General features: G+C 48.7%; 1 long non-coding RNA gene across 1 annotated transcript; it reads left to right on the plus strand.

Annotated features, from left to right (window-relative positions):
* Positions 1-36,656: 36,656 nt before the first annotated feature.
* On the plus strand, positions 36,657-42,713 carry LOC146783015 (uncharacterized). The gene is made up of 2 exons (XR_014972133.1): positions 36,657-36,792; positions 42,028-42,713. It is a non-coding gene; the product is annotated as an uncharacterized LOC146783015 (long non-coding RNA).
* The last annotated feature ends 29,376 nt before the right edge of the window (positions 42,714-72,089 follow it).

Consider the following 72,089-nt stretch of genomic DNA (forward strand, 5'->3'; position numbering starts at 1 on the left):
AGGACGCGCAACCCCAGGACCTTCCGGATCTGGCTCAGTGGCGTCAAGAAGGGGGGCCCACCCAAGAACAGTTCCGCCAGGAACAAAAGACCTGTCCCTCCCTCGAGGGACTCCGCCAACAAGCCAGCGCCCAAAACGCAGGGGACGCCACCGGAACTCACTGGGTCTACTGGGATAACGACCTGCTCTACAGCGAGCAAAGAATCGCCGAGCTGGGGGCCGGTCGAGTTCTGGTGGTACCTCTCCGCTTCAGAGACTTTCTGCTCAACTTAGCCCACGATGTCCCCCTGGCTGGACACCTGGGCCAGGACAAAACGTACAGTCGCCTAGTGACCCACTTTTTCTGGCCAAAAATGAGGAATGACGTCCTGAACCACTGCCGATCTTGCCCCACATGCCAAGCCAGCGGGAAGAGTGGTCGGAAGCTGAAAGCCCCTCTGCAACCCTTCCCTGTGGTCACCACCCCGTTCCAGAGGGTGGGGATAGACATTGTGGGGCCTCTGGACCCCCGCACGGCACAAGGACACAGGTTCATCTTAGTGCTAGTGGACCATGCCACCCGCTACCCCGAGGCGGTGCCCCTACGGACCGTGACAGCTCCGGTGGTTGGCCGGGCCCTAATGGGGATCTTCTCCCGGGTAGGCTTCCCCCGAGAAGTCGTCAGCAACCGAGGCACAAATTTCATATCCAAATACATGAAGTCCCTCTGGCAACAATGCGGGGTCACCTACAGATTCACGACCCCCTATCACCCCCAAGGGAACGGACTAGTGGAGCGTTTTAACCGCACTCTCAAGGGGATGATCGGGGGATTGGAAGAGCCCCTCCGTCGCCAGTGGGATGTACTACTCCCGTGCCTCCTCTTCGCCTACCGGGAAGTTCCCCAGAAGTCCCTCGGTTTTAGCCCTTTCGAACTCCTGTACGGGCACCCTGTGCGAGGGCCCCTCAGCCTAGTCAAGGAAGGTTGGGAGATGGCCCCCCTAACAACCCCTCCAGACGTCTTCAAATACATCCTGGCCCTACGAAACCAGACCCGGCACTTCAGGGAGATGGCCAAGGCGAACCTCGAGGCCAGCCAGGAGGACATGAAGAGGTGGTATGATCACAATGCCTCCTCCGTTGAATTCGAGCCTGGTCAGCAGGTATGGGTGATGTCCCCCACCGAACCATGTGCCTTGCAAGATAAGTGGACGGGGCCCTTCAAAGTGGTCGAGCGCAAAAGCCCCGTCACTTACCTCATCGACATGGGGACCTCCCGGAACCCCCTTCGGGTCCTCCACACCAACCGACTCAAACCACACTTTGTGCGCTCAGAACTCAGCCTCCTGATGGCTACGGACAGTGGGGCAGAGGAAGACTCCGAACCCCTCCCGGATCTTCTGAAGACTCAGGAGAACGACGGCTCCGTGGACGGGGTCCGGCTCTCTGACGCCCTCACTTCGGAGCAACGCCAGGACTGCCGGAACCTCCTGCTGCAGTTCGCTGCCCTGTTCTCCCTCACCCCCGGGGTCACCCCTTGGTGTTTGCACGACGTAGACACCGGGGACAGTCCCCCTGTCCGACACCGGGCCTACCGCGTACCAGATCGGGTACGGGCCTGCATACAAGAGGAAGTGGCCAAGATGCTCACGATCGGGGTCATCGAGCCCTCGGACAGTCCCTGGGCCAGTCCGGTTGTATTGGTTCCCAAAGCCGCTGCCCCCCGCACCGCACCTGAACTGAGATTCTGCGTCGACTACCGGGGCTTGAACGCTGTCACCCGGACCGACGCTCATCCCATCCCCCGAGCAGACGAGCTGATCGACCGGCTGGGGGCCGCCCGCTACCTTAGTATCTTCGACCTAACAGCGGGCTACTGGCAGATCGGCCTCACACCCAGGGCTCAGGAACGGTCAGCCTTCTCTACCCCCGATGGCCACTATCAATTCAAGGTCATGCCCTTTGGCATGAAGAATGCCCCCGCCACGTTTCAACGCCTTGTGAACCAGGTCTTGGCGGGGCTCGAAGAGTTCAGCGCTGCCTACCTGGACGATATCGCTGTATACAGCCGCCACTGGTCCGACCACCTCCGTCACCTCCAAGAGGTCCTACAAGCCCTCCAGCGGGCCGGCCTCACCATTAAGGCCGGCAAGTGCCAAATTGGCCAAGGGTCTGTGACCTACCTTGGGCACCAAGTGGGGAGCGGGCTGGTGGCCCCCCTACAACTTAAGATTGCGGCCATCCAGTCCTGGCAGCCTCCCGTCACCCAGACCGAGGTCCGAGCCTTCTTGGGGCTCACCGGCTACTACCGGCGGTTCGTGAAGGACTATGGCAGCCTCGTGGGGCCCCTCACGGGTCTCACGTCCAAGAACCAACCGAAGCGTATTAACTGGACTCCTGATTGTCAAGCGGCCTTCGAGAAGCTGAAGGCCGCACTGTGCACCGCCCCTGTGCTCCAGGCCCCCGATTACAGTCGGGAATTTGTGGTGCAGACCGACGCCTCTGACCACGGCATCGGGGCCGTCCTCTCTCAGTTGAACCCCGAAGGTCATGACCAGCCGGTGGCCTTCATCAGTCGACGTCTCCTGGCCCGAGAACAGCGTTGGAGCACCATCGAGAGGGAGGCATTTGCAGTAGTGTGGGCCCTCAAAAAGCTCCGACCCTATCTCTTCGGTACCCACTTCCGGGTACAAACCGACCATCGACCCCTGCAATGGCTGATGCAGATGCGGGGGGAGAACCCAAAACTCTTGCGCTGGTCCATTTCCCTGCAGGGAATGGACTTCACCGTGGAGCACCGACCAGGCCAAGACCACGCCAACGCGGATGGCCTGTCCCGCTTTTTCCGCCTCGACGAAGAGAGTCCCCAAGGAGATGGGTGACTCTCCCCGCCTTCAGCTGGGGGGGACGCATGTTGGACAGGCCACACAAGGGGCTTGCTCCCTCCCCGCACGACAGGGCCCAAGCTCCGGCCCACCAGGCATACCCCCGCGACAAGCACCTGTACCCCGTCTCCCGACGGATCTCCTGCCCTCGGACCACTACTCATCACGGGGCCCAGCCCCCCCGGCTTCCCCGGCCGGGTCAAGCCTCCATCTTGGGCCCTGCACCACGCGGCCGCGTGGCCTCACCCCGACCCCAACCCCGGGCCTGGCCGGCCCCGACATCCCGGCACCACCATCCCCCCAGGGGGTGAGCGGACCACTTGGCAGGTCAATGGGAGGACGAGGTGTCAAAGGCTCTCCCCCGCCAGGTGCCGATCGCCTCCAGCTCCCCCAGGCACTGGCTCCACCCCCTGCTGGGTGTCTGGACACCTTCATTCCGGACCCTCCGACCTCCAAGTGCGAGGGTCCGGACATCAAAGGGCACCAGCCCTATAACTGGGGCAGCTCCGGAGCAGGAAGGCAGTTGTATCCTGGAGTCGAGAGACACCGAGTGAACTCAGCCTTGACGGTCTACTGGCGCTGCCGTAGCCCGCTCTTGTGACCCATCGTTCTGCCTGCTGGCGCTGCCGCGGCCTTCTGCAATCTCCATCCTCACCGGGACCTGCTGGCGCTGCCGCGGACCGTACATCGACCATCTTCCTGGGACCTGCTGGCGCTGCCGCGGCCCGTTGTACCAACCATCTTCACCGGGACCTGCTGGCGCTGCCGCGGACCGTACATCGACCATCTTCCTGGGACCTGCTGGCGCTGCCGCGGCCCGTTGTACCAACCATCTTCACCGGGACCTGCTGGCGCTGCCGCGGCCCGTTGTAACGACCATCATCACCGGGACCTGCTGGCGCTACCGTGGCCCGTACCACCTAACCACCAAGCTCGAGGATTGTGAGCTCATCATCTCATCCGAACTACCTGACTGGTAAACAGACTGTCCCGCTACCCCCTTTCCTACCTTGCGAGACTCGAATCGAGGGGACCCCTGAGTCCAGACCTCCTTGTACCTTTCAACCGTACCTTAAGAAGTGCTTATAAAGAACACTGAACCTTATCCGTGTGTGGTATCTGTCTGTGGGGGGGAAGTTACTTGTCTGTACGATCGCTGGAGACGGTTCTCCCCGGAGACCTCTCCTCCTGACCCCGGCCGACCCTCCCGGTCCGTCTACCTTTTCTAACAGTGTGCTGGCGGTGGTCTTCCCCGATATGGACAGGCGCCTACAGGAGAGGCAGCAGCAGGAAGGGGGTAGGTACATGTGTGTCAGTTGTGTGTCCCCAGCCAATGTAAGTGTGCAGTTGCATGGATACACTGCCAGGGTTTGATTGTGCAGTGCGTCAACTTCTCCACAAAGTAGCACAGTGCTGTTCTCACTCCCTCCCTTCCCCTCCTTGCAATGTGTTCCCTGGTCTGTCGCCACTCTTGCACAAGGTTATTTAGGCAGGCAGTTCATGCAGGTGCCCTATGCTATCAGCATCATGTGTGGGGGTGATGTGCCACAGGTATGGGGACCTTGCGTGTGCCATGGCCAATTTCAGTCATTGTGGTGTCCATGTCACTTGGCACTGATTGTGAATCACGACATAGGGGTGTGTCTCCAAAATGTACAGCCTTCCAGCATGCATGTCCAATTGTGTGCCCTCTGACATGATGTGCCTGAGTGGGAGGCCTGCTAAGTGCAGGGACGGTTGCTTAATTTGCAGTCATGTCCATCCTGGACCATGGAGGAGTGTGGGCACTACTGTGCCCTGGGGCACCTCTTCCTAGGTATCATGTGCGTCATCCAACAATATGGCCATTCACTGTGTCTTCGCCATGGGTTGCGTAGGGTGGCATTGTACCCTGGGCTCAACTGTTAGGACCTACAGGTTGCTACATGTGTCCACTGTACAGGGGGACCCATTTTGCTTGTGCATACTCACAGTGGGCATTACCTGTGTGTGTTGTTGAGACAATCTGATGATGTTTGCCTGTCAATGATGTGTGGACATGGCCACCAGGGGCTGTGTGTGTACAGTCATGAATTAGTGGAGGCCATGTGTTTCCATCCCAGAGTAAGAGGTGTACATACTTTCTCCGTCTCAATGAGATTGTCTCAGGTGTGGGTGGGTTGTGCGTACAAGGCCTACATGTCAGATGCTTCATCCTCCTTGCTGGGTTTAGCCTGTGTGTGATGTTTGACTGGACATACGCTCAAGGTGCAGTGACCCTGTCATGTGTGGCCTGGTTTCATGTATTGCCTTTGCAGCATGCGGCAAGAGTAAAGGTATATCATTCATGCTCATCCCTTTTTGACAACGCAGTGTGGTGCAGGTGCCGTGCACATTTGTCCCCAGAGGCTGACTCCTCTCTAAAATTTCAGGTGCAGTGATTTGCTGTTGTGTCATGATCTCCATTGTGTCTCAGTGGCATGGTGGGTCGAAAAACTGTGTGTTCCATGGCCTACATGTGTACATTGTTTTGTAGGTGTTACTCCTGTTGCTTTTCAGGCTATGCAATGTGACCTATGTATATTTGACTCATGTGACATAAGTGTACAGGTGTCTGATTTTCTCCTGTCTCTTCACCTTGCCCACAGCATCGCCGGGGGACACGGAAGGAGACACTAGCACGGACCGGGAGGAGGGATTGAGCACCAGTGCCAGCAGTGCTGTCCTGTCTGCCACATGGAGTGGCACGGAGGCCGAAGGGAGTGAGGCGGAGGACCTGTTGACTGCCAACACAGACTATGACGCAGACGGGTCCGAGGCTGAGCTCCCAGAGGTGGCGGAGTCTGCCCCCCCAGCTGATGGCAGCCCTCCACATCCCCCCGCCACCTCAGGTTCCATCACCGGCCTCCCACATGCTCGTGGCCCTTCCCTCCGTGCTCGGTCCCCACATGTCTCCTTCCTGCCAGGCACCGCACCCCCTGCCCCTGTCACCACTGCTGCGGTGAGTGCGGAGTCTGTGGACATCCTGAGGCAGTTGCAGGTTGGTCAGACTGCGATGCTAAATGTCCTCCATGCCCACACCCAGGTGCTGACCCAGATGGAGGCATACATGGAGGGCATGTCGGCTGCGCAGTCTGACCAACGGCAGTTGCTGAGGTCCATAGACTCCACACTGACTGCAGCACTGGATCTCCTGCAGCGCTGCGTAACACCCCCTACCCCTGCCCCATCCCCAATTCCCACTCCCGTGCCTGTCCCACGCACATCCAGACGTCAGCGTGCACGCACCCCAACAGACACAGGCACCACACCACCAGGGAAGTCGAAGCGCACACCTCCTGTCACGCACACACAGGGTGAGGAAGGCACACCCACTGGGTCGGGGGGGAAACGTAGAACACGCAGCCACAGTGGGAGTCCGCATTCCACACAACCCACTCCCTCCAAATCCACTCCCCTTAGCTCTCCTGGCCAACAGTCAGTGACAGCATCATCCACTGCGAGTGTGCCCCCCAGCCCCAGGATGACACCACCCCGCAAGCGGTGGAGGCGGGACCCGGCCAGGGGAGTTGAGTCCCCCACCCTGTCCACACCCTCCCCCAGTGGCGCTGCGACCCATCCCTTTGCCCCCCCCCCCCTCCTTGGGGCCTGTGGTTGGATTGGGTGCGGGGGAGTCGCTGGGGGAACTTGCCGACGTGTGCAGCGCCATTCTGTCCTCCACCTTTGGCGCTGGCACCCCCCCTGTGGCAGATTCATCCCTCCCTGCACCCACAACACCTACCCTTTCCCCTCCTGTCCCTGCGGTGCCTGTTTCCACCCTCCCCCCTGATGCCCCCTCTTCTGTGGATGAAATGGACTTGTGAACTGTGCAGGCAAGCTAGGGGACACACGTCCCGATGTGTACCCCCCCCCCCGGACTTTGCTGCTGGGCTGGCCCATGGCCCTTGTACATAGTGGACATTTTCTCAGATATATTTTCCTGCTGAATAATGCATTTTCTTTTTGTTTTGCACACTGATGCTTTCCTGGACTTGCTGTTGGTGCTGGTGCTCCCTGCGTTGGGGTGGTGATAATGTGTTAGGGGTCTGTGAAATGTTGGAGTGTGCTGCTCATGGGGTGTACCCTGCCATCTGCGTGCCATCACAAAGGTCTCTGCCAATGGTATTTGGTCATGTTTGCTCTCACTGTATGGTGACATTGTCCCAAGGTGTGTTCCATCCTCTGTGGAGCAGGCCATTTTCCCTGCAGGGTGTCTCCCAAATGCTGTGCTGTGCTGTGTCTACATTTCCTGGATGTGTGAGGGTTGCCGTTCAATATAGCCATGCTGGCTCAGCGATGGCTCCGCCTGCATCTGGGGTTTCACCCTTGTAGGTCACTGAACTTGTTGATGGGGTATATTGTCCTATGTCTGGGCACTGCTGGGAGTGATAGGTACACACCCCTCCTGTGTCTGGGCACTGCTGGGAGTGATAGGCACACACCCCTCCTGTGTCTGGGCACTGCTGGGAGTGATAGGCACACACCCCTCCTGTGTCTGGGCACTGCTGGGAGGACCCTGCACCCACCCCTCCTGTGTCTGGGCACTGCTGGGAGGACCCTGCACCCACCCCTCCTGGGTCTGGACACTGCTGGGAGGACTCTGCACCCACCCCTCCTGTGTCTGGGCACTGCTGGGGGTGTTTTGCACACCCCATTCTTATAGCAGGTTCGGTGCGTACATACCAGGGTGGGGTGGGGGTTCGGGGCGTACATACACGGCTGGGGGTTCGGGGCGTACATACCAGGGTGGGGTGGGGGTTCGGTGCGTACATACACGGCTGGGGGTTTGGTGCGTACATACACGGGTGGCGCTTGGGTGCGTACATACACGGGTGGGGGTTCGGGGCGTACATACACGGCTGGGGGTTCGGTGCGTACATACACGGGTGGGGGTTCGGTGCGTACATACACGGCTGGGGGTTTGGTGCGTACATACACGGGTGGCGCTTGGGTGCGTACATACACGGGTGGGGGTTCGGGGCGTACATACACGGGTGGCGCTTGGGTGCGTACATACACGGGTGGGGGTTCGGGGCGTACATACACGGCTGGGGGTTCGGGGCGTACATACCAGGGTGGGGGTTCGGTGCGTACATACACGGCTGGGGGTTTGGTGCGTACATACACGGGTGGCGCTTGGGTGCGTACATACACGGGTGGGGGTTCGGGGCGTACATACACGGCTGGGGGTTCGGGGCGTACATACCAGGGTGGGGGTTCGGTGCGTACATACACGGCTGGGGGTTTGGTGCGTACATACACGGGTGGCGCTTGGGTGCGTACATACACGGGTGGGGGTTCGGGGCGTACATACACGGGTGGCGCTTGGGTGCGTACATACAGGGGTGGGGGTTCGGGGCGTACATACACGGCTGGGGGTTCGGGGCGTACATACCAGGGTGGGGTGGGGGTTCGGGGCGTACATACACGGCTGGGGGTTTGGTGCGTACATACACGGGTGGCGCTTGGGTGCGTACATACAGGGGTGGGGGTTCGGGGCGTACATACACGGGTGGGGGTTCGGTGCGTACATACCAGGGTGGGGTGGGGGTTCGGGGCGTACATACACGGGTGGGGGTTCGGGGCGTACATGCACGGGTGGGGGTACGGGCCGTACTTCCACGGGTGGGGGTACGGTCCGTACATACCCCTGCCCACGCTCTGCGTGCCTGGGTACGGGCCGTACCCATGCCTTTGGTGGGTGGGTACGGTGCGTCCCACCATTGTTGCGGGGCCGTGGGGTCCGCACCGTACACAGGCCTTGGGGGCGTGGCTATGGGTCGTACCACGCGTACCCCTACATGACCCCAGCAATGCTGGTACGAGCTGTACCAAGGCCTTTCTGACGTGGGTACGGGCCGTACCGCTATTGTTGGAGTGACGTAGGGGGACGCGTGGTACGTTCCGTACCCACGCTCTTGCGGCCTGGGTAGGGTACGTACCGGTTCGCGTGACCATCCACTTCCGTTGTGGCGGACGCTTGCGTTGCTGGCCTCGCCCCCACACCCTGGCAGTGTCCAGGCCCTGATGGTCAGGTATGTCCAGGCCATGTGTGATTTGGTACCATGTGTTGATGTTGTGTGTCCTGCCCCTGCCCCCCCCTTTGCCCCTGGTTGTTGTGCTAACCTTCTGCGGCGTCTGCGTCGGTTCCTGTATGCCAGGTGGACTGCTAGGAGGGCAGGGATGGCACGTAGGTTCGGGTCCATGTCTGTTCGTCGCGTCCAGCTGCTCCTTGCGTGTGTCGTCCTGATTTCCCGGCAGTTTTTGGCAGCCGGTAAATATTTTCCGTGCGGGATGACGTCGGTTCGAATCGTACTTCCTGGTTCGTGAAACGTAGGCTGGATGCGTACCGACGTCACGTCGGCGCCTTTCAGGATCGGAATTGTGTTTAGTTTCTGTTCGGTCGGTGTTTTGTTCGATTCGTACGGAAATGGTGTTTCCGTATGAATCGTACTTGCATTTTCGGATGGATTTCGCACCGGGTACGAGTCGGACGGAGAAAAGGCTCCGTCCGACGGTTCGTACCCGGTTTTTACCGGATCGGAATTGGCACCTAAGTGTTTGCTCTCACTTGGAGGGACATGTCAGAGCTCTCACTAAGCAAAAGCAAACAGCAATGTCCTGATGGTGGGCACCTTGGGAGATAGTGAGCCAGCCCTGGGAGGGTGGCAGTCCCCAGGGCTATCTTTGGCTCCAGGAGGAGGGCCACCCAGCCCCCCTCCTTTGTATTTGTAGGACCTGGCTCCAGGGAGATGGTGGTCCCCCAGGCCAAAAATTGCTCGGGAGGGGGCCATGCATCTCCCCTCCTATTCACAAATCCTGCCTAGCCCTAGGAAGGTGGTGGTCCATGGGCAGAAAATGGCCTGCGTAGCCACCCTCCTTCTTTTGGTAAATCGGCCTGGCCCCAGGTAGGTAGTGGTCCCCAAGGCCGTAATGTGCCCAGGAGGGGGTCCGCACAGCCCCCGCCCATTATAAACATTGGCCTTGCCCCGGGGAGGTGGTGGTCTGTAAACGGCTTGTAAACGGCTTGGGGAGGAGAGCCCCACGGCCCCTCTCCCCCTTATTTTACACTGACCTGTCCCAGGGAGGTGGTAGTCGCCGGGTCCAAAATTGGGCATGAAAGGGAGGGGGCCCCCTCCCCAATACACTAATTTAATGTTGCCCCCGACACCTGGTCAACCCAGGGGCTGAAGTAAAAGCAAGCTCGGGAGATCGCACTTGTTTTTGTTTTTCAATTTTGCCACAAATTCGCGGATCAATCTTCTCTTTTTTTTTTAACGTTTTGGGGAGACACAGCTGAGTCTGAGTCCCAAAATGGCTGCTAACACTTCCTAGTTGAAGTGTTGGCAGGCAATCAGAGCTCAGGAAAAACGCACAGCATTCTGGGTTTGTTTAAATGAGTGTAACCTTGTTTCCATTGGTAGGTTCAATGCATGATGATAAAAGAAAGACTTCTTCGATTTTATCGACATCACAGCTGCCACAGTGATAAAAAACACCCGTAGTTTTCATTACACTGTTCTGAAGACTCCGATGCCTCAAATACACTCAACCCAATAGGTGAGTATTAGTGAAAATTACAGTGTCCATCAATTTGTATAATTCATGACCTTCGCAGGTCGGCGGAGCACTCCTTCAGGGGCGGTTCTGGCAGCTTCGAAATTTCACATAACGCTCAGTTCCACCAACTGCTGCCGAACTCAGGGCGGGTGTCTTCTCATACGTGATGGTAGACCTCACGCTAACAAACTGCAGCTTAAAGAAGTCACTTCTAGGCACTCAGTGGTTCAAATTTGACCATGAACAAAGCGTTATGCCGGAACTTGTCGGAGGATCCAATAAATTGTATTGTTTGGCATATTTGGGTGTCCTCAACTTCGAGTGAAGAAGGATTGTGCAGTTATTGTTGGGAGTCCCGGAAACCCTTCTCAGACCGCCACGCGCAAGCCTTGAGGAAATCAGGATTGGAGTTTCAAAAATAAAATAATAATAATATATATATATATATATCTCAAAACACAACTCCTGCTTCACAAGGAAGAGAGCACACACACGAGCACTGCTGGATTTTATTGTAAAGGGCCTCCTCCGACCCAGCAGAAAGGAGAGACGCGTTTCGGCTGACACAGCAGCCTTTCCCAATCTGGTGAGCGCCATTTTTCTTTAAAATTTATACTGTGTCCCAATCATAGACATAGAGAACATGTTGGTCACATGGTGTGAAAAAACACATAAATAAAAATAAATTCGAAGTGCAATATAAAATAATATATACATAGTGGAAATTCCAATGGCATGGAATATGATACATAAAAAGAACGCATAGTGCATTAAAATGTGCCTATTTTGTGTATAATGCATAAGCAAGCCACTAAAACAATATATATATATACACCACATTTGTAAAGTTATTATTTAGGTCTAGAAATGTATAAGCATTGCATCCATTATGATGGAACAACCACTATTGTTATACCAAACCCCCTCAGGTCGCACTTACAAAATAAATATGCAAATCATGCTGCTGAATACATGGCAAACGGGAGACTCAGGAAAACTCACCTCTTTTTAGGTCTCGCCTGAGACAGCGCTTTAGCGCTGCTCTGTCGAGACTTATAGTAAGCGAGTTTTGGAAGTGCAAACGAGTGCTTTCAGGCCTCCAAATACAGTGCATGTGTGCCGGGCGTGCGCACCATTTGGAGGCCTGAAAGCACTCGTTTTCTTTCACTTTCGCCTGCCACACGGCCGCGCTTTGAAGTGTGATCGCGATTGCGATCACTTACATTTCGCGGGCGCTTTGATGTTCTCAGTGAGCCGCGCGGCCACTGAGGACATCAAAGCGCCCGTGAACACCATTTGCCACCCCCTTTTACTAGTGTCCTAAATTGGGTGCTTTCATTAGCAATCCCAAGAATTATTTACTTACAAGACGCCAGCTACAAAGGCAGCAGCCTTGGATGGTAAGCCACATCCTCGGTTACAGGCATTAAGCTTTTTTACAAGGTTTATCTTGTTTTCCCGGCCTCACAGAGCCACCCTTCCATCATGCACCCACCCTTAACCCCTTCCTCCCTTTTGCTTCACTGGGCTCCCTTCATTACACAAACGTGTACAACAAGTGCTCTTTAATCGTTATAAAGCTGCTAACCAATGTAGACACAATTGTGCAGAGGGAATATTGGATACAGTTAAGCGTTGGTAATGCCTGCATGTTTAGTCCTGCTCCCCGTAATGAACTCGGTATGTCTCGATGAAGCACTGCTGCTCCCAGGACTGTACCCCCTGTGTCTCAGTGAAGCACTGTTGCTCCCTACAGTGCGCGCACCTACCCTGCAGGTGTGTGTGTGTGTGTGTGTGTGTGTGTGTATGTGTGTGTTTATGCGTCAGAATAGTTTGCACTTGAACTTCTGCTGGCCGTCCTACAACTGTTCTGTGAATGAGACAAGCTCGTCTTGCTCTGCATTGTGTCCACAAATCCATTCACCAAATCATTTTCCATAAGCAAGCTCAGGAACGTACAGGAGGGGGCCACACTCCATACCCATTCAAATATTGGTCTCTTTGCTGAGTCTAATCCCTGTAGTAGCTATACTCAGAAGTTCTGATACATGCCCCATTACATGCACAGCATTCTTTTTGAAAAGTGACAGTTTTGTCCCATTCAAATTATTACAGCAGTTCTGCTGATTGGTTATGCCCCACTGAAAGCACAGCTGTCCTGGTCAATCTCTCTGAAACTGTTCCATAAGAACACGCGAAGATGTGGCAGAACTGCTATGACATGCAGGAACTATCGGCCCCTTAACTGCACGGCACTCTGCTGTCAAGTATCCACACCATTCCACTTACAATACATCAGTCCTCTCTAGTGGCCGATGTATATTATGACAGCCCTACTGTCCTAGTTAAGGCATGACACAGCAATTCTTACAAGTGCAACTGCTTCCGTATTAAACCCGGAGACTGAGAGCCTCTTTCTGTAAATGCTACGCCGTCGGGTTTACAGCATGGCTTGACAAATATAATCCAAAAATAACAAGCATTTGCAATGCAATAGGTCTCGCATTTATACGAGTTTGAGCTATTGGCATTGTAAATGACAATGCTTTTTATTTAAGTTTTTTTTTTTAAACATAAATAAAAGGCACTGTCATTTACAATGCCAATAGCTCAAACTCGTATAAATGCGAGACCTATTGCATTGCAAATGCTTGTTCTACATAACATGAAGAACGCCCTAGGATTCTGTCAGTAAAGCCACATTACGTTGCTATGTGGCACATTGCTGCTTAATCCCAAACTGAGCTGTAGTAGGGCCAACGCAGACACTGTTTGACATTCATGCGCCAGCAGCGCCTCTGGTGGAAATGGATGCACACAGTATATACTGATTAGTGTGTGTAAACCACCTGAAAGCAGTAAATTCGGGCAGGCGGGGACTCAGTGGCGTCACTGGGAGGTGCAGGGGTGCGGACCGCACCGGGTGACACCATCACATCAGACTACTAGTCCCATAATCCCACACCATAGTAATATACAAACTACTAAACGGCATCGATGATCCATATGGCACACAAACTATTATACACGGCGTTGCTTAATGAAAAACAATAATGCGGAAGTAACACTTAAAAAGAGTTCGATCTCGAGAGATAAATAATGTCTTATGTCGGTAGCCCGAATGCATTGCTTGACTCCGACCAAATGCTCCATGTGAGCTGACACGAGTTAGAGGCAAAACAATACTGGCGTTCACTTGGGAAGAGTTTCCTGTCCCGTAGCAGCACAAAAATAAACAAGCATCTGCAATGCAATCGGTCTCGCCTTTACCCTTACAAGTATTTAGCTATGCCTTAATATTAAAGCGTTCTGTCTGGTAACAGATTTTCAAACAGAAGTGGTACAAAAGCATCACTTTTCAAAACCATGAGCCTTTACTTCTTCCCGCCAGCTTGCTGTGACATTAAAACCAATCACAAGGTATCATATACCAGTGATCTCTCTACAAGAGGAGAGGAGGGAAGCGGTGCCTGGGGACGTCATAAGGAGGATGCAGCGTTTTACACTCATCTCTAGAAGGCGCGGCTCCGTGTTAGGGCTTCCCCTTCTCACCTGCGTATTCATGACTATTATCCTCCCCTGGCATGAGCTGGTTTTAAAGAATTGATTGTGGGCAGTATTGCCCTAAGCCTGCGGTGTCCGCACCCACGCTACCCTTTTTACTGAAGTCGGCTTTATTTAAACATGGCTGTTTCCGTTTCTTAAACTCTTCAGAAAGGGCCATGCTCTTAGTGCAACGCCGACGACTGTGCAGACATGCACCGGTACAATGTCTGCTAGCGCTGTTTTACTTCACATTGAAAGTTGTAGCTCTCTGATGTATTTTGTTAAATAATTCACAAAAAATACAAGTGGAGACATGCAAACGCTCAGTAATCAGGCATGCATAAACATCCTCTCAGCGTCTGAGAATTTGCGCGGGACATTTAGCTGGATGAAATATAAACAGGGGATTGGCTGATGCAGTTAGCCCGTTTTTTATTGGCTGCACCCCTTTGACTAAAGTGCAAAGACATTGGTTATTCCTTTTTCTTTTTTTGCAGATTTATATAGCACAAAGGTGTCATAGCGCTTTACATGAGCACCGGTTACGTTACACAAGGACACATTCATTTTTGGTAGGCTCGGAAAGAATAGGTGATTTGCACAGAATCCCAGGATGCTAAGCCGACGCCGAGGCTTGAACCCGGTTCCCCAGCTCCAACGTTGGCAGCTCTGGCTAGAAGAGTCTTGCTGCTTGAGCAGGAGAGCAGTCAGTCATGCAAATTGTAGGGCTGATGGCAAGTCTTCTCATCACAAAGGATGGCCCAGCCTGCATGTCTGCGCTCTAATAATAGCGGCCTCTGTGGCGCAAACCGCTGCTGGGAGCCACCAAGGCTTTACCTTTCACACTGAGAGCGTCGGCCTCTGCTTCCCTCTGTTCCAATCTATGCGCGTACCTGTCCTGTTAAGTTGTCAATGTTTCACAGCACAGTTGTGGATTGAGAGTTAGACATGGCTAAATGTAAACATGCTCGGCTTTGAACTACCTTATAGTTCTACACCGCTACACACCACTACACAATTGTACAGGAACAAAATCTGAACGATGTTGCTTTTGCCAGATGATGGAAATGGGAAACATCGGTTTATGGTCTACCTGCATATGTAATATATAATACAACCACGGGCAATAACATCAGGGCCCTTGTCCCTCCATCACTTCCCAACCTCTTGCATGCGTCCGAGGGTTCCGTCAGGAATAAGCAATGTAATTGAAGCATCCGCCACAATAATAAAAAGTGGTATTAATAAAAATAAAATGATGTATAACATAAACTCTTAAGCTCTGTCACAAAGTACTATCATTGGATGTGCAAATCCAATTGGGTAGGTGGAGGCAGCAGTGGCTGGTGTGCAGTGTTTACTGAACCAGTGAGATCTGTCTGCACTGTCAGCAACTTGGAGCAGTGAGAGAAAACAAAAACAAAACCTGCTGGAAGGGCTAAAGAGTAGTAACTTTTGTGGAAGCAAATTTTTGGGGGCCCATAATTATTTCGCCATCACACACAGCAGACAGGAGCTGATTGTGGCACCTCATACAGAGCTTCAGACTTTGAGACTGGGGACCCGGGATCGATCCTTGGCGTCGACTCTCCCCGATTGTAACAATTAAATAATAATTAAAATTAAACAACATTTCACAACTAGTTCCATATGAGTAAATAAATGATCGGATAAACAAAAGCCCTTCTTGAACAGTAGAGGATCGCTCGCGGTGTCATGAGAAACCATGCTTTGCGATCAGCTGGCAAAGGATAGGTTGCATGCCCAGCCGGGAGGAGGGTCTATCCCATGCAGTGAAAGTAAACAACACAAGGGAGGTCGGCCGGGCTGGCACGCAGTGAACGCTCGCATGGCGGTGTGCATTCACTTTAAACAGCGTTTAAAGTGAAAGCATGCGTGTTCAACAAGATGGCGGCGGACTGTCCACTGTCCTTACATGCACGCGCATGCTGTTAGGTTTGGACAAATGGCGAGAGCAGCCATCTTTGTCCATCCATGCGCGTGCATGTAAGGCTTTCATAGAATCTATTCCAAAAGGTACTTGCAATAGCGAGAGCAGCACATGCGCTCCTTTAGCTAGGCGAGACCTAAAAAAAAAGCAGGGTCGGGGGAGATTCCTACATAAAAATTGATAAGCAGAACCAGTCCTCACCGCTTCAGCCATCGCATTACACGGTGCCCAGTCACCAGAGGTAAGTCGGCCTGCTGAGTGAGGCATGTCGAGACATGAAAACATTAACTCCGCGCTGAAAGTCAGCAGACTTCCTCGCGTCAAGACCAACGCCTCCCACGATGTCTGCATCCTCCATTTCTCGTCCCGGTGAATACTCTGGGGGCAGTCAGTGAAAAATGTTTTTTTAAAAATATCTATCTATCTATCTATCTATCTATCTATCTATCTATCTATCTATCTATATGTATTACCTACTACTGATAGGCAGTAGGTTGTTATAGCTAGGACCAAAGTTCTCACAGGAAAAGCGTTTTTTGTTTTGTCAATAACCTTTGCACCGCTTGACGAATCGTGACGAAGTTTCAAAAAACATCCCCTTTGGTGTTCAGCTGCTGTGTTGAAAGTTTCGGGGTGATCTGTCAAGCGGGGGTTGAGAAGAAAGGGGGGGTCCCAAAAGCGTTTTACCCATGTTACGTCTATGGGGGTTTTTCATTTTTTGAACATGACTACAGCCCGAACTGTTGAATAGAATTACGTCATGGTGAACAAGTTGAAATAAAATATGCACGATAACACTGGAGTTTGAGTCCTGGGTTTGATTTTAAATTGAAAAAATGAGTTCAGTGTGGATAATAGTACAGAGACGGCTGCCTTTCTTTTCACAAACTCCCTCTCTATCCGAGGTCGAGCGGCAAGCAGCATCTTCGACATCTGTCGAGTTGTCTTTTGGATTTCTTTGGAAGAAAGAAAGCTGTGGCAACCACCTGCCACTGTAAGAAGCAAGCGGTGTAGCTTTGAAGCATGAGTCACGGGACACATGCGACAGAGCAGAAAAATGGCGGTAAGCTTGTGGTATTGGCAGGTTGAGAGGTGTGCACTTTTCGGCGTGTTAGAGAGTGCAACAGACGCGATTGGTAAATTGGATGAACAACCAATATGTCCACCAACGCGCTGCAAGAGAGAGGGGCAGCTGAGGATGTACTATTTGAAAACCTACCCAGTATTGAACATGCATGCGGGTCAATCACAGCTTCTAACTCTACAGGAAAAGTGGACATTAGAGCTTGGTTAAGAACTTTGGCGAAACATATGAAAAGCGAGCAGGCGAAATGGTGGTAAAGAAAGTCCCTTCAAACATATCTGGAAGTAGCACGCATGCCAAGGGGGTTACGGATAATGTTAGCTCTAAGCTTTGAAAACCACAACCGCTCCATGGTTCAGGAATGGGCGGAAGGCAATTTGGATGCGTCCAAAAGATTGGCCCAAACTTTAGTGAAATACGCTGAAATTAACCAGGAATCATAACAAAATTAGATCGAGAAAATAAGGAACTGGAAAGTTCAGACCAAAAAGAATTAATTGCAAAATATTTAGAAGAAATTACTGATTGACTTAAGAACCAGGAAAAAATGATCAAATTAAGAAAAGTACAAAAGTTCCAATGGGACAAAATTGATTTTGAAACAGGACAAATATTTACCTTATCTAAAAAGTTTGATTCCATGAAAAGACAAAGACAAATGGATGGCAATATAGCAAAACAAGATGACAACATTAGTGGAAAACATCAGTCACAGCATCAGCATCGGATCTGAGTTCGGCTTTGAAAAGCTAGAGGGATTCTGAGGAAGGTAGAGCCACAAGAGGCTCAACGGGTGGACTCACCAAACTAACCCTTGCTGAGGAAGGTAGAGTCACAAGGGGCTCAACGGGTGGACTCACCAAACTAACCCTTGCTGAGGAAGGTAGAGCCACAAGAGGCTATACGGGTGGACTCACCAAACTAACCCTTGCTGACGAAAGTAGAGCCACAAGAGGCTTAACGGGTGGACTCAACAAACTAACCCTTGCTGAGGAAAGTAGAGCCACAAGAGGCTTAACGGGTGGACTCAACAATCTAACTGTTGCTGAGGAAGGTAGAGTCACAAGAGGCTTAACGGGTGGACTCACCAAACTAACCCTGGCTGAGGAAGGTAGAGCCACCAGAGGCTCGACGGGTGGACTCACCAAACTAACCCTTGCTGAGGAAGGTAGAGCCACAAGAGGCTCGACGGGTGGACTCACCAAACTAACCCTTGCTGAGGAAGGTAGAGCCACCAGAGGCTCGACGGGTGGACTCACCAAACTAACCCTTGCTGAGGAAGGTAGAGTCACAAGAGGCTTAACGGGTGGACTCAACAAACTAACCCTTGCTGAGGAAAGTAGAGCCACAAGAGGCTTAACGGGTGGACTCAACAATCTAACCGTTGCTGAGGAAGGTAGAGTCACAAGAGGCTCGACGGGTGGACTCACCAGACTAACCCTTGCTGAGGAAGGTAGAGCCACAAGAGGCTCGATGGGTGGACTCACCAAACTAACCCTTGCTGAGGAAGGTAGAGTCACAAGAGGCTTAACAGGTGGACTCACCAAACTAACCATTGCAGAGGAAGGTAGAGCCACCAGAGGCTCGACGGGTGGACTCACCAAACTAACCATTGCTGAGGAAGGTAGAGCCACCAGAGGCTCAACGGGTGGACTCACCAAACTAACCCTTGCTGAGGATGGTAGAGTCACAAGAGGCTCGATGGGTGGACTCACTAAACTAACCCTTGCTGAGGAAGGTAGAGCCACAAGAGGCTCGACGGGTGGACTCACCAAACTAACCCTTGCGGAGGAAGGTAGAGTCACAAGAGGCTCGATGGGTGGACTCACCAAACTAACCCTTGCTGAGGAAGGTAGAGTCACAAGAGGCTCGACGGGTGGACTCACCAAACTAACCCTTGCTGAGGAAGGTAGAGCCACAAGAGGCTCGACGGGTGGACTCACCAAACTAACCCTTGCTGAGGAAGGTAGAGCCACAAGACGCTCGACGGGTGGACTCACCAAACTAACCCTTGCTGAGGAAGGTAGAGCCACAAGAGGCTCGACGGGTGGACTCACCAAAGTAACCCTTGCTGAGGATGGTAGAGTCACAAGAGGCTCGACGGGTGGACTCACCAAACTAACCCTTGCTGAGTAAGGTAGAGCCACAAGAGGCTCGACGGGTGGGCTCACCAAACGAACCGTTGCTGAGGAAGGTAGAGCCACCAGAGGCTCGACGGGTGGGCTCACCAAACTAACCCTTGCTGAGGAAGGTAGAGCCACAAGAGGCGCGACGGGTGGACTCACCAAACTAACCCTTGCTGAGGAAGGTAGAGCCACCAGAGGCTCGACGGGTGGACTCACCAAACTAACCCTTGCTGAGGAAGGTAGAGTCACAAGAGGCTTAACGGGTGGACTCACCAAACTAACCCTTGCTGAGGAAGGTAGAGCCACAAGAGGCTTAACGGGTGGACTCAACAAACTAACCGTTGCTGAGGAAGGTAGAGTCACAAGAGGCTTAACGGGTGGACTCACCAAACTAACCCTTGCTGAGGAAGGTAGAGCCACCAGAGGCTCGACGGGCGGACTCACCAAACTAACCCTTGCTGAGGAAGGTAGAGCCACCAGAGGCTCAACGGGTGGACTCACCAAACTAACCCTTGCTGAGGATGGTAGAGTCACAAGAGGCTCGACGGGTGGACTCACCAGACTAACCCTTGCTGGACATTTACATTTTACATTTGAGGAAGGTAGAGTCACAAGAGGCTTAACAGGTGGACTCACCAAACTAACCATTGCGGAGGAAGGTAGAGCCACAAGAGGCTCGACGGGTGGACTCACCAAACTAACCATTGCTGAGGAAGGTAGACCCACCAGAGGCTCAACGGGTGGACTCACCAAACTAACCCTTGCTGAGGAAGGTAGAGTCACAAGAGGCTCGACGGGTGGACTCACCAAACTAACCCTTGCTGAGGAAGGTAGAGCCACAAGAGGCTCGACGGGTAGACTCACCAAACTAACCCTTGCTGAGGAAGGTAGAGCCACAAGAGGCTCGACGGGTGGACTCACCAAACTAACCCTTGCTGAGGAAGGTAGAGTTACAAGAGGCTCAACGGGTGGACTCACCAAACTAACCCTTGCTGAGGAAGGTAGAGCCACAAGAGGCTGAACGGGTGGACTCACCAAGCTAACACTTGCGGAGGAAGGTAGAGCCACAAGAGGCTGAACGGGTGGACTCACCAAACTAACCCTTGCGGAGGAAGGTAGAGCCACAAGAGGCTGAACGGGTGGACTCACCAAACTAACCCTTGCGGAGGAAGGTAGAGCCACAAGAGGCTGAACGGGTGGACTCACCAAACTAACCCTTGCTGAGGAAGGTAGAGTCACAAGAGGCTCGACGGGTGGACTCACCAAACTAACCCTTTCTGAGGAAGGTAGAGTCACAAGAGGCTCAACGGGTGGACTCACCAAACTAACCCTTGCTGAGGAAGGTAGAGTCACAAGAGGCTCGACGGGTGGACTCACCAAACTAACCCTTGCTGAGGAAGGTAGAGTCACAAGAGGCTCGACGGGTGGACTCACCAAACTAACCCTTTCTGAGGAAGGTAGAGTCACAAGAGGCTCAACGGGTGGACTCACCAAACTAACCCTTGCTGAGGACGTGGATTTTTTATGATGCTATCGCTGCCAGATGCTGCGACCTCGAGAACAAAACTCCAGAAGAAGCAAAGGGGAAACCAAAGACGACTAGAGAGGAGAAAGCTCCACAGAAACAAAGTCAAGGAAACAAGAAGGTGCCAAATGGAGACATAAATAGACAATGATGAAAATAACAGCAAAACTGTGACCAAGTTGTCCAAATGTGGCATTAAACAAAGCGGAAATACCACAACCAGGCGGGTGGGAGAAGGATTCACTTTTTCAGGCTGCAGGATGAGGATAACATTGACAGTAAAGGGGGACAACAGAGACAAGGCTGCTTTAGGAATTCAGTTGGGTGCTTCCTGTGGCACTGCCACTAGGTAGATTGTAGGGGTGAAGGGGGCTGCAGTCTGTTGCTCAGAGGGAGAAGGGTCTACAACCACTCTTCTCTCTCTTTCCTGATCACTTTTTGGCTGTTGACAGCCAGGTGCAGGTAGTTCACACTCTCTGTGTCTCTGTTGTGGGTGTTCCAGGCTGGGGAGTACCCTGCTGTGAGGGACATCACCCCACAAAGGCTGTGTCTGCAGAACTGCATAGGGGGGTATTTGAAAAGTAGTCACCCCCTTCCCAGTTCTGCCTGGAGATTTCAGGGAAAATATGAATGATTTCAATGCTTTTGTATAGTGCAAAATGCGTAGAAGAGCCGCTTCCGAGCACTTGATGACGCTGCAGCATAATACTACTTTAAATATCGCCAGGACGCACTTCCAGCTGTGCTGTACTACTGGAATTGGAAAGAACAATTTCCTGACACACTCATGTATCCGTTCTGCTCTGTAGTAGTTGAAATAAATTGTGATATTCTTTCGATCGAGAGCGTGCTCTAGAAATGAGAATGTAACATAAAATCTTGTGCGACTGACCATATCAAAGGGCAATAGCGGCTGCTCTTCATTACAAGTGGTGAGGCGGGGTGGAAGTAAATAATACAAAAAAAGCACTTACCTGCTGCTGCCGTCCGCCGGTCACCGTCTCGGGTTCTTCTGCTCTGGTCCCAACTCTGATTCCCATGGGCTGGTGCACACTGCGCAGGCTCCTAGACGCCAATCAAGACGCTTCTCTCATACTGGTGACATACAGCTCCGTGATTGGCTGAAGTGGCCTGGTTTGATGCTCGCTCAGGTCCTAGGAGCTGGTGCCTCTTGTCCTCCCAGCTGCGCAGCACATCTCGGATGTAGAGAAATCTAAGTGCATGTGATGGTTTGGCCGGCCTTAGACTGCCGGCCAAACCGTCATGCGCACAGTGTGCACTACTCCTGCCCTGCTGTCATCATGGCCCGCCCATACTTGGCTGGCTCTAGGCGGAAAGAAAAGTGAAATGATAATGAAATGGCTTTATTATCATTTTATTTTTTCTGGTGGCTCTCAGCAGGGGGCGGGGGGGGCTATTCTCCTCCGCAATAGTGGAGGAGCCTTCGCTGTTAAAGGGTTTCGTAGGACGCGCATTATCAGAGGAAAAAATGCGTGGTCAACCACCGTGAGAGGGGGTCAAAGTAGGTAAGATAGGAAGTAGATAATGATGAGTGAGAGAGAGGAACAAAGAGAGAGACAATGCAAACGTGGATAGGGAGGAGACAGAGTGAAATTGATGAGAAGAAGGAGGGGCGTAGCTACATTTAGTGCCACAGGTGCAGTGGCACCGGTGCCCAGGAGTCTGAGGGGCGGAACACCCCATTAACGGCTGTTTTTAGTACTGAGCCGGAGAGGCAAGAGTCCTATTTCCCTTGCTTGCACTAGGACCCAGGACCCACTTGCTGCCCCACTGAGAGCTAACACAACAAAACGGGCGCCAACATCATTCTAGCGCCTTACTCCCCAAATCTTGCACCAGTGTGAAAAACAAGTGTAAAGGAACACACCTGTGGCATGAGTATGGTGACCAACCGTCTGCAAATTTCACAGACAGTCCGTAATTTCGGCCGTCTGTCCGTTGTCCGCGAAGGATTCTTTAACGGACGCCATTTGTCCATAATTTTAACCGGGCACCGATCGCACCACCCTAAAGCCGGCACAGCTTCCACCCACTGTGGTATCGGGCCCCCGGCCCGCATGACGATCAGTAATGGACACGGACACTAGGAACTGTACTGCAGTAATTGGCCACGAGCACGTGCACTCGGGCTCTTTTATTGACCGGGGCCACGTCACTCGTGACGCCCGTGATGGATGGGTGTGGGGTGCAGTGTGACCAGCCCTCAAGGGAGTAGCTGGAAGTGCAACTTCCTGCGGGACACTAGAACGTGTCTCGCAGGACACTACATTCCTCCCCAACTTTATTGAAGGACAAACAAAGTGTCAGTCCAACCTGTGGGGAAGAAAACAAATGGTTACCTAAATACCACAGGGTCCATCAGTCTCTCGAGTCAGGTGGCAGGACGACCTCAGACATGGGCTGGTGAACTTGGCTAGCGGCAGGACCTTCTTTAGCAGACACCCGTACTTTAACCTGATGGGCTCAGGCCACGACTGCTGGCTTGGAGACGTCCGCTGCATACCGACAGTTAGCTGGCAAAGACATGTCTTGTATGTTTTACCTTTTGCTGACGTCGGTGATGGTCTGTGGTGAGTTCTAACAGTTCTTTTAGCATGCTGCGTCGTGACCATGGATGGAGTCTCATGTGAGATTTCAAGTGTGTGTTGCTGGACCAACTGTCCCTGTTGAACTACTTGGCGGTGACCGGTATCATGTCGGTGGGGCAATGTCTCTCCTTGCTCTCCTGCCTGGGGAGGCCCATGGTCGGGGTTGCTGCGGGACTGTAGGAAGGCTGCACTGGAGCCGCTGCTTGTGTGCCATCTGGTGGCAGCTGCAGGACCGCCGAGGAGCCGTTGCTTGGTCGCACGCACAACCCTCATGGGTGGATGATTGTTGGTCAAGACTTGCACTCGCTGCTGCGGTTCCGGTGTAGGCCAGGTTCACAGGTGGTTTCTGGTTCCATTTAGTCGGCTTGTGTGGCAACGGTTTCGGACTCCAGTCCATCGGTACTCGGGAAGTGGTGTTTGACGCATGTGCTGATGGCTGGCGTGGTGATGGCTACCAGCCAGGTGGTGAGTCGGAATGGCAGGTGGTGGTGGTTTGCTGAGAGAGTTCGGGTGTCAGAATGGACCTGGGCAGCCACGTGCATCCGCCTTGCTGATGTTGAGTGTCCGTGGCGGTTTAACACGTAGAGTGTGTTGATCCTCTCTTGCCTGGCTTGGGGCCACTGCCAACTCCATCTTGAGGCGGTGTGAGGACGGACACTCAGAGCTGATCTTCACCCGTGGCATCTGCGGACAGGAGCAGGGATGCCACTTGACTTGGACTGCTGACACTTGGGGAGTGGCCGTTCACCTGGGGAAGCGTTGTGGAGAGACTCGGTTCGCGACTGCTGCGGCTTACATTCGGTTCTCATGTGAGGCTGCGTCCAGGGGCGGTGGTCCGCCTTGGTGGCTGTCGGATGTGTCAGGGTGAGCTCTCGGCTTGCTGTGAGTCCTTGGTCTTCTCCCTTTTCTGGTCTGTTCAGCCCACCTGTGTCTTCCGGTTTTCCAGGGTGACAGGCTGTCACTCTCCGTTCTTCGAGGGCATTGTGCTTGGACCTCGAGGCGGCGCTGTCATGGCGCCGGCTTCTGCCTTCGCTCCGGCGCGCTCCTTGCTTGCTGGGCGACGTGACGTCCAGTCGCGTGTCGCTGGCGTTGGAGCGCCTGTTGCTGTGGCGGCCGCCACGTGGAGTGTGCGACTCCTTCCTTGCCTGTCGTGGGTCACCGCCGACTCCATCTTGAGGCTGTGTTGAGGAGGACACTGTAAGTTAGCAAAACACACTTGGGTTTTGACTCGATGGCAGCAAGGCCAAGTCATATAAACTGAACAAAACAAAGAGAGTGCCAATGCTGCACTGAAATTACACAGTAAGTTTTTAAGCAAGAACTGAATTAAACACGTCCATTGCTCCCATTGATTAGGTTGATTTTAATCAAAAATATTTTTGCAAATTTTCTTATTATTTTGCACGGTTATATAAAAAAGTGATTAAAGCGTTTCAATAATCAAAAATTCAAAAAACCACAGATTTTTACAAATATATACATATTACATTAACACATATAAATGACGTCACCACTAACGTACCACAATCACTCAACGAACAACAACACTCAAAACACCACAAATATGTACAAAAGAATATTCAATAAACATTATAAAGCTAACAATTTACAGTTGTATGTACAAAATACATAAGGCCATCAACAACTAGCATTTGCAGTACTTCTAAACATTTATTTTTAGTTGTTTAGACAGATGATTGGCCAAGGGCGAAGACAGGTCAAAAAGGGGGGTCTACGCGTTTCGAATCCCTTCACCGGGGACTCTCTTCAGGACCAATACTTTCTAGGAACAAAAACGAACACAACACTTAGTTAGACCAGTTTTCCCTTACTTCTCAAAACAATTATTAGCCAAACACAAGTACCCGAGAGCCTTACCTAAAGCTTCAAAGTGCGTTACTCAGGCTTTCGAAGTGAGACGACATAACAGTCCGACACCCACAATCTGTGAATAGTAGGGTGAAGTTTATCAGAAGATAGTCAAGGACAAGAACAGAGGAGATCTTAGGCGTTAGAGCGGGCAGCTAATGGCCCCAAAGTGTCATGGTCTGAATGAAAATCTTACTTGGTGAGGCGAACGGTATCTCATAGGCGTGGTTATGTTATCGTACAGAAAGGCGTGTTGGGAATTGAATCACCAGCTGTGGCCTAGGGGCAAGCAGTGAAACAAGTTTTGAGAATACTGGTCGGTAATCAGTATCATCAACATCACGTTTTGAGAAGCAAGCAGTGAAACAAGTTTTGAAAATACTGGTCGATAATCAGTTTTATCAACATCACGTTTTGGTTTTTTAACCGCTCTTAATGTCCTGTTTACCTTTTTTCCGTTAATCCAATGCCGCCATTGCGTGCCGTGCTCGCAGCAACGGAGACTGATTCTGGAAGGGAGCGATGGCTGTTAAGTGGATATGTGTCAGCTATCAATTGGAAAATTCAAGTCGCCAGCTAAGGTCTGAGGGCAGAAAGCGAAGCAAGTTTTTCAGACCGCGGGTCTTTCAAACAGTTTCCGCATCATTACGTTTAAGTGTTAAGCTCCTGATTACCTATTGTCCGGTTCTTTCAAAGCCGCCGTCACCATCGCGCACTGTGCTCACCACACGAACGACTGATTCTGCAAGAGGGGGGTGGCTATTTGATAATTGCGTATCGACTCGCCTTCGTGGGGCGGAGCTTCTCAGGCATTCTGGGAGATGTAGTAAAAATCCAATATTTAGGTTTTTTGAAAAGAAAAGTCGTAGCTACACAATCAACTGAGCGCGATATTTGTTGCGTGAGGACCCTTCCGGCTCGATCGTATGTCCGTGCAAGAACCAAAATTTAGAAAAGGAGGCCGGGTTCATGTGAAATTGAACTAAACTTTTTGGTATTTAAAAGAAAAAACTTTATTGAACAGTGTGTGTGTGAACACCTTTAATGTATTCCCACTGAAGATACAATGTAACTGGGCACCATTCATGATGGTAAATGGCTACTTGCCGTCTCCTATGAGCGAGCAGGGTAGCATTCCAACAAGTTGCCTGACCAATGGGTGTTACAGAGTTGGAATGTGGTAGTCGGTGTAGGTCATCTAAGTATGATATCCGTGCCGGCAGGTCTCAATTAGTTAAGACAGCAAAACAGGTTTTTACAGATTATAAATCTCAGATAGCTCATTCAGTCCATCCACTGATGTATTAAATTTGATAATGAGCATCGCCTCTCTTTTGACCAATTTGGCGTCCAGGTCTCCTCCTCTGTTGTCTTGTGTGACTTTGGAGATCACAGTCCATCTCATATCCTTTTCTGTGTGATTGTTGAGATGCCAGTGGAGGACCAGCGGGGCATTAGGCACATTCCTGCGTATCCTTGATTTGTGCTGTTGAATTCTTAGCCTGATCTCCTGATTTGTTTTCCCGATGTAAAGCTTGTCGCATGGGCATAAAATCCCATATACAACATATTTTGTTTTACAATTGGAGAAAAGGTTATGTTTCCAGTGGATTTCCTTGTGGGAGAAATGGTTCCCTTCCATGGTGGATTCGCAACAGACACAAGTGCCACATTTTCGGTGTCCTTGTATAGGGGACAGATTGAGGAGGCTCCTAATGTCAGGGCTTTTAGTTTTAGGGAGTGCAGCTCTTACTAGCTGATTGGCTATGCTTTTGTCTTTTCTAAAAGCAAAGAGCGGTGGTTCTTCAAATGAGGCATCAAGGTTTTTAATCAGATGCCAGTTTTGAGAGATGGTCTTTTTCAGCCAATTCGATGTAGGACTGAATGTGGATACACACACAATCCTGGAGGTTTGGGATTTCTCTTTTCTCTCCAGAAGTACATCGCGAGGGGTCCACCATGCCCGTTTCATCGCTTTCTTCAGTAGTTTCTTGGGGTACCCCCTGGATTGTAAGTTGTTTTTCAAATTTTCAGCATGGCACAGATATTCGTCCTTGAATGTACAATTTCGGCGAATTCGCAAGAATTGGCCGTAAGGCAAGTTGTCTCTTAGACTGCGCGGATGATTGCTTGAATAAAGGAGTGCTTTATTTCTGTCAGTCTTTTTCTTGTATAGAGTGGTGACTAGACCGCCATTGCTGGGATAGATCTCGACATCTAAAAATGGCATTCTGTACTTAGAAGAGTTCAGACTGAATTTTATGTCTGGCGTTCTATTATTAAGCCACTGTACGAACTCCTGTAGTTGATTTTCTTCACCAGTCCAAATTAGGAAGACATCATCGATGTATCGAACCCAATTAGTGATGTAAACTGCAAAGGGGTTGTTGTTATATACAAAGCGGTCCTCATATTTGGACATAAACAGCACTGCCAGCTCTGGGGCGAATGGACACCCCATCGCGACGCCTTTAATTTGCAGAAAAAAGTCGTCTTTAAAACAAAAGTAATTATTTTTCAGGGCAAATGTCGCTAGTTCCAGGATAAAATCCGTCGGAACCTTTTCTGGTTTGGGTCTACTGTTCAAAAATGACTCCAACACCGCCAAACCTTCATCCTGTGGGATCTCTGTATAGAGGGAAGTGACGTCCAGTGTTACAAGAAATTGTGTCTTCTTCAAATTCCATTGTGTTGAGTTTATTTAGAAAATCCGTAGTATCTTGTATATACGATTTCACCGCTGGCATGAATGGTTTGAGGAAGAAATCAACGAATTTGGATATTGATTCGTTCAATGACTCACAGCCCGAGACGATTGGGCGTCCCGGGGGGCTACTCTGATTTTTATGCACCTTTGGGAGGACATAAAAGATCGGTATGCGTGGATTTTTGTTCTTTAAAAAATCATATTCTTTTTTGCCCAGGAACCCTTGTTCAGAACCTTTCTGTAGGATATTAAACAGTTTTCCTTGGAGTTCAATGGTAGGATCTTTGTTTAATTTCCGATAACATAACCACGCCTATGAGATACCGTTCGCCTCACCAAGTAAGATTTTCATTCAGACCATGACACTTTGGGGCCATTAGCTGCCCGCTCTAACGCCTAAGATCTCCTCTGTTCTTGTCCTTGACTATCTTCTGATAAACTTCACCCTACTATTCACAGATTGTGGGTGTCGGACTGTTATGTCGTCTCACTTCGAAAGCCTGAGTAACGCACTTTGAAGCTTTAGGTAAGGCTCTCGGGTACTTGTGTTTGGCTAATAATTGTTTTGAGAAGTAAGGGAAAACTGGTCTAACTAAGTGTTGTGTTCGTTTTTGTTCCTAGAAAGTATTGGTCCTGAAGAGAGTCCCCGGTGAAGGGATTCGAAACGCGTAGACCCCCCTTTTTGACCTGTCTTCGCCCTTGGCCAATCATCTGTCTAAACAACTAAAAATAAATGTTTAGAAGTACTGCAAATGCTAGTTGTTGATGGCCTTATGTATTTTGTACATACAACTGTAAATTGTTAGCTTTATAATGTTTATTGAATATTCTTTTGTACATATTTGTGGTGTTTTGAGTGTTGTTGTTCGTTGAGTGATTGTGGTACGTTAGTGGTGACGTCATTTATATGTGTTAATGTAATATGTATATATTTGTAAAAATCTGTGGTTTTTTGAATTTTTGATTATTGAAACGCTTTAATCACTTTTTTATATAACCGTGCAAAATAATAAGAAAATTTGCAAAAATATTTTTGATTAAAATCAACCTAATCAATGGGAGCAATGGACGTGTTTAATTCAGTTCTTGCTTAAAAACTTACTGTGTAATTTCAGTGCAGCATTGGCACTCTCTTTGTTTTGTTCAGTTTATATGACTTGGCCTTGCTGCCATCGAGTCAAAACCCAAGTGTGTTTTGCTAATTGTCTGGCGGGTGCATACCCGCGAGGTTTTGTTGGACGCCAATTGAGTCGAATTGGTTGTTTGGTTTTTTCACATATGGTTAGCAGTCTTTGACTGCGGTTTTTCCAAATTTTCACGGTTGATCTCAGTTGAGACGTCTCTAGTGGTAGTTTTTCAGTTTGTATTGCACTATTCCTACTTTTTTCTTCTTCTTTTCAGTATATCATGTCCTCTAACGACACATTTGCATACAGTGAGGAACACATACTAAAGTTGATCAGTGATCCCCCCTTATTTTCTTCCGCTGCATTAAGCACAACAGCTAAGATCAACAACGAATCTGACAAACTTGTCAGACTAAAGAAAAAACAAATTAGGACAGACCTGCATGGACACTTTCTAATTGAACACCTGCGGGCGGGCACCATCCCAGGTGGTCTTCAGATACGGAACGTCCCAGTCATTTTTACAGATGATCCGATTTATAAAAAAGGCTACAGTCAAATCGAAACTAAATGCAGCAGAGATCTAATGGTCCTAACTGTGGAAACAGCACAAAGACTCTCAAAACATCAGTTAGAGGAAATCGCTGTCATTGAGACGGAAATTAAAACCAACCAACTGATCACGGACGCTAAGACACTTCTGGAAAAAGTCGAGAAAGAAATCCTTGAATTCAAGGACTATACAATCAATCAAAAAGGCAATCAGTTTGAGAAAGATAAAAAGACCTTTTCACTGGAAAAAGTGTATCCGTATCTTCAGGTGGATTTCTATACTAGACCGGAGTCACGAAGAGTCCTAACAGATAATCAAGGAAGATCAAGACAAAAGTTTATTACTTTTTCTGACACCACGTCATCATCTAGTGGGAGCGACACAGATAATACAAACATAAGAGGAGAATCCAATAGACGTGGCAATTTCCAACAGAATTATCAATCGAATTTCCAACAACCGTCTTTTTTAGGACGAGGCCGACAGAAACAACGCGGCAGGGCGAGATTTACCAACCAGCCATGGGAAATGTCTACGAGACGCCAAAATTACAAAAATTAAGGACTCAGGCTAGCGCTTTCCTACAGGAACCTTTGGAACCGAATAGTTCCCCAATTTTCAACCTTTCAGAAAAAATTTTGACACAGGAAGAACTGAGTGTGTTGGAAAAGGGTTTATCGTTCGTCCCATCTAAAGCAACGAATTTCGTACAACTTAAGACGGAATTTATTGAATTCTGCCGGAAGATACGTCTTATTACTTTCTTTTGTGAGAATCCATTGAAAGAGAACATAGAAACAACAGGTTTAAAGAAAAAATCAACTTTCTGTCCTCCAACATCAAAAACTCCAAAAGAAGTAATACTTTTTGAGAAAGTAGTTTTGTCCGCCATCTCCGCAGCTGAACAACAAAATAAAAAGTTTGTCAAATTCAATATAACCAGAGCTCAAAAAGAAGCGTTGCTTGCCCTAAAAAATGATCCGTCTATAGTAATAAAACAAGCGGACAAAGGCGGTTCTATTGTCATCTGGGCGACAGACCGATATACTACAGAAGTTATGAGACAACTCTCTAACGAACAATGTTATCGGAAATTAAACAAAGATCCTACCATTGAACTCCAAGGAAAACTGTTTAATATCCTACAGAAAGGTTCTGAACAAGGGTTCCTGGGCAAAAAAGAATATGATTTTTTAAAGAACAAAAATCCACGCATACCGATCTTTTATGTCCTCCCAAAGGTGCATAAAAATCAGAGTAGCCCCCCGGGACGCCCAATCGTCTCGGGCTGTGAGTCATTGAACGAATCAATATCCAAATTCGTTGATTTCTTCCTCAAACCATTCATGCCAGCGGTGAAATCGTATATACAAGATACTACGGATTTTCTAAATAAACTCAACACAATGGAATTTGAAGAAGACACAATTTCTTGTAACACTGGACGTCACTTCCCTCTATACAGAGATCCCACAGGATGAAGGTTTGGCGGTGTTGGAGTCATTTTTGAACAGTAGACCCAAACCAGAAAAGGTTCCGACGGATTTTATCCTGGAACTAGCGACATTTGCCCTGAAAAATAATTACTTTTGTTTTAAAGACGACTTTTTTCTGCAAATTAAAGGCGTCGCGATGGGGTGTCCATTCGCCCCAGAGCTGGCAGTGCTGTTTATGTCCAAATATGAGGACCGCTTTGTATATAACAACAACCCCTTTGCAGTTTACATCACTAATTGGGTTCGATACATCGATGATGTCTTCCTAATTTGGACTGGTGAAGAAAATCAACTACAGGAGTTCGTACAGTGGCTTAATAATAGAACGCCAGACATAAAATTCAGTCTGAACTCTTCTAAGTACAGAATGCCATTTTTAGATGTCGAGATCTATCCCAGCAATGGCGGTCTAGTCACCACTCTATACAAGAAAAAGACTGACAGAAATAAAGCACTCCTTTATTCAAGCAATCATCCGCGCAGTCTAAGAGACAACTTGCCTTACGGCCAATTCTTGCGAATTCGCCGAAATTGTACATTCAAGGACGAATATCTGTGCCATGCTGAAAATTTGAAAAACAACTTACAATCCAGGGGGTACCCCAAGAAACTACTGAAGAAAGCGATGAAACGGGCATGGTGGACCCCTCGCGATGTACTTCTGGAGAGAAAAGAGAAATCCCAAACCTCCAGGATTGTGTGTGTATCCACATTCAGTCCTACATCGAATTGGCTGAAAAAGACCATCTCTCAAAACTGGCATCTGATTAAAAACCTTGATGCCTCATTTGAAGAACCACCGCTCTTTGCTTTTAGAAAAGACAAAAGCATAGCCAATCAGCTAGTAAGAGCTGCACTCCCTAAAACTAAAAGCCCTGACATTAGGAGCCTCCTCAATCTGTCCCCTATACAAGGACACCGAAAATGTGGCACTTGTGTCTGTTGCGAATCCACCATGGAAGGGAACCATTTCTCCCACAAGGAAATCCACTGGAAACATAACCTTTTCTCCAATTGTAAAACAAAATATGTTGTATATGGGATTTTATGCCCATGCGACAAGCTTTACATCGGGAAAACAAATCAGGAGATCAGGCTAAGAATTCAACAGCACAAATCAAGGATACGCAGGAATGTGCCTAATGCCCCGCTGGTCCTCCACTGGCATCTCAACAATCACACAGAAAAGGATATGAGATGGACTGTGATCTCCAAAGTCACACAAGACAACAGAGGAGGAGACCTGGACGCCAAATTGGTCAAAAGAGAGGCGATGCTCATTATCAAATTTAATACATCAGTGGATGGACTGAATGAGCTATCTGAGATTTATAATTTGTAAAAACCTGTTTTGCTGTCTTAACTAATTGAGACCTGCCGGCACGGATATCATACTTAGATGACCTACACCGACTACCACATTCCAACTCTGTAACACCCATTGGTCAGGCAACTTGTTGGAATGCTACCCTGCTCGCTCATAGGAGACGGCAAGTAGCCATTTACCATCATGAATGGTGCCCAGTTACATTGTATCTTCAGTGGGAATACATTAAAGGTGTTCACACACACACTGTTCAATAAAGTTTTTTCTTTTAAATACCAAAAAGTTTAGTTCAATTTCACATGAACCCGGCCTCCTTTTCTAAATTTTGGTTCTTGCACGGACATACGATCGAGCCGGAAGGGTCCTCACGCAACAAATATCGCGCTCAGTTGATTGTGTAGCTACGACTTTTCTTTTCAAAAAACCTAAATATTGGATTTTTACTACATCTCCCAGAATGCCTGAGAAGCTCCGCCCCACGAAGGCGAGTCGATACGCAATTATCAAATAGCCACCCCCCTCTTGCAGAATCAGTCGTTCGTGTGGTGAGCACAGTGCGCGATGGTGACGGCGGCTTTGAAAGAACCGGACAATAGGTAATCAGGAGCTTAACACTTAAACGTAATGATGCGGAAACTGTTTGAAAGACCCGCGGTCTGAAAAACTTGCTTCGCTTTCTGCCCTCAGACCTTAGCTGGCGACTTGAATTTTCCAATTGATAGCTGACACATATCCACTTAACAGCCATCGCTCCCTTCCAGAATCAGTCTCCGTTGCTGCGAGCACGGCACGCAATGGCGGCATTGGATTAACGGAAAAAAGGTAAACAGGACATTAAGAGCGGTTAAAAAACCAAAACGTGATGTTGATAAAACTGATTATCGACCAGTATTTTCAAAACTTGTTTCACTGCTTGCTTCTCAAAACGTGATGTTGATGATACTGATTACCGACCAGTATTCTCAAAACTTGTTTCACTGCTTGCCCCTAGGCCACAGCTGGTGATTCAATTCCCAACACGCCTTTCTGTACGATAACATAACCACGCCTATGAGATACCGTTCGCCTCACCAAGTAAGATTTTCATTCAGACCATGACACTTTGGGGCCATTAGCTGCCCGCTCTAACGCCTAAGATCTCCTCTGTTCTTGTCCTTGACTATCTTCTGATTTATTTTATTTATTTATTTATTTAAGCTTGTACCGCGCACAGCTACCCACAATGGGTTTCCCGGCGCCAGGGATAGACTGTAGAAGAAAAGAGAATGTCACCTAGACTTAAGGCCTCTGCCGACTATTGGTCACGCTTAGTAAAGAGCAGGGTCTTCAAAGCCTTACGGAAGCGGAGTAAGTTGGTCTCAGATTTTAATGCCAATGGGAGGGAGTTCCAGTATTTAGGACCAAGAGTGGAAAAGGAGCGGCCTCCCATTTTTGCCAGCTTCCATCTTGGTACTGTGAAATTGCCAATGTCCGATGACCTTAATGAGCGCAGGGGTCTATAGGGTTTTACCAGCCCCTGAACATATACTGGGGCGCTACCCTGCTTAGCCTTGAACATATAGCAGAGTGCCTTGAATTTAACGCGTTCTGGGATGCTCAACCAATGGAGGTCACGCAAAGCGGCAGTGGCTGAGGTGCGTCTGGGGACATTCTTTAGCAGGCGCGCGGCCGCATTTTGCACCACCTGCAGCACATGTATAGTAGCTTTATCTGCGCCCAAATAGAGAATGTTGCCATAGTCCAGGCGTGATGTTACAAGTGCCTGGACTACAGTTCTGCGAGAGGAGAGGGGGAGCATCCACAAAATCTTGTGAAGCCATCGCAAGGTTGAAAAGCAGATGGCTGAGACCTTAGTAGCCTGTTGTCTCATAGTTAGCCTGTCGTCAGTAATGACGCCCAGGTTGCGAACTGCCGTAGATGGTGTAGGCGCATTTCCCAGTTCGATGGGCCAATGGCGAGGACCCCAAAGATGTTTGTTCTGTCCCAGAATGACCACCTCGGTCTTCTCCCCATTCAGCTTGAGACAATTTCTCCGCATCCAGTCGGCCACAAGAGTGAGGCCCGACTTGAGTGCGGAGATGTTGTTTACGTCTCTCCCTGACAAGGAGAAGACAATCTGGGTGTCATCTGCGTAGGAAAACAGGGTTAGCCCAGCTTGTTCGACTATGGTTGCCAAGGGTTTAACATAAACTTCACCCTACTATTCACAGATTGTGGGTGTCGGACTGTTATGTCGTCTCACTTCGAAAGCCTGAGTAACGCACTTTGAAGCTTTAGGTAAGGCTCTCGGGTACTTGTGTTTGGCTAATAATTGTTTTGAGAAGTAAGGGAAAACTGGTCTAACTAAGTGTTGTGTTCGTTTTTGTTCCTAGAAAGTATTGGTCCTGAAGAGAGTCCCCGGTGAAGGGATTCGAAACGCGTAGACCCCCCTTTTTGACCTGTCTTCGCCCTTGGCCAATCATCTGTCTAAACAACTAAAAATAAATGTTTAGAAGTACTGCAAATGCTAGTTGTTGATGGCCTTATGTATTTTGTACATACAACTGTAAATTGTTAGCTTTATAATGTTTATTGAATATTCTTTTGTACATATTTGTGGTGTTTTGAGTGTTGTTGTTCGTTGAGTGATTGTGGTACGTTAGTGGTGACGTCATTTATATGTGTTAATGTAATATGTATATATTTGTAAAAATCTGTGGTTTTTTGAATTTTTGATTATTGAAACGCTTTAATCACTTTTTTATATAACCGTGCAAAATAATAAGAAAATTTGCAAAAATATTTTTGATTAAAATCAACCTAATCAATGGGAGCAATGGACGTGTTTAATTCAGTTCTTGCTTAAAAACTTACTGTGTAATTTCAGTGCAGCATTGGCACTCTCTTTGTTTTGTTCTGAGGAGGACACTGTGTCACGGACACTGACGCTTTCGGGCCGCTGCGGGTGCAACTCCTCTCTTGCCTGTTGTGGGTCACCGCCGACTCCAGCTTGAGGCTGTGTTGAGGAGGACCCTGTGTTGCTTTCAGCCCACTGCGGGGCTTCGCTGGTGCAGTGGGGACGTGGTCGCTCTCTGTGCTGCATTCAGCTGTGTTTTGTTGCGGAGATGCTTCTATCTCCCGGGCGCCTGCCCGTGTTGTCGGATTCACTGGTGTGGTCTTCTGCGCGCTTCAGACCACGTGCGCTCTGTCTTCGCCTTGGGCGCTCCCTTCTGGCACTGGTGTGCCTGTGGTGTGGTTGGTGGTTGTGCCTGTTCACCAGAAGGGGCGGGTGATGCGACCTCTTCACTGGCGGTGGCTTTGGGCAGCCAGGCGTGTGGTGTGCGCTCTGCACCATTCTTTCTTGTGCTTGTAGTGGGGATGGTTACCTTGAGACGTGTCTGTCTGGTCTTCCACTTTTGCTGGTGGTGGGTGTATTTGGTGTTGCTGCCTGTGTTTAGTCGGCGCTTGCCTAGGCTGAAGAAGCTTCGGGCTCCTTGGGGCTCCTGGTGACGTGCAACCGTTTTCTCCTTTGAAAGTATAGGCGGCCGTTGGGGCATGTGGTGCACTCGTTAGCGGTCTTGGCCATGTCAGTTCTGCTACTAATGCGTGTCGCAGCAGTGTTGAGTCCACAGTGGTGCTGCTGCCGTGGTGAGTGTCACCGTCTGGCTCGAGCAGCCAGTCTGTGTCCTGGGGTGTCTTAGACTTCTTGGGGTCTTTGTGTGTGCATGGAAGTATTTGCGCTGCCGCTGCCTACTTCTCCTGTGTTGCTGTGGCTCCTTTGGCTGTGCAGGGCCTTCGCTGACTCTTGGTGGGTGTCCTTGCTGCTTTCACTTGCAGAGGGCCACGCTCTGAGCACTCCCTTCTGAGGGCACGTCTTGGTGTGAGCGTCGTGCACGCTGTGTGGAGGTGCAGAGTTGTGTACCACTCCAGGGGAAGCGTTGTGGCTACTGTTCAGGTACAGCTTGCTGCCACTGCGAAATCATGCTGGGGTGATGATGCAGGTGTGGGGCCGTGCGCATTGTTGGTGGGCCCCAGTCCCTGCAGGATGCTCTCTACAGTCCATCTTTGGCCACTTGGTGGGAGCTGGGGACACTGCGTGGTTTCCTTTTGGCTAGGGTGACGTGGTTGCTCCTTAAACCTGTGTGGGCTTAGGCTTTCATCTCAACTTAGCCTTACCCCTGGGCATGGGGCCCATCAGTGTCAGCACTTCTGTGAAGCCGGGGTCTGGGATCTTCCTTGCATGACGAAGTTCCCATTCTGTTACTGCAGGCGTTCCTCTGCAGTCTATGAGTGGTGTGGTTGCAGTACCACAGGTGGCCACTGGGTGGCAGTGCAGCACTCCGGTTGTGCCGGTCCTGGCAATCGTTCATTCGTTAGACTGCGAGCCGAGCCGTGCAGCTCCTGCCTGCGGCGTGGGGAGGCTAACCTGTGTGCTGGAGTCCTCTGTGGAGGTAGGTGGAGCGTTGTAGTTGTGTGTCTGATGGCACCGCCGACCCGGTTCTCCATTTACCCCAGGGAGAGGCAGGGGTTGCTGGCCAGGGTGCCAAACTGGGCGGCGCTGCAGGTTCCTCACCGTGGGCTGTTTCTCTTTCTTCCGGACCTGGGAACTTTTGCGGGTGAACACTGGCTGAGGTAGCGCTGCTGGTGCCCCTCATGGATTTGCCCTGCGTGTTGCGGGTTCAGGGGATGTGGGTGTGGGGGGTCGTACTTGCCCGCCACTCTCTCTCACAGCTCCTGATGCAGCATTCCAGTTGGCCGCCAGGCAGCGCAGACGCCTATCACACGCTGTAGGCCTTGCTGTCCCGTAGGTGCTGTAGAGACCGATGGTGGCGCGGGGTGGGGCGGCGTGATTGTGGCAGTAAGTGTTCCCTTCTTCTAAGTTCCTGGCACTACTGTCCGGGCACGCCCATGGGAGCACTGCCGGCTTTATGGGATGCTGGGAGCCGGAGCAATATGCGGACGGGGTTACCGGTGGACATTACCAGAAGGCGGGCGCCAGGCGGGTCAGATAGCAGGTATTTCCGTGGTGCGGCACTTTCAGAGTCCTTGCACCTGCTCAAATGTGCTCCGCTGCCCGCTTTCCTTTTCTTGATCTTTGTCTCTACCACGGTGATGGACCGACAGGCAGTGTCGGGCTAGGACTGTCTGTGAGGGCTTCTCTCACTGCTGGGGGCGGGCTGAACATGCAGCGCAGGGAGCAGTTCCCTCGCGTGCTTTGGCTGCTTCACCGTGAACGGAACTCCGTTGCCCCCACAGGCATTTCATATCGGTCTCCGGCTGGTATGGGAGCGGAAGACACCCTCCATGGGGCGGCTACTGGGCAGATGCCGGCAGCACCGGCGAGAAGAATTGAGGCGGGGGTTGCGTTGGTGGGTCACTGGGCTCAGTGGACATACCAGTGAGCGTGGCGGCGGGCACCTTGCTGGCGTACACGGCTCTCACCTGGAACACATGGCTTCTCATCCTGCTTCTGGAATCACTGGGGATGCGGCATGGCCAGTCTCTGGTCGCTGCTCTTCGAATGCGGAAGGCGGTGTCGCGTCCGAACTCCGGTTCAGTCACGGGTGGCCATAGACAGTTCTGTGGGGGTGCCGTCACCTTTCCTCATTACCGGCTTATTTCCTCCCCCTCGAGAGGCGATGACTGTCTGGCTCATGAAACGCCAGGCCGCAGGCACGCGGGGTCAGCTACCCACCTCGTCGCCAATGTGGTATCGGGCCCCCGGCCCGCATGACGATCAGTAATGGACACGGACACGGACACTAGGAACTGTACTGCAGTAATTGGCCACGAGCACGTGCACTCGGGCTCTTTTATTGACCGGGGCCACGTCACTCGTGACGCCCGTGATGGATGGGTGTGGGGTGCAGTGTGACCAGCCCTCAAGGGAGTGGCTGGAAGTGCAACTTCCTGCGGGACACTAGAACGTGTCTCGCAGGACACTACACCCACCTCCCTGCTTGACTCCGATGCTGCTGAGGTCGGTGTAACAGACTCGATGCAGTACCAAAGCTCAGATACCCAGCAGCATTGGAGAGGCACAGCGGGATGGCAACCCTCACACCTTCAGCCCTTGATGAGCTGTTAAGAGGTGTTTGAAGGTGACTGAGAGGGAGGGGCTGCAGCTTCAGGAGCAGGGGCATCTATTCAGAATGCGTCATGTCTCTGCAATTTAGAGGGGCCTCACACATTCCCTTCCAGCCCAGGGCCCCAAAAATCGTAGAACGGCCCTGATTACACCGAGGCAGCACGTGGTTCTCTTCACAGAGCTTAATTACTGTTACTAAATTGTAAGCAAACCTCGGTTCTTCAAACATGCAGTCTATAATGTAATAAAATAAAGAAATGGCACAATCGCACCCACACTGATTAACAAAGTATGGAGGACAATCAGTTAAATGAGTTCTCTTGGAGTATCTCCTTTAAGTACTGTACATCACAGTGGGGGATGGCAAAACTAACATTTTGGAAAGAGAGCCTGTCTTCTTGTTGTCTTGTCCAGGAGGGAGTGAGGAGCCCTACCCCACCCTGGAGGGGGCAAGATCATACTTTAATACTGCATGCCCACCCCTGTGCCCACCCTGGTGGATCCTGTTCCCCCTCCTGTTATTGGCTCCTGCACCCCCCCCCCATTGATGGCTCCTGTCCCCCCATGTGGTGGCTCCTGTCCCCCCCTCCGCCTGTGATGGCTCCTGTCCCCCCCTGTGGTGGATCCTGTCTCCACCCTGGGTGGCTTCTGTCCCAGTCCTGGAATGGCTCAGTTCTTGATGGGCCTCTTCTCAAAAAGGCTCAGCTCAAAATTAATATGAAAAGGTGAACGAGTGAGTAAGTGAAGGGATGGCTGGATGGCTGGATGAATTAGTGAAAGGGTTAATGGATGAATGAAAGATTGAATAGATGGATAATGAGAGAGGATGGATGGATTAATGAGTGAGTGGAAGGATGGATGAGAGAAAAGGTAAATAGCTGGATGTATGGGTGGAAGGGTAGCTGGATGGGTAAAAGGGTGGATGGATGAGTGAAAGGATGGCTGAGTGAAAAGGTGGATGATGAGTGAGTGAGTGGGTGGATGGATGAGTGAAATGATGGATGGATTGATGAATTGATAAGTGCAAGGGTGAATGGATGGACAGATGAGTGAAAGGGTGGATGTAAGGATGGATGAGTGAGTGAAAGGGAGGGTAGGTGGAGGACAAAAGGATGAATAGATGAGTGAAGGAGTGAAAGGATAAATTAATGAAAGGATGGATGAGTGATAGGGTCAATGGATGGATTCATGAGTGGATGAGTAGATGGATGGGTGGGTGGATGGATGGAAGGAAGGATGGCTAAGTGAAAGGGTCGATGGAGAGAGAAAGGGAGGATGGATGGATGGATGACTGAAAGGGTGGATGGGTGGAAGGATGAGTGACTGGGTGGATGGATGAGTAAGTGAAAGGATGGCTGGATGGGTGAAAGGGTAAATGGCTGGCTGGATAGATGAGTGAATGGATGGATGGGTAAAAGAGTGGATGGATGAGTGTACAGATGGATAGGTTGAAAGGGTGGTTGGGGCGTGGTTTGGGCGCCGAGCAAGATGGCCGCCTGACCTCGGAGCTCCGCAGCGCCGCGACGGACCTTTCTTCTACTATCGGAGTATTTCCTGCCGTTTCAGTAATTGTCCTCCTGTTTTAGCGGCCGGAACATCGTCTGCCACTAATGTGACCGCCAGGTTCGTCCTTTTTGGTAAAAATGCCCCGCTTTTGATGTATTCTGTGAGCCCCTCAGCACGGCCGCCATGTTGGGAACAGCGCGACGCTCGCATGTGCGCACTTCTTCCTCTACCGTGTGCATTGATGCTCGTTTAATGACTCTTCCCTTGTTTTTTTTGCTATTTTTGCCTCAATGCAACTCTTGCCTCCCTCATTGTTTATGCAGCAGCGTCCTAGCCCATTTGTCTATTTTGAGCGGCAGTGTGACCGTCCACAGAGGCAAAGGACTAGGATACGTAGTAAAGAGGCTTTATTGAACCCAATACAAGGCAGTAACAGCAGGATATAGTCTTCCCGTAGATTGGGGTTGTTTCTTCTCGCCGTCGGTCGCTCCTCGGGGTCCTCGGCCCTTCTAACGACTGTCGGGGCTTGTCGTGGGGCTGGGTTCTCCAGGCGTCCCCTCGGAAAGAGAGAAGGACAGGCGGTTAGGTTTATCCGTGTCACGGACTACTCTCGCCCTATTCTACCTGATACTACTCAGGGATACCTCTCCCTGGGTACAGTGGGGTTCCTGCGCTTTTAAGGGTTCACTCCCCTTTTTACCTCCCTGGGCCCTTTCTTCAGGGACTTCCCAATGGGGTTCCTCTATGGCTACGTCTACCTCCTCGTTTCTTGCCTTTGTGTGCTTCACTCTAGTCTGGGGCCTGTGTTTGAGGCGTTAGGTGTTGCTCGCACTCGTAGGACCCGGCTGCCACCACCCACCCCGCTACAGACCAGAGAAGCCCGCCTCCCTCGTCCACCACCCTATCACAGACTTCCCGGTGCTCCCCACCACTCGCCTGAAACCGGAGCCCGCTGACAGGGACCCGGCCGCCTCGTCCAGAGCGTCCTCCTCGGGGTTTGCCTGGGCCCTCGTTTCCGCTTCTCCTCCGCGTCCGCTGGGCGTCCGGGTGCCGAACTCCTCCGCGTTCGCCTCCGTCTCCACGCTTCGATCTCCCTCGTCTTCTTCCTGGTTCTTCGTCTCGCCGCCTCCTGTGGGTCTCTCTGTCTCCTCGCCTCCACACCGTTCTCCTTCCTCTTCCGGGTTTTCAAGCTCTTGTTGGCTCCGCCCCCCTTCTGGCGGCAGTGTCAGCACCAGTCGGGACGTTGGAGTGCCCCCGGGGCACTCTGGCTGTGGATCCGCTGCTGGGCTGTCACAGTGCATCCCCACCCGGCATGGCCGCTCGGGCCATGAAGACTCCCGGCAGCGGGAGAGGAAGTCCACGTTGGTCTGCTGACGTCCCGGACGGTGAGCCACCTGAAAGGAAAAAGGTTGGAGTGCTAAGAACCATCGCAGGACACGGGGGTTGGAGTCTTTGTGTGTCGCCAGCCAAACCAGCGGGGCATGATCAGTCAACAGGGTAAAAGAGCGACCCAGGAGGTAGTACTGCAGAGCTTGTACCGCCCACCGGATCGCCAAACACTCTTTCTCCACCGTAGAATAGTGGGCCTCTCTGGGGAGAAGTTTGCGGCTCAGGTAGACGATGGGGCGAGACTCCTCGGAGGGGGCTACCTGGGAAAGGACCGCTCCCAAGCCCCTGTCTGAGGCGTCCGTTTGGAGTGTAAACGGGCGGGTGAAGTTGCTGGAGCAGAGTTTTCTGTTGAAAATTCATCGGGTTTTGAAGCTTCAGTTGTCTAAACGTGGTAAAAATAAAATTACTAATTTTTAATCATTAATTATTTGTTTTGTGTAAATGTTTTTTATTAATCAATATGTATGTATTAACAAGAGAAAACCGACACGAGGGAACGCTTACGTGTTGCTATTGACAATGTGCATGTTTTATTAAATAAACGTTGCTGAGTGCTGTTTATTTTTAAGCACGAAACGCTTTTGAATTAATGCTTTTTTGTGTTGCTAAAGCTAGATAATTGCATACACATAAGGGTATTAGTGGGGTTAACACTGTTTAATCACTATGCTGTGGTAACATTGTTTTGTCTCTTTTAATTAAGATGGTCTATTGTGGCCTATTGTGGCCTACTAAAAGATGGCTGACTTTTGAAGCCTGGTTTCGAGTGAGAATTTGTGATGGAAAAGGCCTTGCTGAATATGGACGCGAGTCATCTGTCCACAGTCCTTGCCTGGTTAAAACTTTCCGTGAGGACAGCAGCAGATCTGGGCATGTTTCCAGATGCATTGGGACAGCAGCCTTGGCAGCCTTGGAAAACAAAGGAGCTTTAAAGAAAGACTCTAAACTCTGAGCTCACCAGAGGAAATGTGTGGAAGTTGAGAAGAAACATTTTAAGATTTAGTTCCTGTTCTGTCTTTTTATTTTTGTGACTTTTTCTGAGCGGAGATTTTTCAAAATGTAGCGATGCTACATCCTTTCCTTCTCGCTCTGCTCAGCGGTTCGGCGGATGAAGTAATATTAAATGTTTCTTTCCTTTGTCTGAATTATTATAAATATACTAGACTAGAGAGGGTTTCATTCCATTGCGTTTTGCTACTTTGCCATTTCCTACCCAAACCTGCGTTGGTGAGGATCGATGCTGTGAAGACGGTGACTTGGGAGATTTCTACTGAGAGACTTGTCCTGATGACCCATTCTGACATTTAGCTAGAATAGGTAATTATGAGAAAATGATTTATTCTGATTAATTTCTTTTGACTAATTTAGATAAAGAATCATAATTTTAAATATGGTGTTGGTGATTATTTCTTGTCAATTATTGAGTACTCTATTTGATTATTGATGTATGGATTGTTTAGATTATGACAATTGCAATAGCTAGGTCTTATCGACCTCGGTGTAGATGTGGGGTTTAGGAGTTTAGGAGTTTTCTTTCCACAGGTTCAATGCTGGTAGAGTATTTGAGTGTATGTTAGTGAAATGGGCCCTAGTGTATGGTGAGTGTATGTGCATGTAACTGTGAAATTACTCTATCCGTGGAAGTAGGGAGATTTTGTACACCCCAATCTGCATCAAGTTCCTGGTAGCAGAGGATGGTTATTGATGATTGTCTTGATCTGATTAGATTGCTTGTACATTAGCTTATTGATTATTGATTATTGATTGATGTTGGTATATGTACTAATACTATATGTTGGAGTCGTCATGTTGAGTTATATGTAGTGCTTCTGGAATTTGGGAGCTAGTAGCAGTTCCGTAGTAGGGCAGAGGGAAGTATATGCTGCTCTCGGGAAAGACGGGATTGTTGGTCCTGTACGTATGCAGGAAAATTCACATTGTCTGGGTTCGGAATCAGTGACATTGTTATATGTTACTATTAGAGATATTTCTGGTATATAAGGAGTGCGTATGGTAGTGAAGGTTATCTATGAAACTCTGGTTTTAAGTCCCAGGGATCCGTAAGGTTCGCCGTTAAAGCTTATCGCGGGAGAAGTAATAGGTATTCTCTGAGCTTGTTTGAGAAACTGGGTAGAAGTAAGCTGCTTGGTTGGTGTGTGTTATAATTCTGTAGTGGAGCAGATTGTTCGCTGTTCTCGGGAAAAGCAGGATTCTGTGTGTATGTACTATATTTTCTTGTATGAATGTGCGTGAATGTTTATACATTTAGTTGATTGTAAGACTCTTTGGACAAGTCCTAGAGGAAACAGTTAATGAATGTATGTTAGAAGGGCAGAGTAGAGGGATGTGCTACTGTGTCAACGAGAGGTTTCTTGTGAAATAGATTTTCTTTATTATTCTTTGGTTAGCGAAGCAGACAATGGAGATGTTTATATGTTGTAACTAATAGATTTTGTGGAAATTCGACACAAAGTCTACTGAGAAATTTTGTAAAGGAGGGGTAGACGACTGACAGGAGACAGGAGCGAGAAACTGCAGCGACTGCTGACGTCAAACAGACCGCGCTCTCATTGGATATTAAATCAGAATAGTGCTCGCGCTGAGATTGGTGCGTTGGTGTGAGCCGCGCAAGGATTGGTGGAGCTATTCTAGTGACGTAACGTTCCAGGATTGGTGCGTTAGTGTGAGTCGCGCTGTTATTGGTTGAAAAATAATATTGTGTAGTTGTATTACGGAAGGGATTAGAAAGTTTTGGTAAGCGTTAAAATGTATTACCAAGAGGAGAAAAAGAAAAAATCTTTGTTCAGAAAGATTAAAAATTGGTTCGACAAGGATAAAGATGTTAAAACGAGAGAGGGTGAATTGTTACCTCCATCGAAAACGCCTGCATCCTTCATGGCTGCGAGATATGGGTATCATACCTGTATATGGTTGGAGAATTGGGTTAGGTACACCAAAGAAGATGGAGTTTTAGCATTTCCAGAACATGGTTCATTTAATCTGGCCGTGTTGAAAAATTTACGGGAAAAGATGTTATGTCTTGACCCAAGACCAAGGCCGACACAATTCGAGGCTTTAGTGGAATGGGAAGAGGAAGTACATGAGCGAGAGAAACAGAGGTCTGGAGGCAACTATAGGTATATGTTCGGGAGGAGACATGGTCGTGAAACTCATCATGATCGAATGACAAGATGGCGAGATGCTAGTATGTCAGAGGGATTATATCCTGTGAGAACAGTTGAAGAGGGAGCAGAAAGGGTTCCTGAGGCAGAAGTGAGAAGATATGGAGTTAATGAATATGAGGATGAGGTTTTAAATGACATGATTTACAAAAGACCACCTCCATATAGACCGGAACCAGAAGAGAGTACACCAATTGTTTCTCCGATAAGAGATACGCATTGTATCATTGAGACAGAAAATGTGACACCTGAGTTAAGAAGTGGTAATCCTTTCAGGGAGAGAGAGAATAGAAGCAGTGGCGAAAATACGAGAGAATTAGCCAGAACTACATCGGAGTTGACTGAAAGGATCAAGGAACTGACAAAAAATCTAGATGCTGTTACGGTACCCGTAACCATAGGTCCGGTTATGCCTGTTTTTGATAAGCAGAGGAAGGCTGAGAATGGTTTGGTTATTCCATATGTTGGGAATAGATTGACAAGTTTGGCTGGTCCTTCAGGAGATTCAGGAAAAAGGGCAGGAAAATTCAGACATGACACCTGTAATGAAGGATTAGAGGAGTCTAATTCAGGACTGGATGCTGGTGAAGCTAGTTGTTCAGGGATGCCGATTTTAGAACCGCAGAAGAAAGTGGTTCCAGTGAGAAAATCTACTGAAATAACAGCTGAGGATCTGAATGAATGGATGAAAGTTCTTCAAAAGAGGGATAAAGATTCACAAGCAATTGATGTTGCTAGGTTACGTGTAGAATTAGAAGAGCTGGTTGCAGGGACAGTTCCAACAGAAATTCTAAAAAATCATCATGATGGTGAATATTACCTGGAGAGCGAGAAATACACATGACAGATTAAGAGCAATAGCAAATGACTATGGAGTTGACATTGATAAAGTGAAAGTTTTGCAGAAGTCTTACAGGATGGATTTCACAGACAAGGATATAGAAAATTTGAATGGTACTGGTAGAACAGGACAGATTAAAGAGATGATCGCTTTATTGCGAAAATGGGGTGATGTTGAAAAGTGGAAGGATAGATGGTACAAAAAGAGAGAAGAATCAGGGGATAGGACTTATTCAGCATTTTCTGTGAGAGAAAAGGAAAAACCAGTGGATATTTATCCTATGAGAGAAATACCTGGAGGAGGATATGTACATGTTCCATGGACCAGACAGGATATTTTATCATTTACGAATGATTTCCCTCGATTGAGAGAAAAGCCCGTCGAGTGGTATAGGCAGGTAGACAGGTTTGTGAAATTGTCAAAAGTGCTGTGGATTGACCTGAATAGTCTGTTTGATATAATTGTTCCAGCAGACTTGTGGGCTGAGTGTAAAATAGTTGTGAGTTGGCCTACTGAGGAATATCCAAGAGATCAGAGAACAGGAGCACCAGATCCAGAAGTAATGAGAAAGTATGAGCAGGTGATTGTATATCTGAAAAATAAAGTACCTCCAAAAGAAACAGACTGGGTTAAAATAGATCGAACACATCAGGAAGCAAAAGAATCAGTTCATGCTTTTTACGAGAGGCTGATACTGGCATTTAAACAATTCAGTGGAGATGAACACCTGGGTGACAAGGATTTGAGTCATTTTGTATACAGATTTGTATATGGCCTGAGATTAGTGAAAGAATTCGTGAGCATACTGTGGATTGGCAGAGTAAGAAAATAGATGAGATTCTGAGACATGCAAAATACTTCAGTGATGAGATTGAAGCAAAACAAAGAAAGCTGAAAGAGAAAGCAATGTGGGCACAGGGGAAAGTTGCGGAAAGACAGGAAGCACAATTGGTGGAACAGGCGAATAATGCAGGAAATAATCCAGGGAATAGACCTAGGTATGCAGGGAAAGGAAAGGGGAATCTTGAGGAAGCTAAGAAAAAGTTCCCATGTCACAACTGTGGCCAACTGGGACATTGGAGCTCAGAATGTACCAATCCACCATTAGTGAATAATGAGGGAAACTCCTTGAATAAACAGGTGCAGAACGAGGGGAAAAATCAACAGCAGCAACAGCAGAAAGTTGTGAGACAGCAGAGTCAAGAGCCAAAACCGCCCTTGCCGCAGAATAGAGGAGCACAAAAGTATAATCCGGATTCGGGATTCTACAATGATGAGCAGGTAAACAAACCAAGGCGTTCTAACCAGGTACAACAGTACTTGTTAAAGAATGAAGGGAGTGAGTCTGAGGGTGATTATTGACGGTGCCGAAGAGAGGAGGAAGAGTGCATACTTGGTGCAACTCTAGAAATAGACCAGGCAGGACCATTTGTGGATGGAAAAATAAATGAAGAAGGTGTTACTTTTTTAGTAGACACAGGTGCGACAAGATCAACTGTCAGGTCAACAGATATTAGAAATCTTCCTCTCTCGGATGAAGCAATCCAAGTAGTTGGTGTAGCCAATACACAAATCAGAACACGTCTTACTGAACCAGTAAGAGTACAAATAGGGAAATTTTCAGACATGCACAGATTTATTGTCTGTGACACAAGTCCAGTGAACCTGTTAGGTAGGGATCTACTCTGTAAGATGAATTGTACAATTTTTTGTACACCAGATGGAATAGCTTTTGAAACACCAGATGAGGATGTTTTGTACCGAATGACTCTAGAAAATAGAGAAAGTGAGTTAATTGGTGCATATGCTGTGTTTGATCCAGAGGATTTGCCTCAAGAGCTGAGAGACACAGTGAAAAGGACAGTTTGGGATTTTACTGGAGAGGATGTGGGATTGATGAATAATGTAGATCCTGTGAAAATTTCAGTAAAAGAGGGAATTACTTATCCTAACATTCCTCAGTACAAAATGACACCAGAAATAATTGAGGGAATAACTCCTATAATTGAGAAAATGATTCAGCAGGGAGTTCTGAGAGAACTACTGAGTAGTCCGTGTAATTCACCGATAATGGGGCTAAAGAAGCCTAATGGGAAATTCAGGATCGTACAGGATTTGAGAAAAGTTAATCAAATTGTGGTGGCATGTTGTCCTATTGTGCCAAATCCGTCAGTGATTTTGTATCAGATTCCACATGATGCTGAGTGGTACACAGTGATTGATTTGTGTCATGCTTTCTTTTCAATCCCATTGCATCATGACAGCCAGCCGATTTTTGCATTTAGATTTGGCCAGCGTATTTTAGCATGGTGTCGAATCCCACAGGGGTATACAGAGAGTCCTTCGATATTCAATCAGTTATTGAAAAAGTCATTGGAGAGTTTGATCATGCCTGAAAACTCAGTACTAGTGCAGTATATCGATGACCTACTTGTGGCATCAAAGACACGTGAAGCTTGTGAAGTAGATACTATAGCTTTACTGAATCATCTGGCAGATGGAGAGTTAAAAGTATCTCCAGCTAAATTGCAGTTCTGCAAGAAAGAGGTGCATTATCTTGTACACAATATTGAGAAAGGTCTGAGAAAAGTAACTGATGACAGGATCAAAATTATCAGGGAAATGAAAGCCCCAAAGACCCAGAAGGAAGTGAGAATGTTCCTGGGAATGGTGGGTTATTGTCGTCAGTGGATAATCAATTTTTCGCTGATAGCAAAGCCACTGATTAAGCTGACTAAAAGTGAGATGACAGACCCATTGGAACTAGATGGAGAACAAATGGCAGCATTCGAAGAGCTGAAAAGCAGAATGTGTGAAGCCCCTGCTTTGGGTATGCCTGATTATGAACAGGAGTTTGAATTGTACTGCAGTGAGAGAAATGGATGTGCACTTTCAGTGTTAATTCAGAAGCAGGGATTACTGAGAAGGCCTATTGCGTACTTCTCATCGACACTTGACCCTGTAGCTGTGGGTTTACCAGGTTGTCTGAAATCTGTGGCTGCAACATGCAGAAGCCTAGAACAGAGTGAGGGAATCATAATGGGATATCCTGTAAGGGTATTCGTACCTCATAATGTGGCAATTCTTTTGACAAGAAGCAGAACTCAGTACATGTCACATAGTCGGTTGACTAAATATGAAAAAGTCATTCTGGGAGCATCAAATGTGACTCTTGAGAGATGTGTGAATGTGAATCCAGCGACATTGTTGCCGGATATTGAAAATGTGGGTGTGAAAACAGAAGATGATCACAATTGTTTGGATGTGCTTGATTACTGTACAAAACCGAGACCAGACATAAGGGATCTTCCCTTGCATGAGAGTGATCATGTGTTGTTTGTGGATGGATCATGCCTGAGGAATGATGAGGGTGTGCTATGTGCAGCATATGCAGTGTGTAAGGTTTCAGAAGTAATGGAAGCATCATCATTGAAAGGAGTGAAATCTGCGCAAGTTGCTGAATTAATTGGATTGACAAAAGCTTGTGAAATTGGGAAAGATTTGAGAACGACTGTGATGACTGATAGTCAGTATGGATTTGGAGTTGTGCATGACTTTGGCCAACTTTGGCTACAAAGAGGTTTCTTGACGTCGAGTGGGACTCCAATAAAGAATGCTGAAGTGATTGGGAAATTGCTTGAGGCGATACAGCTGCCTAAAGAATTAGCAGTTGTGAAATGTGCTGCCCATGGACAAGGAGACGATTTTGTGACAGTTGGCAACAGATATGCAAACGACATTGCACAATACTGTGCAAAGAATAATCAATCTATTAATCGGGAACGAGAGAGTGAAATGTCTTTTTGTTCTGTGATGTTTACTAATGTCTTAGAGACATGGGATGAAGTGAAACAGTTGCAGGATGAGGCAGAGGAGGAAGAAAAGAAAGATTGGATTAAGGCAGGTTGTGCCACGAGAGAGACAGACCATGTTTGGGTCTATAGAGATGGCAGACCAGTAATGCCCAACTCCATGCTGTCAGCAATGGCAAGGATGTATCATGGCCAGGGACATTTGGGAAGGGATGCGATGATCAGGTCTTTCAAACAAACCTGGTACAATGCAAAGTTCAGGACAATTGCAGAAAGTATCTGTCAAAGATGTTTGATTTGCCAGCAATTTAACACTGGGAAGAAGACAGTGGTGAGTCTGGGAACAATAGGCAGAGAAGGAGGTCCTTTTACAAGAATGCAGATTGATTTCATTGAAATGCCCCAAGTGAACAGACTGAGATATGTACTAGTGGTAGTCTGTTTGTTTTCAAGATGGGTTGAGGCCTATCCGACTAGGAGAAATGATGGAGTAACAGTGGCAAAGTTACTGTTAAGAGAGTTGATTCCTAGGTACGGATTTCCAGTAACGATTGAGTCTGATAGAGGTGGACACTTCTATAATGAACTCATGAGTTTGATTTGTGAAGCATTAAGCATACAGCAGAAGCTACATTGTGCATACAGACCAGAGGCTTCTGGTGTTGTTGAGCAGATAAACGGCACAATTAAGAACAGGATTGGTAAGATGTGCTTAGCCACTGGCATGAAATGGCCAGATGTCTTGCCTCTAGTGCTAATGACTATTAGATCTACTCCAGATAGAACTACTGGTTTAAGTCCGCACGAGATAATCATGGGACGTGCAATGCGACATTGTTAGACGGACCGGGAGGGTCGGCCGAGGTCAGGGGGAGAGGTCTCCGGGGAGAGCCGTCTCCAGCGATCGTACAGACAAGTAACTTCCCCCCCCACAGACAGACACCACACAAGGATAAGATTTAGCGTTCTTTATATGCACTTCTTAAGGTACGATGAAATAGTACAAGGAGGTCTGGACTCAGGGGTCCCCTCGATTTAGGTCTCTTAGGATAGGGAAGGGGTAGCGGGACAGTCTGTTTACCAGTCAGGTAGTTCGGATGAGATGATGGTTAGCTCACAATCCTCGAGCTTGGTGGTGTAGCTGGTACGGGCCGCGGCAGCGCCAGCAGGTCCCGGTAGAGATGGTCGATACACGGTCCGCGGCAGCGCCAGCAGGTCCCAGTGAAGATGGTCGATGTACGGTCCGCGGCAGCGCCAGCAGGTCCCGGTGAGGGTGGTCGTTACAACGGGCCGCGGCAGCGCCAGCAGGTCCCGACGAGGATGGATGTTGCAGAAGGCCGCGGCAGCGCCAGCAGGCAGGACGATAGTTCGCAAGATAGGGCTACGGCAGCGCCAGTAGTCCGTCAAGGCTGAGTTCTCTCGGTGTCTCTCGACTCCAGGATACAACTGCCATCCTGCTCCGGAGCTGCTCCAGTTATAGGGCAGGCGCCCTTTGATGTCCGGGCCCTCGCACTTGGAGGTCGGAGGGTCCGGGATGAAGGTGTCCAGACACCCAGCAGGGGGTGTGTGGAAATATGGATTTTTATGATCAGTTATGTCCCCTATCTTGGACCCCAACGATTTCATGTATAAATCATAAGTACATGTATGATCCCTCCAGTTCCAGTTATGAAGACGCAAACACATGTGCGTCCACCGTCAACATGTCCTCTTTCAGATCCGCCATGAATGGGCCGGATATTCCATTCCTAAGTATGAAAGGCCACCGGCTTTATATAGTTCATTTATGCCATTTTACAGGCCAGGCGAGTAGGCCCTGATTCTGCCATCAAGCCTTTTCCTGCCTTCTGCCTCTGAAAGCTCCAGTCTGAGCTCGCATCTGTATCCATGAACTTTGTCCTATTCCTTGCGCGGCTAACGGTGCCTGACTCCAGCCTGTTGCCTGCCAAAAACTGTATTTCACCTTCGAAATTATCTGCTCCGCTCCCTATCCAATGCATTCCTGTCTAGTAGTTTAAGTAAACATTCTTCCAGCTACCGAGCAAAGGGCCCGGCTTCTCTGTCTTTATGCAAGTAATTCATAGCCCTGTTACTATGGAAGATTTCTGCCCTCGCATCTAGTGTAGACACTTAGACGCTTGTACACGCACTCACAGTCAGTATAGAATAGATTTTGTTCGAAAGACCTTTCCTTTTGGATAACATAGTTCTTTAAACATAGGATGTTAGATATGATTTGGAATTAGGTTGACTTGACCCCCCAGACTTCTGTCTCCACATGTAGAGCTAAATGTCAAGTCCCCTTCACCCCCTAGTTGCACGTCAATCACACGTCATGCTGCTGCGCGCGCATTTCTGCCAAGTATTTCTGCTGACATTGCGAAATTCTTTCATGGAACCACCCTATTGTGACATCATACCTGATGACGTTCTTTAGTTACGCCCAGTTACACCCACTTTAGCTACGCATGTATGTTTTATCTTTGCTATCAATTGTTACGCCTCCTGCATCTGTTCACTGTAATGCCTATTGTATAAAAATGATTACTTGTCAATAAAGTGGGGTCCTTCACTTCCTGAACCTTCGTGGTGATGGAATATGGAGTCCTCAATTCGAATTGATTTTGGAATAAAGCCCGTTCCGAACCTCTAATACCACGGATTCTGCCTCTTATTTTACTGAGCTATTATTATAGATTTACTGCATCAAATTAAGTTCCGGTAATTAAATTATTTACCACATATATGGCGCCCGAATAGGGACACTTTCTCATCTCACGCGCCGGCGGTGCGTTGCAGGCCCGGTCTCCTGTCACAGCTGGACGGACAACAACGCGTACCCACAGGATTTCCTGTATCTCCCTCCTGCCGAGCGGGGGTAACTGAGGCTGCGATCAACACCCAGACGAGGCGGTGAGAAGTGCGAAGTATCCCGACCAGAGCCTAGCTGAGAGAGCAAGATCCGAGGTATACAGAGGCCCACCAGTTTCCGAAGTTTCCGAAGTTTCGAGTCGAGTCCAGTCCGGTTCAAGTTCAGTTCAGTTCCGAGGCCTTCCGTTCCGAGCTACCCGGTGAGTACCATTGTCGGGGAGGCGTTCTGACGTGCACATAGTTTGTGCCGGTCAAGACGGGTTTGGGTACACAAATCCGGTCTGCACTGTTTCAGCAGTGTATCTGTACTGTTTAGCAGTATATCAAGTATGTCTAGTATATAATTCAGAATTACCTAGTTAGTATCGAGTATTATGCTTAGTGACTAGTTCCCTAAATGGCCATCATTGTTGTTCATTAAATGTTGAATGTTAAATGTTTTAAATACGTTCTGCATACTGTGGTGTGAATGACTGTTCATTGTTGTGTTTTGCTGTACTAAACGTGTTCAAAATTAGGTATCAGATCAGTTCTCAATATGCCGCTCTTTTCAAAATTAAGACAGATCAAAACTAGAAAAGGGGTACTCGAAGAAGCTGTTCCCATTCCTCCTAGGGACACTCCAGGGTACTTCATGTATCATAAACATGGCCTAGACGCCATATTATTTCTTGATTTATGGGTGGACTACACCAAGGAATTACCAGAAAGTCAGAGGTGGCCCGCAGCTGGGACCTGGGATGCAGATTGCATCATGAAAGTAGAAGAAGAATTATGGAAAAAGAAAGCTAGACAGTCACAGAAAGATGCCATTGAATTATGGCGTAAAGAATCATATAGACGTACAGAAAAAGCGCTCAGACAGGAAGAGAAAAGTAAGGAGAATTCAAATAAAGTTCGAGAAAATCTATTAATTGAAGAAGGTACTCGAGTAAAGTCAGAACAAATAGACAGACAAAGAAATGCCCTTATGAATGGTATGTATCCCCTTCTGGCCGAAGGGTTACCTAAGGCTACTCCGGAGATACCAAAAGACTTGCCACCCCCATTGTTTCCGATAAAAGTACATCCCAAAGGGCATCCCAGAACCGCAGAAGATGTTTTTCTTTCCTCTTATTTAGACGACGCAGCTCCCGAGTATGCTAATGCTGCGCCACATAGACCACCTGCCGAGGGGGTTCAACGCCAAGACCCTCCTCCGTCTGTACCTCCGCAACAGCACACTCCGACACAAGTTCCGGCAAGCACATCTGTTTCTACATCTGTATCCACACCTATGGTTGCTATCACGTTCAACAAATCCTTTCACATCCAGCACCCCAGGTGGTGCTACCGGAGCTACATCAAACGTTTTTTCCACGCCACCCAGAGTAAATAAACTTTCCTTTCAAGAATCAGCCCACCAACGTACGCCCAAACTAGTAACTCCCAACACGCTCAAGGAACTTCTAATAGATTGTAGATATGACCCTGTGCCCGGTAAAGGGGACGAAATGGTGCTGGCATCATTACGTATCCGACGAGCTGCAATATATTTAGGGAAGATACCAGGAATGACTGCACATTTAGAAAATATATATCACTTTGTTCAGTCAGGGCGGGACCCTGAGAGTATTAACAGAGCCATGGAGTACCAAAAAGTGGAAATACAGGGGGAACTGTTACGTTTCCTCATAAACTGTGTGATCAGAAATCAAGACCGACCAGGGGTAAATCTGGAAGAAATGCAAATTCTTACCACATGGAGTAAGAATATATCAGAGGTGAGACATGATAAACGATCATGTATAGTAGCTATGTGCCGAAAGATCCGCAAAGAAATAGAACGAATACACGAAGAAAGATTAGCAGTAGACGAACCTGAACAAACCGAGGACGAGGAAGAATTAGAACTGCCCACAGGACAGTTAGAAACCATGGCGTATGTAGGTAGAGGAAGATCTTGCAATAATACTAGATGCTTTACTGATCCGATACGTCCGATACGTCCAGATAATAGCAGAAAATTCCAAACTCCTATAATAAATCTAAGGTCCCCCGAACATTCATTCCAAGCCGCCGACAAATTACTTCGAGAACGAAGGGGTTATCATATACTCGATTCTATGGATGAACAAGAATTAGCCAGGTCAGCCGTTCACTGGGTCGATAGTCCCGGAAAATATAGTGATGATATACTAATGCACACGTTTTTGAACCTCGCCCCAGATGAACAGCGTTTAGCTGGTATCTATATGATTCAACAACTCCTTATATTATATAAAAGCCAACACTCCGATCCTGGCCCCTTACCTGATATATTGACTGAATTACTCACGAATAAATGGAGAGGTTCAGGTACTGAGTTAATTAGAGAAATACTAGAATCCAGAAAGCAGTACATTCTTTTTGTATGCCCCGAACATGTCTCACTGCCCATCAAGGAAAGAACGACGTATTATATGGATAGACAGAATCCCTTACGCGAAGTCCACCCGATAAAAGGTGAGGACAATCAGTTTAAACGTGTGTTTGTGTACACACCCATATCTAAAATAGAACTATTAGAAATGAAGAAAGTGGTACCCAGTCATGATAAAGACCCAGCGGGTTTCCACCGTGAAATTAAAGACATGTTACTCATGGGAGAATATACCTATCCCGACATTATGACAATATTGAAGGTATTAATGCCTGCGGGCATTTACGAAAAACTCAAGGAAAAGGATTGGGAGGTGGGAGACCAGAAGATAGATTGGACAGCATTAGAAAACGAAGAAAAAGCTCGAGGTCCAGGTTCAGGGCTTGGGGAAAAGACCAAAGCACTACCAGGTTTACTAGTACAGGTACTGCCACGTTTATTAACTACGAAAAAGGAAGACTGGGGTGCAATCTCAGCCTGTAAACAGAAACCAGATGAAGACACTAGTGATTTCTATGCCCGATTCGAAAAATGTTTTGGTATAAATAGTGGAATAAAAGCAAGTAGCGAGTCGTATCCACATCTGTTTGTGACAAAGTTAGTTGAAAATTCCTTACCCCAAGTTAAGAATAGAGTATTGAAATTCGAGAGTACCTGGCAAGGTAACACTCCGTCACAAATGTTACAAATGCTACAGTACCATCACAATAGAATTAGAGAGGAACAAGAACATGAACAAAGACGCATGAAAGACACGAAAATGAAAATGCTAGTTTCCCAGACAGTTCCAGCTGACGGTCATAAGAAGGGTATAATACAGTCCAGTGTTTCAACAGGTCCTGTAAAAGGGACATGCAACTATTGTAAACAGCCAGGTCATTATGTACACGATTGTCCAGTCTTAAAACATAATATCGCCATAGGTAATACAAAAGAAAGACCACGGCCACTTAGACAGGATCAGAACCAACAAGGAGCCCCGCAGCATGCACAGTCCATGCCAGCTCCGCAACAGTCTATGCCAGCTCCACCACCGCAGCCTATTGCTGCCACACAAACAACGACCCGACAGATGTATCAGACCGCACAGTATGACTATCCTGATTATCAACGATACTCATGAAACAGCCTAGAGAGGGAAGTTGGCTTACCCCTTATTGAGGTCCCTGTAGATCAAGAAGGACCTTATGTACACAGTGAACTATTAGGCCAAGATAGAAAATTTTTACTTGATACAGGGGCAAGCCGAACAACAATAAAACGTAGTGAAGTTCCAGGGGCACCCCTCTCAGGCTCACAGAATATTTCCCTTGGTTTTTCAGGAAAACCTATCATTAACGAAGTATCACAGCCTCTTCCACTTACGATTGGTCCCTTGACACGAACTACAGATTTATTACTTACTAAATCATGTCCAGAAAACCTGTTAGGCATAAAAACTTTGAAAGCTCTAGGAGCTATAATATGTTGTTCTCCGGAAGGAGTAAGATTGTTTTTACGTGATTTCAAAGGGCACTACGTGTCCCGAGACATGGATCACCGACTGCAGACTTTACCGACACATTTATGGGCACAAGGCCCTACAGATGTTGGTTGCATGAACATTACACCATATCGAGTCACACTAAAGGCAGGAGTGGTACTACCACGAATGCGACAATACAAGTTACCCCCAGATGCTGTAGTGGCTTTACTGCAAATCATTGACGAACTTATTACCCAAGGAGTGGTTGTGGAAACCGACTCCAATGTATGTAATTCACCGATAATTCCGATTCTTAAACGAACTGATCCAACAGCCCCGCCAGTATACCGATTGGTTATTGATCTGCGCGAATTAAATAAATGTATTGTACCACAATACCCCGTAGTCCCAGACATTTCTTCATTACTGACAGCCATTGATTCCGAAGCAACATTCTTTACTGTAATTGATCTCAAGAATGCCTTCTTCAGCGTCCCAATAGATCCGGAAAGCCAATACTTGTTCGGATTTAGTTTAAATGGACGAAGCTTTAAATTCACACGCGCACCTCAAGGATTCACAGAAAGCCCCAGCATCTATAGCCAAGCACTGAAACGAGAACTCGACAGTATCCACATGCCAGTCAACACTGCCCTGCTTCAATATGTCGATGATCTACTGATCACCGCTAGAAGTGAACCTGAATGTGAGAAAGCCTCACTGACGGTCTTACAATTTTTGGCCGAAAAGGGGCACAAGGTGTCCCCTTCTAAGCTGCAATTCTGTGTCCAGCGAGTTATTTACCTAGGGCACTCGCTGTCCAAGGAGGGAAGGCAGCTTACACCAGATCGCATTCAGTTAATTGCTAACATGCCAATACCCAAGACACAAAAGGAGGTGCGGGCTTTCATAGGCCTCACTTCATATTGTAGGCAGTGGATCCCTCAGTATGCATTTCTAGCGAAACCACTCATCCAGTTGACAACACAGGAGGCAGCCACATCGACTGTTCTCCCTTGGACTCAGGAACATACACAAGCTTTTGAAAGCCTAAAGAAAGCTTTATGTCAAGCACCTGTTTTAGCAACACCATGTTAAAATAAACAGTTTACACTCTTTGTTACAGAACGCGAAGGTACTGCCTTGTCAGTACTCACACAGGAACAAGCAGGATCACACAAACCATGTGCTTATTTTTCTAGTACATTAGATCCCGTAGCTCAGGCTCTGCCTGCGTGCCTGAAATCGGTGGCAGCGACAGCTTTAGCAATCAGACAAAGCGATGCCATAGTACTAGGACACCAATTGACAGTACAAGTACCACATGCAGTAGAGGTTCTCTTGAACCGCACACAAACACAACACTTGACTATAGCACGACTCACTGGTTACGAATTAACATTGTTTCAGCCACATATAGAAATCAGACGTTGTAGTACATTGAATCCTGCCACACTGTTACCAGTAAATGGAACAGACCCACTTGCACATGATTGTATTGAAGTTATCACTATCACGACGAAACCCAGACAAGACTTGACAGACGTCCCATTGTCAGACCCAGACCTGACGTTGTATGTAGATGGTTCATGTATGAGAACAAATACAGGAGAGCTAGTGGCCGCTTACGCAGTCACAACAGACACCGAAATCATTGAAACAAATTGCATAAATACCTTGTCAGCTCAAGCAGCAGAGCTCATCGCTCTGACACAAGCCTGTATTCAAGCCACAAATAAAAAAGTCAACATATACACTGATTCACGTTATGCATTCGGAGTTGTACATGACTTCGGCGTGCTGTGGCGAGAGAGAGGTTATTTAACTTCTCACGGTGCCCACATTCAGCACGGACCCCTCATTCATGCCTTATTAGATGCAATACATCTACCCACTGCAATATCAATTATGAAATGTAAAGCTCATACGAAAGTTACTGATATCATTTCTCAAGGCAATGATCTAGCTGACAGAACAGCTAAACAGACTGCTCAAACTCCAACATCCGACATGACAAAGACAATAGTCCCGACACCAACATATTGCATGACGGTTAAGGATCCCGCTCTTGACGTAATTGACATACAGACACATGCTACACCAGACGAAATAAAGAAATGGACTGAATTAGGAGGGATCCAAACGGATCAAGGATGGATGACGAAGGAAAAATCTGTGTGGTTCCTTCCTGATTCAATGGTCCAAGTCGTTATTAACACTGTACATAGTCCAGCGCACCTAGGAGAAAAAGCTATGCTAGACAGCATTCAATACATTTGGTTCAACAAACATTTACGAGCAGCAGCTAAACAAAAAGTTCGTACCTGTATGATCTGTTGTCAGTTTAACCCAGGTAAAAGCATTCCGGTAGAACAGGGTGGATTTCAGCCTCCTGATCACCCTTTTGAAGTCCTCCAGATGGATTATATCCAGATGGAACGATGTCGAGGATTCAAATATGTTCTCGTAGTTGTCTGTGCTCTTTCCCGTTGGACAGAGGCATACCCGGTTTCAGATTACACTGCCCCGACTACTGCCAAACAGTTGGTTCGAGAATTCTTCCCACGGTACGGTTTACCACGTGTTGTCTACTCAGATAACGGCCAGCCGTTCTCATCCGAACTAATGAAACACGTTTCACTTTTATTAGGCTATCAGTGGAAATTTCACTGTGTCCGACACCCCGAGGCAGCAGGTCTCGTGGAACGACATAATCAAACTCTGAAAATTAGATTGTCCAAAATATGTAGAGAGAAAGGTGTCGACTGGGTAGTAGCGTTACCAGTTGCACTCTTTTACATGAGAATGGTAGCACACTCTCGAACAGGGCTATCCCCTTATGAAGTGATCTTCGGTAGACCACCAAATATGTGGGGGACGCCTATACCACGCAAAATAACTGATGTTGACTGTAATATGCTGACAGATTACCTGGCTTCCTTGATGTCTGCACTACAATCTTGTCGTTCACAGGTAGCTGCAGCCTTTCCCGACAACACCGAGGTGAAACCCCATGACGTAGTGCCCGGGGATTTGGTGTTAGTGAGGAACTTTGACCGGAAGTCTCAGCTGGATCCTAGGTGGAAATCGCCTCAACTCGTACTGTTAACAACGAGGACAGCCGTGAAGATCGAAGGTCGAAAAGGCTGGATACATTCAAGTCATATCAAGAAATTTCATGGACTACCGTCCGATGTAAATGACACACCTCGCGTGTCTTCACCGATTGACTCAAAACTTCCTTTGGTTGAACTGAATGACAAAGAACAATATAAACTAAAACTACGGTCTAACAAGTCAGGCAATTTGATTGTTTAAGTCCTCTCCAAGGTGAATCGGTCGAATTTGTCTCTGACATGTATCCCTTAGACCTGTATAGAGAAAGAAACAGAAGGATGAAGTTGAAACGACATGCGTACTGTAAATCACTGCGTAGTCATTGCACAGTGACGTTATTAATTTTGTTTTTCTTAAGTCTTTTAATAATCGCTGCAAGTATATTGTTGCACACATATTATCCTATTTCTAAACATGTTTACAATGTTACTGCTGAACATTCTTTTAGTGAATTACCCCCGCATGAGTTGTCCTATAGATTTGCGCTGCGCAATAACACTTTTATTAGTATGTTACATCATTCCCATCAGGTTAGCAATGCTACAAATTGTTGGATATGTGGCCGACTCCCTCCCTATCAGAACTATAAAGAAATTCTGCCTCTCTTTCCATACCCGTTCACACACAATGGCTCCTGTGGAGCATGGTTTAGTTTAATTAATTCCCTAGATTTGAATTCTGCAGTTTACCAGAATAACTGGGTATGGGGAAATCTGAACTTAGTTTTACTCAAAGTCTGTTACCCTAACAAGGAGGGACTTCCCAAAAGAACAGGAACTGATCTAGAAAATGAAGTATATGGATTAGGTAATTTTACGCTTAATCTCATGATCCTGAATGTCGAATCCGAAGCTACACCAATTTTGCCCGCCATGTCAGTATTTCCAGTTAAAGGTGAATTATGTGTAAGAAAGAATGGTTCCACACATATGGGCCATAGTAGATGCACCACTGTAATAGAATTCAGTGATCAAGGCAAGTCTACATTTAGAGCTTCTCGCCATTCCTACTTCATATGTGGTCAGACGGCATATATACGTTTGCCTCTAGATTGGGATGGTACCTGCTACATCGGATTCCTTTTGCCACCTGTTTTCCTAGCTCCTCCCGATTATCACAGAAATACTCATTTAGTACACAATAGAGAACGGAGAGATCTCCCAATAGTCGATTACACTGAGACAGCATGGGAAAAATACACCGATTTCAATAAAGGTCTCTTTCCCTATATAGGTACAGTTACCAATAGTAAGCTGATACGTAGATTAACCAGAACCCTTGAAGCAGTAGTGAACGAAACTATTTCCGCCTTAGGCAATTTAACAGAAGAACAGTCTGCTATGCGGATCGTTGTGCTTCAAAATCGTCTTGTCCTTGACGTCATTCTGGCCGATAGGGGCGGAGCTTGTAGGGTCATCGGATCAAGCTGTTGCATTTTCATACCAGAAAATTCGCCATCTGTATATAAAGCCATAACTCGCCTTCATAAGATTGTAAGCCAGATACACCAGAATCCAGGCACCTGGACTTGGTCCGGTTGGTTTTGGAGTGTATTGTCTACCTTTGGATGGAGGGTCCTATCCTTCCTAGGTATTGGCTTTCTCATATTATTCAGTTGCTGCTTATGCCTACAATGTGGACCAGCGATTTGTGGTCTGTGTACCACATCGTGTATTCCACCACCAAGATTTCATTCATCACGGAAGAAGAAAGAAGAACAAATGATGCTATATGAACAGATCAACGGATTGATGAAGATTGATATCTCTTAAGGGCAAGTAGGGGACAAGGAGGGAATGTGGAAATATGGATTTTTATGATCAGTTATGTCCCCTATCTTGGACCCCAACGATTTCATGTATAAATCATAAGTACATGTATGATCCCTCCAGTTCCAGTTATGAAGACGCAAACACATGTGCGTCCACCGTCAACATGTCCTCTTTCAGATCCGCCATGAATGGGCCGGATATTCCATTCCTAAGTATGAAAGGCCACCGGCTTTATATAGTTCATTTATGCCATTTTACAGGCCAGGCGAGTAGGCCCTGATTCTGCCATCAAGCCTTTTCCTGCCTTCTGCCTCTGAAAGCTCCAGTCTGAGCTCGCATCTGTATCCATGAACTTTGTCCTATTCCTTGCGCGGCTAACGGTGCCTGACTCCAGCCTGTTGCCTGCCAAAAACTGTATTTCACCTTCGAAATTATCTGCTCCGCTCCCTATCCAATGCATTCCTGTCTAGTAGTTTAAGTAAACATTCTTCCAGCTACCGAGCAAAGGGCCCGGCTTCTCTGTCTTTATGCAAGTAATTCATAGCCCTGTTACTATGGAAGATTTCTGCCCTCGCATCTAGTGTAGACACTTAGACGCTTGTACACGCACTCACAGTCAGTATAGAATAGATTTTGTTCGAAAGACCTTTCCTTTTGGATAACATAGTTCTTTAAACATAGGATGTTAGATATGATTTGGAATTAGGTTGACTTGACCCCCCAGACTTCTGTCTCCACATGTAGAGCTAAATGTCAAGTCCCCTTCACCCCCTAGTTGCACGTCAATCACACGTCATGCTGCTGCGCGCGCATTTCTGCCAAGTATTTCTGCTGACATTGCGAAATTCTTTCATGGAACCACCCTATTGTGACATCATACCTGATGACGTTCTTTAGTTACGCCCAGTTACACCCACTTTAGCTACGCATGTATGTTTTATCTTTGCTATCAATTGTTACGCCTCCTGCATCTGTTCACTGTAATGCCTATTGTATAAAAATGATTACTTGTCAATAAAGTGGGGTCCTTCACTTCCTGAACCTTCGTGGTGATGGAATATGGAGTCCTCAATTCGAATTGATTTTGGAATAAAGCCCGTTCCGAACCTCTAATACCACGGATTCTGCCTCTTATTTTACTGAGCTATTATTATAGATTTACTGCATCAAATTAAGTTCCGGTAATTAAATTATTTACCACAGGTGGAGCCAGCGCCTGGGGGAGCTGGAGGCGATCGGCACCTGGCGGGGGAAGAGCTCTTGACGCTTCGTTCTCCCATTGACCTGCCAAGTGGTCCGCTCACCTCCTGGATGGATGGTGGTGCCGGGATGTCGGGGCCGGCCAGGCCCAGGGTTAGGGTCGGGGGGAGGCCACGCGGCCTCGTGGTGCAGGGCCCAAGATGGCGGCTTGACCCGGCCGGGGAAGCCGGTGGGGCTGGGGCCCGTGATGCATGGAGGTCCGAGGGCAGAAGTTCCGTCGGGAGACGGGGTGCAGGTGCTTTTCGTGGGTCACGCCTGGCGGGCCGGAGCTTGGGCCCTGTCGTGCGGGGAGGGAGCAAGCCCTTCGTGTGGCCTGTCCAACATGCGTCCCCCCCAGCTGAAGGCGGGGAGAGTCACCCATCTTCTTGGGGACTCTCCTCGTCGAGGCGGAAAAATCGTGACAGGCCATCCGCGTTGGCGTGGTCTTGGCCCGGTCGGTGCTCCACGGTGAAGTCCATTCCCTGCAGGGAAATGGACCAGCGCAATAGTTTTGGGTTCTCCCCCCGCATCTGCATCAGCCACTGCAGGGGTCGATGGTCGGTTTGTACCCGGAAGTGGGTACCGAAGAGATAAGGCCGGAGCTTTTTGAGGGCCCATACCACTGCGAAGGCCTCCCTCTCGATGGTGCTCCAGCGCTGTTCTCGGGCTAGGAGACGTCGACTGATGAAGGCCACCGGCTGGTCATGACCCTCGGGGTTTAATTGAGAAAGAACGGCCCCGATGCCGTGGTCGGAGGCGTCTGTCTGTACCACGAATTCCCGAATGTAATCGGGGGCCTGGAGCACAGGGGCGGTGCACAGGGCGGCCTTCAGCTTCTCGAAGGCCGCTTGACAATCGGGGGTCCAGTTAATCCGCTTTGGTTGGTTCTTGGACGTGAGACCCGTGAGGGGCCCCACGATGCTGCCGTAGTCCTTCACGAACCGCCGGTAGTAGCCGGTGAGCCCCAAGAAGGCTCGGACCTCGGTCTGGGTGACGGGGGGCCGCCAAGACCTGGTTCACAAGGCGTTGAAACGTGGCGGGGGCATTCTTCATGCCGAAGGGCATGACCTTGAATTGGTAGTGGCCATCGGGGGTAGAGAAGGCTGACCGTTCCTGAGCCCGGGGTGTGAGACCGATCTGCCAGTAGCCCGCTGTTAGGTCGAAGATACTGAGGTAGCGGGCGGCCCCCAGCCGGTCGATCAGTTCGTCCGCTCGGGGGATCGGATGAGCGTCGGTCCGGGTGACAGCGTTCAAGCCCCGGTAGTCGACGCAGAATCTCAGTTCAGGTGTGGTGCCGGGGGCAGCGGCTTTGGGAACCAATACAACCGGGCTGGCCCAGGGACTGTCCGAGGGCTCGATGACCCCGATCGTGAGCATTTTGGCCACTTCCTCCTGTATGCAGGCCCGTACCCGATCTGGTACGCGGTAGGCCCGGTGTCGAATAGGGGGACTGTCCCCGGTGTCTACGTCGTGCAAACACCAAGGGGTGACCCCGGGGGTGAGGGAGAACAGTGCAGCGAACCGCAGCAGGAGGTTTCGGCAGCCCTGGCGTTGCTCCGAGGTGAGGGCGTCAGAGAGCCGGACCCCGTCCACGGAGCCGTCATTCTCCTGAGTCTTCAGGAGATCCGGGAGGGGTTCGGAGTCTTCCTCTGCCCCACTGTCCGTAGCCATCAGGAGGCTGAGTTCTGAGCGCACAAAGTGTGGTTTGAGTTGGTTGGTGTGGAGGACCCGAAGGGGGTTTCGGCAGGTCCCCATGTCGATGAGGTAAGTGACGGGGCTTTTGCGCTCGACCACTTTGAAGGGCCCCGTCCACTTATCTTGCAAGGCACATGGTTCGGTGGGGGACATTACCCACACTTGTTGACCAGGCTCGAACTCAACGGAGGAGGCATTGTGATCATACCATCTCTTCATGTCCTCCTGGCTGGCCTCGAGGTTCGCCTTGGCCATCTCTCTGAAGCGCCGGGTCTGATTGCGTAGGGCCAGGAGGTATTTGAAGACGTCTGGAGGGGTATTTAGGGGGGCCCTCTCCCAACCTTCCCTGACTAGGCTGAGGGGCCCTCGCACAGGGTGCCCGTACAGGAGTTCGAAAGGGCTAAAGCCGAGGGACTTCTGGGGGACTTCTCGGTAGGCGAAGAGGAGGCACGGGAGTAGTACATCCCACTGGCGACGGAGGGGCTCTTCCAATCCCCCAATCATCCCCTTGAGAGTGTGGTTAAAACGCTCCACTAGTCCGTTCCCTTGGGGGTGATAGGGGGTCGTGAATCTGTAGGTGACCCCGCATTGTTGCCAGAGGGACTTCATGTATTTGGAGATAAAGTTCGTGCCTCGGTCGCTGACGACTTCTCGGGGGAAGCCCACCCGGGAGAAGATCCCCATTAGGGCCCGGCCAACCACCGGAGCTGTCACGGTCCGTAGGGGCACCGCCTCGGGGTAGCGGGTGGCATGGTCCACCAGTACCAGGATGAACCTGTGTCCTTGTGCCGTGCGGGGGTCCAGAGGCCCCACAATGTCTATTCCTACCCTTTCGAACGGGGTGGTGACCACAGGGAAGGGTTGCAGAGGGGCTTTCAGCTTCCGACCACTCTTCCCGCTGGCTTGGCATGTGGGGCAGGACCGGCAGTGGTTCAGGACGTCGTTCCTCATTTTCGGCCAGAAAAAGTGGGTCACTAGGCGACTGTAAGTTTTGTCCTGGCCCAGGTGTCCAGCCAGGGGGACATCGTGGGCCAGGTTGAGTAGGAAGTCTCTGAAGCGGAGAGGTACCACCAGCACTCGACCGGCCCCTAGCTCTGCGATTCTTTGTTCGCTGTATAGCAGGTCGTTATCCCAGTAGACCCAGTGAGATCCGGTGGAGTCCCCTGCGTTCTGGGCGCTGGCTTGTTGGCGGAGTCCCTCGAGGGAGGGGCAGGTCTTTTGTACCTGGCGGAACTGTTCTTGGGTGGGCCCCCCTTCTTGACGCCACTGAGCCAGGCCGGGAAAGTCCTGGGGTTGCGCGTCCCCTTCGGTCGTTGGTTCTGGGGGGCTGGCCTCGTCGTTGCCTTCTACTGGGGCGACCGGGGGCGGAGGTGCTGGCCATTCCGGTTCTTCTGATCGGGGGACGGCATGGGCGGCCATGGACCGGGTGGTTATGCAGGCCCAGTCCGGGAGGCCCAGCATCCCCAGGTGCTCTCTTCTCTCGACGGTGGCCCACGGGGAACTTTCGAGGTCATTCCCCAGGAGGCAGTCCACGGGGGCATCGTCCCGGACCGTCACCTTCAACAGGCCGGAGACCCCTCCCCATTCGAATGGGACGCAGGCCATTTGACACATACTTTCAGAATTGTCGGCTGAGCGGACGGGGCAGAGAATGTTCGGCAGGATCTGCTCGGGCTTCACCAGGTGACAGCGGACGGCCGTCACACTGGCGCCTGTGTCACGCAAGGCCTCGGCCCGATGTCCATTAATGGTCACCCACTGACCGTATTTCCTGGTGTTAGCGGGTAGGGGAGCCCGCGGGACCATGTCTCTTCCCTCTAGGCACGCCAGGACCATGGCGGCCGGTTCCCACTCTTGCTGGGCCGGCTCATACTCTTCCTGTTCCTCCGATAATCGCTCTTCCCCCAGGGCGGCGGCAGCTACCTGGCGGGGCTTGGGTGTTTGGTTCTGCGGGCAGCTCGGGTCATTGGCGTAGTGGCCGACTCGCTGGCATCGGTGGCACGTGACGTTGGCTCGGAACCCAGGACGCATCGGGGGGTTGCCCCGGCCGGCCGGAGGCGGGGTGCTGGCCACGGGTGTTGCCGGCAAGGCGTCTCTCCCTCGCCCCTGGCCTCCTCCTCCTCCCCGAGGACGGTGCTGGCCTTGGTTGCTTCGGTTCTGCTCGTGTGGCCCTCTCCGGCCCACTCGGGTGCTTTCCCATCGGTCAGCTTCGGCGGCGAGCTGCCGGGGGTCAGTCAGCTTGCTGTCGAGGAGGTGCTGCCTGAGCTCGACGAAACAGTTGTTCGACAGGTGCTCCCATACCATAAGGTTAAAGAGTTGCTCGTAGGTCGTGACATGGCTCCCCTTGATCCAACCCTCGAAGGCACGGCTGAAATAGTTAACGTACTCCACCCAAGTTGTGCCCGGGATCCGGGTGCAATCTCTGAACCTCTGGCGGTACATCTCGGGTGTGAGGCCGTAGCGGGTGAGGAGGGCAGCCTTCATGTGGTCGTAGGACGACATTTGGTGATCTGGGAGCTGCAACAGGGCATCGCGACCTTCGTTGACGAACCTCCCCCATAGTCCGGCTCCCCAATCACTCCGGTCGATCCGGTGGGAGGTCATGGCGATCTCGTAGGCTTTGAACCACTGTTGTATGTCGTCTTCTCGGACATACTCGCGGACAACATCCTTGGGGATGTGTACTTTTTTCTCGGTTGGCCCCGGGGTGTGCGGTCGCTCAGGCACCCCCGGTTCTTTATTCTGTTTCCGAAGTTCTATTTCCGCCAGTTTGCGCTCGTGTTCGAGTGTTATTCTTTTTTCCTCAAGCTCTCTCTGTCTCTGCTTTTCTTCTCGTTCTTCTCGGAGCCGCATATGCTCTAGATTTAGTTTCTGCTCGGCTAACTTGAGTTCACCGTCCATCTTGAGCCGTGCCATTTCCAACTCGTGTAATCTGGTTCTTTCTCTTTCTTGGATCTCCTCCTGCGAGAGGCCCGTTCCCCGCTCCTCGGGAGCCGTGGCGTTCCCCTCTGGTGCGACACTGTTTCGGTCGGAGGGCCCGGCGATCCCAGTTTCTGTCCACGACTCAAGGGCGTGCTTCAAATCATCTTTGGTACTCAGGCCGGTGGTAGCAATGCCTAGTTCCATGCAGAATTGTTTCAGTTCGCGGTGGCTGTATTCTTCTAACTTATCCATTTGGAATTTTTCAGTGGAACCGCTATCTTTGGCTGACATCGTGGTTTTGTCGTGGGGTGAGCTACTCTCTGTACGATTACGCGTTGATTCGGATCGCGCCGCTGGCCACCAATGTTAGACGGACCGGGAGGGTCGGCCGAGGTCAGGGGGAGAGGTCTCCGGGGAGAGCCGTCTCCAGCGATCGTACAGACAAGTAACTTCCCCCCCCACAGACAGACACCACACAAGGATAAGATTTAGCGTTCTTTATATGCACTTCTTAAGGTACGATGAAATAGTACAAGGAGGTCTGGACTCAGGGGTCCCCTCGATTTAGGTCTCTTAGGATAGGGAAGGGGTAGCGGGACAGTCTGTTTACCAGTCAGGTAGTTCGGATGAGATGATGGTTAGCTCACAATCCTCGAGCTTGGTGGTGTAGCTGGTACGGGCCGCGGCAGCGCCAGCAGGTCCCGGTAGAGATGGTCGATACACGGTCCGCGGCAGCGCCAGCAGGCCCCAGTGAAGATGGTCGATGTACGGTCCGCGGCAGCGCCAGCAGGTCCCGGTGAGGGTGGTCGTTACAACGGGCCGCGGCAGCGCCAGCAGGTCCCGACGAGGATGGATGTTGCAGAAGGCCGCGGCAGCGCCAGCAGGCAGGACGATAGTTCGCAAGATAGGGCTACGGCAGCGCCAGTAGTCCGTCAAGGCTGAGTTCTCTCGGTGTCTCTCGACTCCAGGATACAACTGCCATCCTGCTCCGGAGCTGCTCCAGTTATAGGGCAGGCGCCCTTTGATGTCCGGGCCCTCGCACTTGGAGGTCGGAGGGTCCGGGATGAAGGTGTCCAGACACCCAGCAGGGGGTGGAGCCAGCGCCTGGGGGAGCTGGAGGCGATCGGCACCTGGCGGGGGAAGAGCTCTTGACGCTTCGTTCTCCCATTGACCTGCCAAGTGGTCCGCTCACCTCCTGGGTGGATGGTGGTGCCGGGATGTCGGGGCCGGCCAGGCCCAGGGTTAGGGTCGGGGGGAGGCCACGCGGCCTCGTGGTGCAGGGCCCAAGATGGCGGCTTGACCCGGCCGGGGAAGCCGGTGGGGCTGGGGCCCGTGATGCATGGAGGTCCGAGGGCAGAAGTTCCGTCGGGAGACGGGGTGCAGGTGCTTTTCGTGGGTCACGCCTGGCGGGCCGGAGCTTGGGCCCTGTCGTGCGGGGAGGGAGCAAGCCCTTCGTGTGGCCTGTCCAACAGACATGCATATGTACCTGTCAATAAGTTGATGACAATAACTGATGACATGATTTTGGATTACTGTAAAGGCCTGGCTGACGCAGTTCATTCTGTGTTTCACCAGATTGGAGAAGAAGCTACCACACTTGAGAAGAAGCAAGCTCATGATCTGAGTCCAGGGGACTGGGTGAGGATTAAAGTGCACAGAAGACGAAATTGCTTGGTTCCAAGGTGGGGAAGACCAAGACAAGTCATTCTGACTACAACGACTGCAATGAAGTGTGCTGGTGTGAAAAACTGGGTGCATGCGAGTCATACTCTGAGAGTTCCAAACCCAAAGGATGGGACTGGTAGAGAGTATTTTGAAGAGTCAGATTGCAGTGATGATGAAGACCCAGAAACAGTGAGAAAGAATCAAGGTTCTGGGAAAGAAGCCTTTTCTTCAAGTTCAAGAGAATCATTGAGAATTTCAGAAAGGAGATCTGATTCTGAAAGAGAGCCTGAAGTTCTAAAAAGCAGTGGAGGAAAAAGAAAAGAAAAGAGCAGTTCCACAGAAATTACTCCTGAATCAGAAGAGGAGGAGATTGAAGAATCACTTGAGATTATATCTGAAGAGGTAGGGTCAGAAGAAGATAGAGAGGGACAGATTGCGGAAGACCCCCGAGGAGGTGTAGGGAACATTCCTGATAAGCTAGGTGAAGGGACAAGTAGACAGCAAGAAGATTGCGTGTTGGAGACCCGAGGAGGGAAAGAAGTAGGGAAGTCTCAAATAGTGGTGAAAAAGACTGTGGAGCGAAAGAAAACTGCTGAAGAACAAGAGCAAAAGAAAACTGCTGAAGAACAAGAGGCATTTGAAACAGAATCGGATGAAAGTGAAAGTGAAAAATCAAAGGGTCGAGTTCTGAGAAAGAGAACTTGGATTGGAGAAAGAAATAATACAGAAATAAGACCGAAAAAGGTCATAAGAGGAGATTTTTGGCCTAATAACAGAGTAAAGAGGCTGAGATACAGACTGATAAGAGGAAATACATCGAAAGCTGAACAAGTGAATGAAGTATCGAGTCAAAACGAAGTAAAAAGGAAGGAGCAAAAGGAGTCAAGAGAACCTGAGGAAATAAAGAGAATTAGAAGACCCAACCAAAAGTACAGATCACCGGAATGGTCTTATGTGGCACTGTCTGAAGAAAGAGAAGAAGAAACAGTGACTCGAGATAATCCGGAGGGGATCTTGAGAAAAGTGGTTGAGGAAAAGGAAGAATCTGTTGGAATCTTAAAAGTTATCCTGACTGACATTGGAGAAGAGTCAGATGCACAGGATGTTGTTGATGATCTGATACAGTTTGATGTTGCTGAAGAAGAAGGAGTGAAACGTGATGAATATCCAAATTGAGTGAACTGAAGAAATCACTTGGAAAAAGTGAAAAGGAGAAAGTCTGAAATTCAGCTGTCTGAAGTAATCCAAAGTTTGAGAAATTACAGTAGTGGAGTAGTAGAGGCTAAGTCAAAAGACAAGGTCAAAGTAGTAAAATGGCTAACATAGAGAATAATGAAAGTAGATGTGCCTTCTTAAAAAGATGGTGTAGAATGTGCTGCTGCTGTACTGGATTATTAATGCTACTATGGGGTATTTTAGCTTTATTAGTTACATTTAGAGTTTCAATAGGTACATTTGAAATACATACTGAGAATGAGACAAATGTAGAAAAGAATTCGCAAAAAGTAGTTCCAACTAGAATTAGTAATACTTACATGCATAAAGATAGGTCAATTAATGATTTTTCTAGTAATGTTTTTTCAAAGTTGTTATACGAATATGTGAAAACAATGGAAGTAAGGAATTGCTACGTTTGTATGCAATTACCTGCATCCGTTTCAGAGGGTGTTACTTATCACCATTTACCAGCTACGTAAGGAATTTCTTGTAGTGTATTAAGTAGTGTTTTTTATTTGTTAGGGAAAATAGATTATAAGATGTCTAACAAAGATAGTATTTTTGGGCACTTGCCAATGAACAAAGAGCTGAATCCAGCTAAAGAAGCTAACATTTTTGGTGAGATTTTTATTGAAAAAGAAGAATTAACATTAGATTACATTTTTAAGAATAATTTAACTTGTAGTTTGGAAGAAGAGGAGAAAGCTTTCCTGAACATGGTGGAGGAGAGGAGATTGAGTATGCATGAAAAGGCAGGGAAATATAAAGTGAGTGAGACAATTTGGGACATTGAGATGGGAAAAGAATTGAGAAATGGAGCTAGTCCAACTTTAGCTTTAGATGCACCACAGAAGGGTAAGCTGTGCATTACAAGAGGGAAATCCCAATATGATACATATTTTGTTGGGACTAGTGAATGTCATGATACATACTTCATTGCAACAGGATGGGGTTTCAGAGGTGGAGAAGATACAATTTTTCCAGGAGTGTATTATGTTTGTGGGAACAAGGCTTATTACAAGTTGCCTGACCATTGGTATGGCACGTGTTATGTGGGCCTGGTTTTTCCAAAGATTTTTCATATAGATAGAATAGAAGATGTAGAACATATTAATTTACTAATGCGCTTCAAGAGGGAAACTTGGTTTGAAATTGTGGGTGACATTTTTGGAGCTTTAATTCCAGCAGTGGGAATTTCTTTAAATGCTAATGGGATTCGGAAACTGTCAACAGTGGTGGATCGCTTATCGACAAATACCGCTGGAGGGTTTCTTTTGGTGAATACGGAATTAATTGCCGTGCGTGCTATGTCTATGCAAAATAGACTTGCTCTTGATATATTATTGGCTAAGGAGGGTGGAGTTTGTGGAATGCTGAAAGTTCAACATTGTTGCACTTACATTCCAGATGAAAGCAAAGACCTGAAGGTCTATATCAAAAATATTACTGATTTGCATGAAGAATTAGTACCACTTGAAGCTGAAAGCATCTGGACTAAAATAGCTAATAAGGTGATAGCTGTTAAGAGTTTTATTGTAAAAATAGGTAGTACTATTATAGGTAAGATATTGTTTCCTTTAACTTGTATAATTGTTGCTTTATTGATATTGAGATTGGTGTGTTTGTGTTGTAAAAACAGGGGAGAGAAAAAGAAGTTAATTAAAAGAAACAATGAAAAGAGAAATAAAAGGTTGAAAAGAGAACCACAAGAAATTGAATTAGAAGAATTAAGGGAGAGTGTCTACTTAGAAACAAAGAGGGATGATGAAAGAGTGTCTGGTGTGTAGTGTTGTGTAAGGAGGAAAAAGACATTTCAAATTTCTCCTAAAATGGGACTAAATTTCACTAAATTTCTTTTTTTTTTTGTGGATTATTTGGTGATAAAAATCACCAAAGGGGGGATTGCTGGAGCAGAGTTTTCTGTTGAAAATTCATCGGGTTTTGAAGCTTCAGTTGTCTAAACGTGGTAAAAATAAAATTACTAATTTTTAATCATTAATTATTTGTTTTGTGTAAATGTTTTTTATTAATCAATATGTATGTATTAACAAGAGAAAACCGACACGAGGGAACGCTTACGTGTTGCTATTGACAATGTGCATGTTTTATTAAATAAACGTTGCTGAGTGCTGTTTATTTTTAAGCACGAAACGCTTTTGAATTAATGCTTTTTTGTGTTGCTAAAGCTAGATAATTGCATACACATAAGGGTATTAGTGGGGTTAACACTGTTTAATCACTATGCTGTGGTAACGTTGTTTTGTCTCTTTTAATTAAGATGGTCTATTGTGGCCTATTGTGGCCTACTAAAAGATGGCTGACTTTTGAAGCCTGGTTTTGAGTGAGAATTTGTGATGGAAAAGGCCTTGCTGAATATGGACGCGAGTCATCTGTCCACAGTCCTTGCCTGGTTAAAACTTTCCGTGAGGACAGCAGCAGATCTGGGCATGTTTCCAGATGCATTGGGACAGCAGCCTTGGCAGCCTTGGAAAACAAAGGAGCTTTAAAGAAAGACTCTAAACTCTGAGCTCACCAGAGGAAATGTGTGGAAGTTGAGAAGAAACA

This window comes from Triturus cristatus, chromosome 12 (assembly GCF_964204655.1).
Source record: "Triturus cristatus chromosome 12, aTriCri1.1, whole genome shotgun sequence".
Lineage (NCBI taxonomy): Eukaryota > Metazoa > Chordata > Amphibia > Caudata > Salamandridae > Triturus > Triturus cristatus.